Genomic DNA, 59852 nt, shown 5'->3' with positions numbered 1-59852 from the left:
AGATTTGCCTTTTCTGGACATTTCATGTAAATGGAATCATAAGACATGTGGTCTCTTTTTATCCGGCTTATTTCACTTGGCATGTTTTTAAAGTTCATCCGTATTATAACATGAATCATTATTTAAATTTTTTTAATAGATTTTATTTTTAGAGTAGTTTAGAGTTCACAGTAGAATTGAGCTGAATGTACAGAGAGTTCCCATATTCCTCTGCCCTCCCCCCAGCCTCCCCCACTATCAACAGCCCATACCAGAGTGGCTCATTTGTTACAATCTATGAACCTACATTGACTCATCATTATCACTCAAAGTCCATAGTTTACATTAAGATTCACTTTTGGTGTTGTACTTCTATGACTTTTGACAAATGCATAATGACGTGTATCCACCATTATTATAGTATCATGTGCAATAGTTTCATTACCCTAAAAATCCTCTGTACTCCAACTATTCATTCCTCCTTTTCCCAACCCCTGGAAACCACTGATCTTTTTATTGTCTCCATGGTTTTTTTTTTTTTTAATAAATTTATTTATTTATTTATTTTTGGCTGCGTTGGGTCTTCGTTTCTGTGCGAGGGCTTTCCCCAATTGCGGCGAGCGGGGGCCACTCTTCATCGCGGTGCGCGGGCCTCTCACTATCGCGGCCTCTCCCGTTGCGGAGCACAGGCTCCAGACACGCAGGCTCAGTAGTTGTGGCCCACGGGCTTAGTTGCTCCGTGGCATGTGGGATCTTCCCAGACCAGGGCTCGAACCCGTGTCCCCTGCATTGGCAGGCAGATTCTTAACCACTGCGCCACCAGGGAAGCCCGTCTCCATGGTTTTGCCTTTTCCAGAATGTCGTATAGTTGGAATCATACAGTAATCACTTAGTAATATGCATTTGAGGTCTCTACATATCTTTTCATGGCCTGATAGGTCATTTCTTTTTAGCGCTAATATTTCACTGTATGGATGTACCACAGTTTATTTATCCATTCACTTACTGAAGGACATCTTGGTTGCTTCCAAGCTTTGGCAATTATGAATACAGTTGCTGTAAACATCTGTGTGCAGGTTTTTGTGTGGACATAATTTATCAACTCCTTTGGGTAAATACCAAGAAGCATAATTGCTGGATCATATAATAAGAGTATGTTTATTTTTCTAAGAAATTGACAGTCTTACAAAATGGCTGTACTAATTTTTTTCAATGAATTCCTTAGGAGTTTGTATATCATGTCACCTACATATAGCAAGAGTTTTACATCTCTCCAATCTGGATGGCTTTTATTTCATATTCTTGCCTAATTGTTTTGCCTAGAACAGTATAATGTAACAATAAAATGGAAGTGATGAGAAAAATATATATATATTATAGTATGTAATAATGAGAATAATACTGGTGAATAGAATAGAAATGAAAAGAGTGGGCCTCCTTATCTTGTTCCTGATCTTATGGGAAAAGCATTCAGTCTTTCATCAAGTTGAGGACTTTCCCTTTTACTTCTAGTTGCTGAGTGTTTTTATTATGAAGGGGTGTTGGACTTCGTCAAGTTCTTTTTGCACATCTGTTAAGATGATCCTGTGGTTTTTGTCCTTATTTTATTGGCATATGATGTATTACATGAATTGATTTTCAAATGTTAAACCAACCTTGCACTCCTGGGCTAACTCCCATCCAATCATGCTATATAATCCTTTCTATGTGTTGCTGGATTTGGTCTTCTCTTGTATTTTGTTAGGCATTTGTTTTTATTTTTATTTGTGGTAAAATTCACACAACATAAAATTTATCATCTTAACCATTTTTAAGTGTACAGTTCAGTAGTGTTAAGAATACTCACATTGTTGTGCAACCAACCTCCAGACCTTTCTCATCCTGCAAAACTGGAACTCTGTATGTAATAGGGAAGAACCTTTTGTATTCTATCACAAGTTAATCACTAAAGAGATGTTGCCTGTAAGCTTAAATTATACATAATGGCCCATCTCTGGGAACCTTGCTTCCCAGGTAATGAGCATTAAGCTAAATACCTTTGTTTAGCTCACAGGAAACATCCTGACCAGGCCCACCTGTGAATGACTGCCGGAGGAAAAAATTAACACATCCCCTCTGGAGGCAGATGGGAATCAGGAAGTGTTTTGCTTTACTCCCTCCCATTTTTGTATAAAAGGAGCCTGAGTTCTAACTCAGGCAAGATGGTTCTTTGGGCACAAACCCACCATCTTCTCGGTCAGCTGGCTTTCTGAATAAAGTCGTTATTCCTTGCCCCAGCAACTCCTCTCTCGATTACTGGCCTGTCCTGTGGCGAGCAGTACGAGCTTAGACTCAGTAACATATACTCATTAAAAAACTCCCCATATTCCCCTCTCCTCAGCCCATGGTAATCACCCAACCACCATTCTACTTTCTGTTTCTATGAAATTGGCTACTTTAGATACCTCATATAAGTGGAATCATACGTATTTATCATTTTGTGACTGGCTTATTTCACTTAATGTCCTCAAGTTTCCTCCAAGTTGTAGCACGTGTCATGTTTCCTAACTTTTCATGGCTGGATAATATTCAATTGTATGTAAACACCACATTTTCTTTATCCATTCATTGGTCCATGGACACCTGGGTTGCTTCCACCTCTTTACTATTGTGAATAATGCTGCCATAAACGTGTGTGCATCAATAGCTCCTCAAGACACTGCTTTGAATTCTTTGGGGTATATACCCAAAGTGGAATTTTTGGATCATAAAGTAATTCTATTTTTAACTTTTTGATGCACCACTATAATGTTTTCCAGAGCAACTGCACCATTTTACATTCCCACCAACAGTGCACAAGAATTCCAGTTACTCCACATCCTCACCTGCACTTGTTCTTTTTTTTTTTTTTTATAATAGTAGCCATCTTAATGTGTGTGAGGACAGTAGAGTTTTTTGAATATTGAAGACAGGCTTATCTAATCATGTTTAAACAACTGCTTTTAGTGCAATTTCTCTAGCTCTTTTATGTTTCAGCCAGCTTTTTTCCCTTTCTTCTTTTTTTAATTAACTAATTTTATTTATTAATTTACTTTTGACTGTGTTGGGTCTTCATTGCAGGCTTTCTCTAGTTGTGGCGAGCTGGGGCTACTCTTCATTGTGGTGTGCGGGCTTCTCATTGTGGTGGCTTCTCTTGTTGTGGAGCATGGGCTCTAGGTGCACAGGCTTCAGTAGTTGTGGCACGGGGGCTCAGTAGTTGTAGCTCACAGGCTCTAGAGCACAGGCTCTAGAGCGCAGGCTCAGTAGCTGTGGCACATGGGCTTAGTTGCTCTGCGGCATGTGGAATCTTCCCGGACCAGGGCTGGTACCCGTGTCCCCTGCATTGGCAGGCAGATTCTTAACCACTGCGGCACCAGGGAAGTCCTCTCTTTCTTCTTAATTGTTTCACAATGGTTATCTTTTTCTGTGCTCAACTCGGAGGTGAGAGACTATCTTATTCCCTGGGGTGTGTCACTGTGCCCTTCTCTTGGTAGATTCCATATACATCTTAACAGGTAAATACATTGGAAATACGGGCATCATCCGAGGTGAAATATGCAAGAGGCCTACTGTCGTACTCTCAGATGCTTATAGAAGACACTACTAAGCTAGAAGTGAAGTCTGCACTGCATTATGATGCCTTTACTACCTGGGGGCTGCTGGCTCCACTCGGGGCTTTTCCAGTGCCCTAGGCAACTAGACCTGTGTGTATTTGTGTCTCCCTCAGTAGGTTGTAAGCACCACTGGGAGAAGGCACCCTTAGAGCCACCTCTTTCTGGTCCCAAGCATTATATTTGCCATGTTAAATCACTTCAGACATGGAGAGCCGCAGGTGCTCCAGGACTAAACCTTGAGTCAAGTCCAGTGGAGACCTGAGCATCTGGAAGGTTGTGGAGAGGAATGTAACCTCCACGGCCGAGGCCACTTTGAGTAGCTCCCTGCTCTCTCCCCAGCGCCTACAACTGTGCTCAACCCAGTGGGTGCTCAATAAATGTTTGACCATCATCCAAGTCTCGGTGTAAAGGAGGCAGGGAATCCTAGAGCAACGCAGACGAGGCTCTGGCGAGAGCGGGGCCGAGTGCCGGGCCAGGGAGGAGGCCGGTGCTGTGAGCTCTTGGGCAGCAGGGCTGCGCCGCTGTCCCTTGGCACGTACACCCAATACAGCGCCTAGCACCGATCAGGTGCTGAACAGTGGCTGGCTGGGGCTCCAGGAAGATGGCCTGCCCTCAACGCTATTGCCGGCTTCCTTCCAACCGGAACGATTCTCTCAGACCCAATCAGGACGCTGGCTCTTTGCCTTCTGCCGGACACCACCCAATCACAGTGCGCGGGAGGGAGAAGGGCGTGAAGCTCAGCAGCGCCATGACACTTAGGGCGAAGAGTTTAGGGCCCCGGCGCCGCCTAGCGGTGGGTGAGATTCAACGGCGCTTCCACTGCGCCCGAAGGCATCTTCCCAAGCTCCAACACCGGTCCTTGCAGGACCCGTGAGAATAACATCGGAGGGGTTTTCACTGGCTCCAGGAGAGGCTGGTCGCGGAGCCTTTCGGGCCTCCTCGGCGGCGCTTTGCGTCCGAGCAGAGTCCGGCTTCGGCCCCACTGCGTCCAGAACCCGGCGCCTAGCGGCAAACGCGGGGAAAAGCGCTGGACCCACGGCGCCGCCCCCGGACCCGCTCCTTGCCGGCGGGCAGGGGGAGGCCCGGCCCGGGCGAGGGAGGCCGGGCGCCGTGAGCTTCGCGGACGTGGCCGTGTACTTCTTCCCGGAGGAGTGGGGGTGTCTGCGGCCAGCGCAGAGGGCCCTGTATCGGGACGTGATGCGGGAGACCTACGGCCACCTGGGCGCGCTCGCTGAGGCCCGGCCCTCCCCTTTAACCTTTTTCTTGTGACCGGGGGACCCTTAGACTTCGGTCCGGGCGCGCCTGAGAGTGTGTCTGTTGTTGGGAAGGGTCTTCTCCCCGAGTGATCGGGAGGCTGCACCCCACCCCTGCAGAGGAAGCACCTTCTCTAGACTCCATCCTCTCACCCTGTCCGCTGTTGGCCCTTCTCCCCTAGGATTTTGCAGGCCCCAAACCGGTCCTCATCTCCTGGATGGAGGGAAGGAAGGAGGCATGGAGCTCGGAGGCCAAGGGTCCTGAGGAGGGGCCGAGGCGCCCAGGATCTGGGATAGGTGAGGAAAACCGAGCTGAGCTGGAAGTCAGCCTCTCTTGGGAGTGAGCCGGGCGACCCTTTCTCCCAGGAGGCCCTCCACACACACAGCCTCTCTTACAGGCCCCAGCTGGTAAGAATCCTCTGAACCTTTTCTTCCAAAGTTTCTTTATTAGACCTGGTGCCTTCCTTGAGTCAAGAATAGGGAGATTCAATGCAATCCCTATCAAACTACCACTGGCATTTTTCACAGAACTAGAACAAAAAATTTCACAATTTGTATGGAAACACAAAAGACCCCGAATAGCCAAAGCAATCTTGAGAACGAAAAATGGAGCTGGGGGAATCAGGCTCCATGACTTCAGACTATATTACAAAGCTTCAGTAATCAAGACAGTTTGGTACTGGCACAAAAACAGAAATATAGATCAATGGAACAGGATAGAAAGCCCAGAGATAAACCCACACACATATGGTCACCTTATCTTTGATAAAGGAGGCAAGCATATACAGTGGAGAAAAGACAGCCTCTTCAATAAGTGGTGCTGGGAAAATTGGACAGGTACATGTAAAAGTATGAAATTAGAACACTCCCTGACACCATGCACAAAAATAAACTCCAAATGGATTAAAGACCTAAGTGTAAGGGCAGACACTATCAAACTCTTAGAGGAAAACATAGGCAGAACACTCTATGACATACATCACAGCAAGATTCTTTTTGACCCAGCTCCCAGAGAAATGGAAATAAGAACACAAATAAACAAATGGGACCTAATGAAACTAAAAAGCTTTTGCACAGCAAAGGAAACCATAAACAAGACCAAAAGACAACCATCAGAATGGGAGAAAATATTTGCAAATGAAGCAACTGACAAAGGATTAATCTCCAAGATTTACAAGCAGCTCATGCAGCTCAATAACAAAAAAACGAACAACCCAATCCAAAAATGGGCAGAAGACCTAAATAGACATTTCTCCAAAGAAGATATACAGATGGCCTACAGACACATGAAAGAATGCTCAACATCATTAATCATTAGAGAAATGCAAATCAAAACTACCATGAGATATCATCTCACACCGGTCAGAATGGCCATCATCAAAAAATCTAGAAACAATAAATGCTGGAGAGGGTGTGGAGGAAAGGGAACACTCTTGCACTGTTGGTGGGAATGTAAATTGATACAGCCACTATGGAGAACAGTATGGAGGTTCCTTAAAAAACTACAAATAGAACTACCATACGACCCAGCAATCCCACTACTGGGCATATACCCTGAGAAAACCATAGGTCAAAAAGAGTCATGTACCAAAATGTTCATTGCACCTCTATTTACAATAGCCAGGACATGGAAGCAACCTAAATGTCCATCGACAGATGAATGGATAAAGTAGATGTGGCACATACATACAATGGAATATTACTCAGCCATAAAAAGAAATGAAATGGAGGTATTTGTAATGAGGTGGATGGAGTTAGAGTCTGTCATACAGAGTGAAGTAAGTCAGAAAGAGAAAAACAAATACAGTATGCTAACACATATATACGGAATCTAAGGAAAAAAAAAAAAAAAAAAAGGCCATGAAGAACCTAGTGGCAAGATGGGAATAAAGACACAGACCTACTAGAGAATGGACTTGAGGATATGGGGAGGGGGTGGGGTGAGATGTGACAGGGTAAGAGAGTGTCATGGACATATATACACTACCAAATGTAAAATAGATAACTAGTGGGAAGCAGCCGCATAGCACAGGGAGATCAGCTCTGTGCTTTGTGACCACCTAGAGGGGTGGGATGGGGAGGGTGGGAGGGAGGGAGATGCAAGAGGGAAGAGAAATGGGAACATATTGTATATATATATATAAAAAAAAAAAAAAGAATAGGGAGGTAGGGGAAAGAGTAGCTCGGGATAGAACTTACTGAGCCTCCTTCTCTGTGCCCAGAGAGTCTGCATCCTTCAGAAAGGGGCCAGAAGTTCACTTGTGCAGCCGGGACTGTCGGCCCAGGCGGCGACTGCTGTTTTTATTCACTGACCTGCTGTGGGTTCCAGTGCCTTGAGAAATCTCAGTCCCTACTGAAATGCCCACATTTAAGGGCTTTAACATGGCAGGTAATTGCTTATTTCTGTCAAGCAGTACTATCCATCACCTTCTGACAATACTACAAGCTTCCAAGCCCTGAATGGCGAAAAACATGGCATCCACCCATGGAATGGGGAACGGCTGCCATGGTTGAAACTGGGGGTTCTGAAACAGGGCCTGCTGCTCCCTTCACATACATCTACCCATGTGGAGAGAAAACAGGTGTGATGCAAGCACTTGAGTCTTCAGTATCAATTCTCTTGTCTCTTTGAAAGCAAGAAAAAGAAGAATGAATGGAGCAACAAAACGGGGTCCAGGGAACTTGAGGATGCCCCTGTGAGGAATGGACCACCAACGAAAGCCAGATTGGCCTTTAAGGACTGCGGCCATTCTTTGCTTCAGGTCCCCACAGACACGGGACACCGGTGCACTCAGACTCCCAAGAGGCCCTACCCCTGCCTGGAATGTAGCCGATCTTTCAGCTACCCCTCCCTCCTGGCCAGCCACCAGCAGGTCCACTCTGGGGAGCAGCCCTTCCCCTGTGACCAGTGTGGACGTTGCTTCCCCCAAAGAGGCAACCTGGCCGTGCATATGCGCACACACACAGGGGAGAAGCCTTTCTCCTGCTCAGACTGTGGAAGGCTCTTTGCCTACCCCTCCATGCTGGTCAGACATTGGCGAATCCACTCTAGAGACCGTCCTTATGTCTGTGGGCCTTGTGGGGCTCAGTTCCTCCCAGAGGGCTCATCCGGTCCATCACCGCGTGCTCCACACAGGGGACAAGCCCTATTCATGTCCAGATTGTGGCCGCAGCTTCCGCCAGACTGCGGCATTGGTCATCCACAGACACAGACATGGTGGGGAGAAGCTGTACCTGTGTACCCAGTGTGGGTACCACTTTACCCACCCTTCCCTCTTGGCCATCCACCAGTGCATCCGCACTAGGCAGAAGCCCCATATCTGTTCTGACTGTGGTCGGGGCTTTGCCTACCCCTCCCTCCTGACCAACCACCAACAGGTCCACTCTGGTGAGTGTCTCTAACCTTGTGCCCACTGCAGTGCCTACTTCGCCCAGCAAAATAACCTGCTCCAGCATCAGCTCATCCATGTGGGAGAGAAGCCCTACAAGTGCCCTGATTGTGGCCGCTGCTTCCGGCAAAGTGGCTCTCTGGCCGTCCACAGGCACACCATACAGGGGAGAAGCCCTACTCCTGCCCTGAATGCGGGCACAGATTTACCTCTTCCTGCGTCCACAGGTGCACCCATTCTGTTGAGAGGCCCTTCCTTTGTCCCCAGTGTGGGAAAACCTTTAGGCGAAAGAGTGCTCTGAAAGCCCACCAATGGATCCACTGTACAGGCAGGACAAGTCGGAGGGGTGACAGACCTCTGTCACAACCCCCAGCTCAGACTTCTGTCCATGAGGCCCAGGAACCCTCAGTACACTTCTGGCGTTTTCCAGATATGTTCCAGTAGTGCCACTGTCTCCCAGTTAAGCAGTGTGGAGATAATGTCTTAAGATTCTCCCTCATCAAGTATTGGGAAGGAGGTGTAGAGAGGGCAAGGGACAAGAGAGGGGAGAGAGAGAAAGGGAATCAATCAAAAAGAAGACGGTGGGGGCTGAGCCACATCTGGAGTCTATGAGAGACCTGGGAGCAGAGACCAGAGCTTAGAGGGAGCACATCCAGATTGAATAATCTGCCAGGGAAAGCTTGAGACCCTTCCAGTCCTCTCCTGGCATTGACTGCTGCCTCCTGACAGTTTCAGCTCCCAGTTTTCCCCTAACTCTAGATCTCAGGGAAACAAATCTCAGACCCACTCACCCAGCTTGGAGCCAAATGGAAGCAGAGGATTATAGGCTTTGAAACAGTTTATCCCATATTCAATCTTAACTCTTCCCTTGCCTCATCAACATCTCTCTGACTATAAAATGAGTATGACAGGGACTTCCCTGGCGGTCCAGTGGTTAAGACTCTGCCCTTCCACTGCAGGGGGCCCGGGTTCGATCTCTGGTGGGGGAACTAAGATCCCACATGCCTCGTGGCATGGCCAAAAAAAAAAAAAAAAAAAAGGTATGATAATACTGCCCCCAAGGTGATTGTGAGGATTAAATTATATTTAGTCAAAACTGTACAACAGGGCCTTCCCTGGGTCCAGAAGATGGTGGGGGCTGAGCTAAGGTCCCACATGCCCTGCTGCACAGCCCAAAACAAACAAACCAAAAAACCCCTGTACAACATTAGTTGTTTAGTACAATATTTTCCACATTGTATATCCTCCAAGTTTTGCACACACAGTAGAGATTTTGGAATATTGAGGACAGCCTTACTTAATAATCATTGCTGGAAACAATGGCTTTTAATGTAATTTTCTATTACTTTTACATGTTTCAGTGAGTTGGAAGCTATTATTACCTTTTTTTTCCCCTTAAGTGACTCACAATGCTTATTTCTGTGCTCAACTCGGAGTTGGGAGACTGTCTCATAATTCCCTGGAGTCTGTCAGTGCTACCACTGTGGCTTAGGCAGCCAGACCTTTGGGTATTTGTGTGTCTCCCTCAGTAGGTTGTAAGCACCACTGGGAGCAGGCACCCTTAGAGCCACCTCTTTCTGGTCCCAAGCATTATGTTTGGAGATGTCATGTTAAATCGCTTCAGACGTGGAGAGCCTCAGGTGCTCCAGGACTAAACCTTGAGTCAAGTCCAGTGGAGACCTGAGCATGAGGAAGGCTGTGGAGAGGAATGTAACCTCCACGGCTGAGGACACGTTGAGTAGCTCCCTGCCCTCTATCCAGCGCCTATAACTCTGTTCAACCCAGTAGGCGCTCAATAAATGTTTGACCGTCGTCCAAGTCTGGGTGTAGAGGAGGCAGGGAGCCCGAGAGCAACGCAGACGAGGCTCTGGGGAGAGCGGGGCCAAGTGCGGGGTCAGGAGGAGGCCTGTGCTGTGAGCTCTTGGGCAGCAGGGCTGCGCCGTTGTCCCTTGCCAAGTGTCAGCAGCACGGCGCCTGGCTCGCAGCAGGTGCTGAACAGTAGCTGGCTGGAGCTCTAGGAAGAAGGCCTGCCCTCATGCTACTATCAGCTTCCTTCCAACCGGAACGATTCTCTCAGACCCAATCAGGACGCTGGCTCTTTGCCCTCTGCCGCACGTCACCCAATCACAGTGCGCGGGAGGGAAAAGGGCGTGAAGCTCAGCAGCGCCATGACACTTCAGGGCGAAGAGTTTATTGACCTGGTGCTTTGCAGAGGGCTCGCCGTACAGACGTGATGCGGTTGACCCCCGGCTACTTGGGCGCGATCAGAGGCCCGGCCCTCCCCTTTTCTCCCTTGTTACGACACGGGGACCATTCGGCTTCGGTCCGGACACGCCTGAGTGTGTGTCTATTGTTGGGGAGGGTCTTCTCTTTGAGGGTTCATAGGGTTCAGGGGCCGTACCCCACCCCTGCAGAGGAAGCATCTTCTCTAGGCTCCATCCTGTCACCCTGTCCGCTGTTGGCCTCTTCTCCCCTAGTTTCTGTAGCCCCCAACCCTGCCTTCATCTCCTGGATGGAGAGAAAGAAGGAGGTATGGAGCCGGGAGGCGGAGGATCCTGGGGAGGGGGCGAGGCGCCCAGGATCTGGGACAGGTGAGGAAAGCGGAGCTGAGCTGGAAGTCAGCCTCTCTTGGGAGTGAGCCGGGCGGCCCTTTCTCCCAGGAGCCCCTCCCCCTACCTTCCCCAGCCCTTCTCTTTAAAAACCCCAGTTCGTACGAATCCAGTGAACCCTCTCTTCCCAAGTTCTCTTTACCACACCTGGCGTCCTCCTTGCCTTCAAGGGAAGCTGGTCCCACTGGTCCGCACTGCGGGTTTGGGGTGAGGCAGCTCTGTTGGGGATTGAGATCTTTTGCCTTCTTTCTGCTTAGAGTACTTAGAGCATTGCTGTCCAACAGAGCTTTCTTCAGTTATGAGAATGTGCTGTATCTATGCTGTCCAACATAGAAGCCACTATCCACATGTGGCTATTTAGAACTTAAAATGTGGCTAGTGTGCCTGAGGAAGGGAATTTTAACTTTTAGCTAATTTAAGCCTAGATGCCACCATATTTCTGATTGGCCTTGCAGAGGGGCCAGTTCACTTGGTCAGGTTTCTTGGCCCGCCCTTGCCTCTAAGGAAGTACCCTGCCATTTGAAGCTGCCTAGACCCCTCAATATAAGGAATTTAATGACTTGCCACCTTCCAATTAAGATGGCAACAGGTGTTTTTGTGTGCTTAAAAGGCACTGAGATCTCAGTTTGAGAAATGTTTTCACTGAAATGCCCACATCTAAGGTCTTTAACCAGGGAGAGGTGTTAGCTTCCCTATGAAAAGAATTCAGCACTTTCTTATGAGAACACTATACAGTTTTGGAGGCCCTGAGTGAGGAAGAAGGGATGGTACTTTTCCTGAAAAGGGGAAACTTCTGCCTGAGGCAGGTGGGGTATCTCTGGACGAGGGGGTCACACTCAGACCCCTGTGCCTCGGATGAATGGGTACTCAGTCTCACGTGCTGCTCCATCTCCACACACAACTGCCTGCTTCCCAGAGAGAGAGAGCGAGCTATGTGGTTCACAGCACCCTGCAATCTTCCCCTGGCTCCAGTGTGGCTGTTGCTTTTGAATGAGTAGGGCACTGGCCACCCACAGAAGGGAGAAGTCCTATTCATGTCTGGACTGTGGGCAGCTCTTTGCCTTCCCTGCACTGTTAGACGCAGAGTGGTAGGTCCACTCTGGTTACCGTCCCCATGTTTATGGTCATGTGGCATCCACTTTTCCCAGAGGGCTCACCTGGGCTAGCACCAGCTGCTCCACGCAGGACACACCTGTGCCCTATGACCTCCACCTCCACCCGAGCAGGTCCTCTATATCCACAAGTGCAGACGTATGTGCACAGACTGTGGGTGCCACTTTGCATACGCCCACCGCCCCCCCCACCCCAGCCAACATGGGCTCGCGCATTGGGTAAGCACCGCCGCTACTGCCTACAAAGTGCTTGCCAGGAAAACGTGCTCTGGCACCAGCTCACCCACACGGGAAAGAAGTCCTGCTGGTGTTGTGACTGGGGGCAGTGCTTCCGCCAGAGGCTTCCTTGGCCATTTACAGCCACGCACACACAGGCGAGAAACGTTCTCCCTGCAGTTGGCATCTGCTTCTACTCCTCCCTCCTGCTCAGCCAAGGGCGCATCCACTCTGATGAGACGCCTTCTCCCTGCACTGAGAGTGGGGAAAGATTCAAGAGAGAGTATGCCCTGAAAGCCAACCAGTGGATCCATCAGACAAACAGGGAGAGGCAAAGGTGTGGGAGAGCTGGGTAGTCCCTGTGCCAGGCTCCATCCCTGGGGATCAGGCCCCCCAGTTCAAATCCACTATTTCTAAGACAGATTCCAGGAGTATGGGGGACCTGGGTCACACGCTGTGAAGGCTTATGATGGAAGATATCTCTTTTCATCCGAGTGCTGGCCATGCAGGGTGAGCAGAGGCAGGAGAGAGGAAAAAAAGGGGGAGATGTACTAAGTGATAAGGTATGTGCCTGCCTTGAAGTCCCCCTTCAGAGAGCAGGATATAGAAGTAATCAGAAAGGTGCCTGTGAATTATTTTACTTAGAAAGGGACAGGTTGGGGACTTCCCTGGTGGTGCACTGGTTAAGAATCCTCCTGCCAATGCAGGGGACAGGGATTCGAGCCCTGGTCCGGGAAGATCCCACATGCTGCAGAGCAACTAAGCCTGTGCGCCACAACTACTGAGCCTGTGCTCTAGAGCCCACGAGCCACAACTACTGAGCCTGCGTGCTGCAACTACTGAAGCCCGCGTGCCTAGAGCCCGTGCTCCGCAACAAGAGAAGCCACCACAGTGAGAAGCCTGCGCACCACAACGAAGAGTAGCCCCCGCTCGCTGCAACTAGAGAAAGCCCGTGCAGCAACGAAGACCCAACGCAGCCAAAAATAAAATAAATAAATTTATTAAGAAAAAAAAAAAAAAAGAAAGGGACAGGTTGGAACTAGCCTACATGAATCTGTTAAGGTAAGTCCTTCAGGACTCATTACTCTCTCCCAGGATTAAGTACACTGCTTGCTCAAGTCTGGGTTTATGGTGCAATGACATCTTAGGCGAAGGTGAGGTTTGTCAGTCTATAAGGTGAAGTCCACATGTACTAACTATAATCAGAAGTTGTACTTTCAGGCACTGCCCCTCACTGAGCATGAAACAAGGAGAAATTAATCTCGAAGACTTTCAAAACCCAATTTGGAGCTGCCAGTGCAACACAGGGGACATTCCAGGTTCAAATCTCATCCCTGCCTTTACTAACAGGTTCTGGGCAAGCTGCTCAACCTTCTGAAATGTCCTCATAATGACTCTGGAAGGATAATCATCCTCATAGGGACTCTGAAGATGAGTTTCAACTGAGATCATTTATATCAATTTCAACCATGCCATTTTTAAAAATAAATTTATTTATTTATATTTTTATTTTTGGCTGCATTGGGTCTTCGTTGCTGTGTGCGGGCTTTGTCTAGTTGTGGCGAGCGGGGGCTACTCTTCGTTGCGGTGCGTGGGCTTCTCATTGCGGTGGCTTCTCTTGTTGTGGAGCACGGGCTCTAGGTGCACAGGCTTCAGTAGTTGTGGCACGCGGGCCCAGTAGTTGTGGCTCGCGGGCTCTAGAGCGCAGGCTCAGTAGTTGTGGTGCACGGGCTTAGTTGCTCTGCAGCATGTGGGATCTTCCTGGACCAGGGCTCGAACCCGTGTCCCCTGCATTGGCAGCTGGATTCTTAACCACTGCGCCACCAGGGAAGTCCCTCAACCATGCCATTTTAAGTCTTCTGTCACTTATAGACATTGTTTTACTCTGATGCTTTTATAAAATGAAGATCTTCAAGGAGATTCATAAAGGACTTTTTGACAAATAAGACTTTTGATGACTTTTAGATCTTACCACTGAACTGGATAAAAAATTACAAAACTCTAACAGGAAACCTGATGGCTTCTTCCAGATTAACAGGAATTAATTACATGGGACTGAATGAACTGATAAATATGATTTATAATTTTATGACTTTTTGTCTAAAATATTACTGGCTCGCTTTTAATCTCTGTTTTCCAGAAAACCTTTCCTCTTATGCTATGACCTACAACAAGTTGATAAAGTATACCTCTGTATTGTAAATGAAGATAAAACATTGATCTTTTTCTCTCTGCCTGATCCCTCCAGAATTTGGCTTCTCTAGCTAGCTCCCCTCTGGACTTAATGGCTTCTTGCGACCAGGTTACAACTAGTTATACTAATCATTGAAATCTGTTCTCTTTTTGTTGTTCTCAAATTGCTTATGCTTTGTGTCTCTCTCTGCTGTACTATGACCTTATTAATGTTACTAGCTATATTACTTATATCCTGTCTATTTTATAAGATTGTTACCTCTTGCATTACCTAATGTATTACCAGGCCTCCAACAAAACTAATGATGGCTAAATGTCTTGAGGCAATTGATCATATACATAACTCTATGTAAAGTAATTGTAACAGTGAGACTCTAGATATGGAGAAGCAACAAGGGAAAACATTTCCTGCATTATAGGAACAGACTAGTAAAACACACGATCCAGAGAACTTTAGGTTATTAACAGGGCCTAATCCAAAAATAGCACATTGGGGGACTTCCCTGGTGGCACAGTGGTTAAGACTCCGTGTTCCCAATGCAGGGAGCCTGGGTTCGACCCCTGGTCAGGGAACTAAGATCCCACACGCATACCGCAACTAAGAGTTCGCATGCCACAACTAAGGAGCCGGTGAGCCGCAACTAAGAAGCACATCTGCCACAACTGGCACAACCAAATAAAAATTTTAAAAATTTAAAAAAAAAAAAACAGAAACAGCACATTGGGTGGCTGATCAACAAAATCTTCCTCTGACCTAGGAATGAGAATTCCATGACAAATTGACCATGAAATGCCTCCCAAACCTTGGTCGAATTTATGACCAAGAGGGGGCCCTGTGTGGGAGCTCCCTGGTGGCCTAGTGGTTAGGATTCCGGGCTTTCACTGCCATGGCTTGGGTTCAATCCTTAGTCAGGGAACTGAGATCACACAAGCCGCTGGGCGTGGCCAAAAAAAAAAAAAAAAAATAGAAGGGGCCCTGTGGAAAGGGAACCTTGCCTGCCATTTGGTAAACAACAAATGCTGCCGGCCATCAAGTTATCAGCCACTGCAGCCACCAGGCCCTCCTACTCCCTACCAAGGTGTGCCTTGAGGGAAATTCAAGATGGAAAAATACAGGAAACATTCTGTGCTCTGGATACTGGCTAGATAGTTAAGCTGCATAGCTAAAGAACAATTTCAACAAGCCCAGACTCTTGCATCTTCCCATATATAGAAAAGCCCTAAAATCATTAACTTGAAATGTCTGTTTTTTTGTGATTAGCAATAATGTTTTGATGTTCAAATATATATATATTTTTTCCAGCAAAAACTGCTATATATCCTGGCTCCCCCCTTACCTCTTTGGAGCAGTTCCTCAGAGTTGAGAGGATAGTCCTCAGTAAGGTCCTGGAAAAAAACTCAACTCGCAACTTTTAGGTTGTACGTTTTCTTCAGTTGGACAAAATCTTTGTTCTCCTTACTAGCAAGTACCCTCTGAGATTTTCCTCATCAGTAGAACCAGGATGATAATCATCATTTCACACATGGTAGCAAAAAATAAATACGTTGAACGTGTAATATGTTGGGCATGGTACCTGCGCACAGGAAACGCTAACGTTAATTCCCTTCCCCAAAAGGCAAGGAGGGAGTTACCCACTATCGCAAGCGAAGGCTCCTCTGAGAAAGCCAGGAAAGGAGACCCAGGGATATTCCAGCCCCGGGTTGGCCAGAGTGGCTCCGTCGCTCAAATCCTTCCCTCCCTCGGCTAGGCTGCGCCTCCAAGAAACAGAGGCTCATTACTGATCCCAGGCGGGGTCGCCCCTTCCCGCCTCCAGACTCCCGGGCAGTCACCCGACACCGAGGATCCAGCTTTCTGCCCTTACGCTTCCGTTGGCTTCGTTCAAACAGGCCGCTTTTGGCAACACCCAATCAGAATACTCGATCTTAGGCCGCCGCCCAATGACCGCGTGGAATAGGGGGGGAAAAGGGCGTGAAGCCCAATCGCAGCGCCATCACACTTGAGGGCAAAGAGGTTAAGCAGCCGGCATGGCGCTCCGGTCAATAAAATCGATAGCTAGAAGCTGTCTGTGTTTCAGGCAAAGGCGGTGCAGTAGCGGCGCCGCCATTTTCCCCGAAGGCATCTTCCGGTGCCTTTCACCCAAGTTCGGGCAGGAGTTTCCTGAATAACAGCGAAAGGTTTCCGTTAGCCCCGCCGGCGGCCGATTCCTGTTCCCTCCTGGTCTCCCCAGGCACGCTCCGCCCGGGTCCGGCTTGGGCTCCCAAATCCCGGGGCCCGCCAGCGCCCAGCGGCCAAGGCCGGGACCGGGAAAGCCGTGGCGCCGGCTTGTCGGGTCCAATGGCACGGCCTTCGGCTCCGCTCCCCGCGCGGGGACCAGGAGAGGCCGGACCCGGCCGGAGAAGGGGAAGGAGGCCGAGGGCGGTGAAGTTCGGGGACGTGGCCTTGTACTTCTCCCCGGAGGAGTGGGAGTGTCTGCGGCCCGCGCAGAGGGCCCTGTACCGGGACGTGATGCAGGAGACCTACGGCCACCTGGGCGCGCTCGGTGAGGCCCACCCCAGTCCGCTTCCGCGGGACCCGAAGGGATGGAGGAACTGGGGATCGGAGTCCAGAGTGTCCAGGGTCCTGGCCTGCGAAGAGGTTGTGTCGGGCGGGAGGACAGGGGCTTGGCAGGAGATGCCACCGGGTAGATAAGTCTACCCAGCGTTATGTACGATCTGGGCCTCTGACTGATTCTCCTTCCCCAGGGTGCGCAGGTCCCAAACCAGCCCTCATCTCCTGGTTGGAACGAAATACCGATGATTGGGAACCGGCTGCTCTGGATCCACAGGAGTGCCCAAGGCGGGTAACAGTCCAAAGAAGTAAGTGAAAAATGCCTCTGGAGGGCTTGCAGCCCCTAATGACTCAGTCCAGAGTTTCCATGGCTAGGGGTACCTATGACCCACGCTCCATTTACCGTGTTCGTTTTTACAACTTCAAGGTTCTTGTCTCTTTCATGGTGTCGAGTCCCTCTACCAAAGATTCACTTGTCAGTTTGTAAACTGACCACCTGCAGTTGTCTGTTGTGTAAATGGATCAGTGAGCTTTTCAAAAGAGCTGCAACCCTCCTGCCTCCTTCCCAGGACTCTGTCTCCAGCATGCTTTGAATTGGGCTCTGACTGATAGAGCCTATACCTCTGAGTTTTCCAGGTTTTGGGTGAAGGGATCTTATGGGGAACAGTGGCCTGGGGTGCAGGGGCCTCTTTTTGCCCTTCTGGCAGAATGACCCCCATCAGTGCAGGAATCTGCAAGTCTCCTCAGGATCAAGCAAGGCTCTGATTAAGGCCATTCAGGTAGAAGGGCCCCCCAGATCCACCTACAGGGGCAGATGCAACTGTCTGGTCTGGAGTTTCTGTGCCAGATTCTCTAAGAGTAGGGCTGTCTTTCTAAGATTCAGATCTGACATGATACTTTCTTGCTTAAAACCTTTCAGTTTTTGCCAAGGCAGGTTGTCAAATGGCTGTCAGTTATATCTAAGACACTTGGGGAACTTGGTGAAAATACAGATTCCTGGACCCCATCCCAGAACTACTCATTTACTCTTATGGATGTCTAGGAACATATACATATTTTAATAGCCTCAGTTGATTCGGATGTACGTTTAGGTTTGGTTCTCACAGTGTGGTCCTCAGACCAGCAGCAGCAGCAGCAGCATCACTCGGGAATGTATTAGAAAATGCAAATTCCTGGGCCCCATCCTAGACATGTTGAATCTAAAACTGGGGGTAGGGCCTAGCAGTCTGTTTCATTAAACCCTCCAAATGATTCGGATCACAGTAAAATTTGAGAAGCATTGGCTTAAAGGGCCTTATGACTTAGTCAATGCCAAATCATACCTCATTTGTTTCCACTTTCTGCCTTACACTTACCTCTTCAAAAACTTTAAAAAAATTTTTTTTAATTTTTATTTTTTTATTTTATTCATTTGTTTATTTTTGGCCATGTTATGCGGCATGCGGGATCTTAGTTCCTGGACCAGGGATCGAACCCCTACCCCCTCATTTGTTTCCACTTTCTGCCTTACACTTACCTCTTCAAAAACTTTAAAAAAATTTTTTTTAATTTTTATTTTTTTATTTTATTCATTTGTTTATTTTTGGCCATGTTATGCGGCATGCGGGATCTTAGTTCCTGCACCAGGGATCGAACCCCTACCCCCTGCAGTGGAAGTGCTGACCTCCAGGGAAGTCCCCAAAACTTTTTAAAAATAATTAATTAATTAATTAATTTTTGGCTGAGTTGGGTCTTTTGCTGTGCGCAGGCTTTCTCTAGTTGTGGCGAGCGGGGCTACTCTTCCTTGCAGTGCATGGGCTTCTCATTGCAGTGGCTTCTCTTGTTGCAGAGCTGGGGCTCTAGACGTGTGGGCTTCAGTAGTTGAGGCTCATGGGCTCTAGAGCGCAGGCTCAGTAGTTGTGGCGCACAGGCTTAGTTGCTCCGCGGCATGTGGGATCTTCCCGGTCCAGGACTCAAACCCGTGTCCCCTGCATTGGCAGGAGGATTCTTAACCACTGCGACACCAAGGAAGCCCCCAAACCCTTTTTTTTTTTTTTTTTTTTTATTTATTGATTGATTGATTGATTGCTATGTTGGGTCTTCGTTTCTGTGCTAGGGCTTTCTCTAGTTGCGGCAAGCGGGGGCCACTCTTCATCGCGGTGCGCGGGCCTCTCACTATCGTGGCCTCTCTTGTTGCGGAGCACAGGCTCCAGACGCGCAGGCTCAGTAGTTGTGGCTCACGGGCCCAGTTGCTCCGCGGCATGTGGGATCCTCCCAGACCAGGGCGCGAACCCGTGTCCGCTGCACTGGCAGGCAGACTCTCAACCACTGCGCCACCAGGGAAGCCCCCAAACCCTTTTTAAAATCAGCTTAATCTCCTCCAAGAAACCTTCCCTGATTTCTCCAAGCTGGATAAGGGGTTCCTGTAATACCCTCCATATTTCCATAGCCGTATGTCACACTTAGTTGGTTGTCTTTGTCACTAACATTCCTTGAAGACGGGCCAAGTCTGTTTTATAACCTGTAACACTGTAATAGGAAAGAGTAGGAGCCCAGTGTTTGTTAAATTAATTTCTTCTTTGTGTTCCTGTAGAAACCAGAACCAGAAAGAAGAATGAAGAGAAGGAAGTATTCCCGCCTAAGGAGGCACCCCGCAAGGGGAAGCGAGGCCGCCGGCCCAGCAAACCCCGCCTGATCCCCAGGCAGACATCCGGAGGTCCCATCTGCCCTGACTGTGGTTGTACCTTTCCCGATCACCCGGCCCTGCAGAGCCACAAGTGTGCCCAGAATCTGAAAAAGCCTTACCCTTGCCCAGACTGTGGGCGCCGCTTTTCCTACCCGTCCCTGCTGGTCAGTCACCGGCGGGCACACTCTGGGGAGTGTCCCTACGTTTGTGACCAGTGTGGCAAGCGGTTCTCCCAGCGCAAGAACCTCTCCCAGCACCAGGTTATCCACACAGGAGAGAAGCCCTACCATTGTCCTGACTGTGGCCGCTGCTTCCGGAGGAGCAGGTCCTTGGCCAATCACCGGACCACACACACGGGTGAAAAACCCCACCAGTGCCCCAGCTGCGGGCGTCGCTTCGCCTACCCCTCCCTGCTCGCCATCCACCAGCGCACACACACCGGAGAGAAGCCCTACACCTGCCTGGAATGCAACCGGCGCTTCCGCCAGCGCACCGCCCTGGTCATCCACCAGCGCATCCACACGGGCGAGAAGCCCTACCCGTGCCCGGACTGCGAGCGGCGCTTCTCCTCCTCTTCTCGCCTGGTCAGTCACCGGCGGGTGCACTCCGGAGAGCGTCCCTATGCCTGCGAGCACTGCGAGGCCCGCTTCTCCCAGCGCAGCACGCTGCTTCAGCACCAGCTCTTGCACACGGGAGAGAAGCCCTACCCCTGCCCGGACTGCGGACGTGCCTTCCGGCGGAGCGGTTCCCTCGCCATACACCGCAGCACGCACACCGAGGAGAAACTGCACGCGTGTGACGACTGTGGCCGCCGCTTCGCCTACCCCTCACTGCTGGCCAGTCACCGGCGCGTCCACTCGGGCGAGCGGCCCTATGCCTGCGACCTGTGCTCCAAGCGGTTCGCCCAGTGGAGCCACCTGGCTCAGCACCAGCTCCTGCACACTGGGGAGAAGCCCTTCCCCTGCCTCGAGTGTGGCCGTTGCTTCCGCCAGAGGTGGTCTCTGGCCGTCCACAAGTGTAGCCCCGGGGTCCAGAACTGTAGCCCTAGATCTGCTATAGGGGCGCCTAGCCAGAAAGGCAACGCCCTTTAGAATGGGAAGGACTGTGTAAGTTCATTTTTTTTCGCGGAGGGGCCCAGAAAAGGGAAGGGGCCCCCGGTCATACAGGGCAGAGTCAGAACTAAAACCCAGGTCTCTTGCTACACAGAGCTGAACTTTATTCTACCACGCTGGCTGCCTTAATACGTGTGTCTAGAACAGACAGTCCCAGTAGGAGAAGTGACATTATTTGGTTAAAGTTTTCCAACCTACCCTATCCTAAAAGAATTTCCGTGTGTGGATATCGGGCTAAAAGTTCTCCCCATCTGATTTACAGGCTTTGTGTTTTCTAGTTTGTGCATGCAGGGATTACCTGTCCCCTTGCATGCAGTCAGGAGGATCCCATTTATGCAGAGCAAGATCTCCTCCTCCTCTGCCTCTTCCTCCATACCAGGTTTAAACAAACCTGGTTTAGCCCCCTTTTGATGATATTCCTGCCAAGTGGTCTTCTACCCTTTAAAACCTCCCTTGACAGGGAGCTCACTACCTCACAAGGCAGGTCATTTCACTGTGGGACAGCTCTGACAATTAGAAGGCCCTTAAGAACAACATTCTCCTTCCCTGGAAGCCTTGCCCAGTATATGTTTAAAGCTTGATCTACATGGCAGCCCTTCAGAAAACTTAACCACAAATACTCTGCCCCCATGTTTTCAGGTTAATTAGCATTAATTTGGTCAGTCATTCCTTAAAGATAGGTTTTCAAGTCCCACACATGATCTCTCCCCAAGCAGGTGCTGGTTTTTCAATGTCCTTTTTAAAGGATCATACAAAGTAAGCCAGCATCACAGTATACACTATACCTCCTTGGTCTGTACTTGTTTTAACAGCTCTAGATTGCATTGGATTTGGGGGTGGTAACAGTGTACCAGGAATTTATTGGGTTTCAGACACCTAGATACCTAAGCTTTTTCTTTTGTTCTAAAACCACATGCTGTGAAGTAAGTCGTCTGCACCCTGTGTTTGGAAAGTTGGTTCAAGATGGGTCTGGGACATAAGCGCAGTGTTTTGAGAGAAGATTAATTTTAAGGAAAAACAGGGGAGCTGTGGTCTAGGCAGCAAGAAGTAGAACCAGGACCAGCTTGTTGTACTTTATCTGGTGGATTTGGATTAGTTCCAGGCAGCCAGTAGCTGGAAAATTCTTGAGAACTGGGTCTCACTCCTCCCTGAGTCTCATCAGAATCAGGAGACACTAGCACAGAACCTTCCATGAGTCCTCTGTGAACATTTTCCATGAAATGAAGTGAGGCCATTCAAGGGGGTTAAAGAGTTAGGTAACTGAATACAAAGCAGGAAGAGTCCGTAGTCATCAAGTTGTGTTTATGCCCTGCCTCCCTCATATAAGCTCCAGACAGCAGCAGCAGCAGCAATGTGTTTTAATTTTGACATGCCTCCATGGCACCCATTCCTAAGTAGGTGTGCAGTAAAGCTTTACTGAATTAAGTAAACAAGGCCTACCACTTTGCCTTGGGTAGCTGTGCCAAACTGAATTTCCAAACATGACGTATCTCATATTCCAACAGCTGGTGTGGGTCATCCTCCTACCCTGTTGCTTCTTCCCTCAGTCCACCTGATATCAGCCCCAGGGGGGTGTAGCTGGGGCACACAGTATTTGTAATTACCTGTTCTGGTATTTAGCAAGTTGCATTGTAACTGTTTGTTTCTCCTTGGATTGATGGGCTACCCCAAAAGCAGGGGTCATACCAGATTGGGTTTCATTAAAATGTCTGATGAATGATTATGTTCTGTGTGGAATTACTGTTTATAAAATGTAAATCTAGTTCCTTGACTAAGTAGACATTTTTACAGTTCTGATGGAAACCTGCCCTTCCCTAGCAGAAACGTATTAGAATTCTGCCTAGCTTCCTGTTTTAGAACTGCCTCTTTTCCCTACCTCTATCACCAGGCTGACCCAACTACTTCCTTACCTAGGAATTTTAGAAATTTCTTTGGGCCTGGATTGTAACTCATAAACTTGGGAGCCGTTGGTAGGCAAGTCCCAGTATGTGGTCTGTGGAGGGCCGAGATGACAGACAAGTTCTTAGGTTTCCTAATGCACTTCAGTCCCAGGATCCCTTTGACAATTAACTGTAGTCAGTGGGAGATCCCAGTATTCTTCCAAGTAATTCTCCCTTCTGCTTCAGGTAGTTTAAGTTGAGTTTCTGTTACTTGCAACCAAAAGAATTAACTAATCCACAGCCCCAATATGGGTATATCTCCCATCTGCCTTCATGCCTATATGTGAGCTATGAAGAAAAATCAGTGCTGCTGAGAGGGGCCAGCCTTTCCACTCCATCCTCAGCTGAACTTTCAACATTGTTTATGTCTTTTATAGCCCCAAACCAGTGACTGCCTTCCCCTTCACTAAGAAAACACAGGAGGTCAAATAGGAACTCGCTTAACATTCCACTCCCTGCTGTGACTCCATATTTACCAGTGTGACCACTCGTACTTGCTTCTGACCCACCTCATGGGAAGTCCCTCATATGCAGAGCTTGTCAGTATAGGTGTGCCTGGATTTTATCTACTTATGCCCTCTCAGGGACTTTGCTCCATCTATTATTCTCTCTTAGTTTTATGGTTTCAGAGTCCCTCTCTTGCCTGGAATATATACATGCCAACCTATAAACATGGTAAAATCTGTCTTTGAAAACAAACAAATTTCCCTTTGGCCTCAGTCCCCATCTCCTATTTTCAGCTAAGTTTTTTAAAACAACAGTAGCCTACATTCACTACATCCACTCCGTTTATTCTTTGGCCTACTGCAATAGTATTCTAGCTATTTTGTTGAGCATTTATGATGTGCCATGTACCGTGGCATTAAGCATTTTATATACATGCCAATCTACAGTTGGTATGAGAACCCCGTAAAGTCAGTGTTAGGAGATGCTCCTCCATGGGTCTCTCATGTTGCTACACATCTTGCTGAGTATGCCAAAAAACACAAGGCTCTGCCCTCAGCAAATTCTCAGACTTGAGCCAATTCCAGACCTAGAGCCCCTTGAATAAGGGAAGGCTGGGTCCCCTTGATGAAGGACCATGTTACATTGGCAAAGACACTGTAAAACTTCTTCCTACCCTTTTCCAAATGTACCTGCAGCCATCTACCAGGGTGGCTGGGCATGGGAGAAGGGAAGTAACTAGAGTTTTCAGGGATTCTAATTCTTAGAGATCCAAATGAGAGAAATGTATTAAATAAGACAAAATAAAATGTTCTTCCAGAAATAAACCCTTGTATTTATGATCAACTGATTTGCAACAAAGGTGCCAAGACACTGCAAGGAAAAAGTCTTTTCAACAAGTGGTGCTGGGACATGAAAAAGAATGAAGTTGGGGGACTTCCCTGGTGGTCCAGTCTGAACCTGCCTTAAGAATCTGCCTTCCAATGCAGGGGGCGTGGGTTCAATCCCTGGTTGGGGAACTAAGATCTCACATGCCACGCAGCCAAAAAAAAAAAAAAAAAAAAAGTAAAAAAAGTAAAATAACTCAGGAAGGACATAAGAAACTGGTAACAGAAGTTGCCTCTAGGGAGGGGAAAGGGACTAGAGGAGAGACTTTTTGTAAAAAATTGAAGCATAATACACAAATAAGTTCACATATCACAAGAGTACAGCTCAATTTTCACAAACTGAACACATCTGAGTAACCAGCACCTAGAACAGGAATCAGAATCTCATCAGCACCCTAGAAGCAAAAAAGGTAACCCTCTATCCCGATTCTTTTTTTTTTTTTTTTTTTATTTTATTTATTTATTTTTGGCTGTGTTGGGTCTTCGTTTCTGTGAAAGGGCTTTCTCCAGCTGTGGCAAGCGGGGGCCACTCTTCATCGCGGTGCGCGGGCCTCTTACTATCGCGGCCTCTCTTGTTGAGGAGCACAGGCTCCAGACGCACAGGCTCAGTAGTTGTGGCTCACGGGCCTAGTTGCTCCGCGGCATGTGGGATCTTCCCAGACCAGGACTTGAACCTGTGTCCCCTGCATTGGCAGGCAGATTCTCAACCACTGCGCCACCAGGGAAGCCCTATCCTGATTCTTAATAGCGTGCATTAGTTTTGCCTGTTTTTATACTTTATATGAATAGAATCTATACTATTTTGTGTCTGGCTTCTTTTGCTCAACATTCATCTATAAGATTCATCCGTATTATGCATGTGGTTGTAGATGATTCATTCTCATTCCTGAATGGTATTCCATTTAGTGAATATCCCACTTTGTTTATTCATTCTATTGTTGTGGATAGTTTCCAGTTTTGAGCTATTGCAACTCGTGTTGCTGTGAGCACATGTCTTTCAGTAAACATATGTATTCATTTCTGTTGGGTATACACCTAGGAATGAAATTACTAGGTCATAGGGTATGGCATATTTTCAGCTTTATTATATACTGCCAGCTTTCCAGAGTGACTGTACCAACTGACACTCCACCAGTAGTATAAGAGTTCAACACTTGTGAAACTTACTTTTGACTATTTATTCTTTTGTATTTGGTTATATTATGAAATAAAATGCAGGGACTCCCTGGTGGCGCAGTGGTTAAGAATCCACCTGCCAATGCAGGGGACATGGGTTCGAGCCCTGGTCCAGGAAGATCCCACATGCTGTGGAGCAACTAAGCCCGTGCGCCACAACTACTGAGCTTACGCTCTAGAGCCCGCGAGCCACAACTACTGAGCCCACATGCCGCAACTACTGAAGCCCGCGCTCCTAGAGCCCATGCTCCGCAACAAGAGAAACCACCGCAATGAGAAGCCCGTGCACTGCAAGGAAGAGAAGCCCCTGCTCGCCGCAACTAGAGAAAGGCCGCGCGCAGCAGTGAAGACCCAACGCAGCCAAAAAATAAATAAAATAAATTTATTTAAAAATAAGAGTTGTGTACAAATTGAGATGCCTGTGTACTGATCCTCAAAACAACCAACAAAATCTCAATTATGAAAGAAAACAAAACAAAAATGAAGATAGTTTAAGGGACCACTGAGAGGACATGAAGCAGACTAACATTTGCATTGTAGGGTCCCAGAAGGAGGAGAGAGAGAAAGGAACAGAAAACCTATTTGAAGAAATAATGGCTGAAAAGTTCCTTAACCTGGCAAAGGAACCAGACAACCAAGTCCAGGAAGCACTGAGTCCCAAAAAAGATGTACCCAAAGAGACCCACACCAAAGACACATAATTAAAATGTCAAAAGTTAAAGACGGTTTTCAAACTTTCAAAAGCACAGGCTCCAGGCGCGCAGGCTTCAGTAGTTGAGGTACATGGGTTCAGTAGTTGTGGCTCATGGGCTCTAGAGCACAGGCTCAGTAGTTGTGGTGCACGGGCTTAGTTACTCCACGGCATGTGGGATCTTCCCAGACCACGGATCGAACCCATGTCCCCTGCATTGGCAGGTGGATTCTCAACCACTGCGCCACCAGGGAAGCCCTGTACACAGTTCTTAACATACATACCAAAAACCTAAAAAATTATGTAGTTGTGATTCTTTTTTTTTTTTTTTGGCTGCGCTGCGCAGCTTGTGGGATCTTAGTTCCCCAGCCAGGGATCGAACCTGTGCCCCCTACACTGGAAGGACAGAGTCCTAACTGACTGGACAGCCAGGAAATTCCCATGATTCTTTTCTTTTTTTTTCTTTTTTAAAATTTATTAATTAATTTACTTAGGCTGCGCCAGGGCTTAGTTGTGACATGTGGGATCTTTAGTTGCGGCATGCGGGCTTCTTAGTTGCGGCATGCGGGCTTCTTAGTTGCGGCATGTGGACTCTTAGTTGTGGCATGAGGACTTCTTAGTTGCGGCATGTATGCAGGATCTAGTTCCCCCACCAGGAGTCGAACCCAGGCCCCCTGCACTGGGAGCACAGTCTTACCCACTGGACCACCAGGGAAGTCCCCCATGATTCTTTTCTGAACAGTTATTCCAGTGCCTTTCCAGCTTAAAATTTGGAGGCAAATTTTCCTTAACAGGATATCAAGTGCCCATATCTTCAAATGTTGATATGCTGTTACATCCTAAGTCCCACTAATTCACAATTTAATATCATATACACTACATACTCAAGTTTTCAATCATTCACAGCACATTAACAAAGTTATTAGGAAAACTGGACTACCAGGACCAAAGATGTTACAGAGTGCACAAAATTCTGACCAGGAGAGCCAAGATCAAGGAGTGGTTTGCTTTAGGAAACAATTCTACCAAAAACAACAAGGGAAGGGAAGTAAAGTGTTCAAGGGACCTCTCTGGTGGTCCAGTGGTAAATAATCCACCTTCCAACGCTGGGGATGCGGATTCGATCCCTGGTTGGGGAACTAAGATCCCACATGCCATGGGGCAAATAAGCCCGCATGCCACAACTACTGAGCTCTTGCGCCTCAACTAGAGAGACTGCGTGCCGCAAACTACAGGGCCCACGTGCCCTGGAGCCCACCCTCCACAACTAGAGAGAGAAAACCCACATGCCACAACTAGAGAGAAGCCCAAGTAGACCGCGCGCTGTAACGAGAAAGATCTTGCATGCCTCAACAAAGATCCCGTATGCCGCAACTAAGACCCAACGCAGCCAATAAAAAAAAAAGGAAAATAAATAAAATAAAATAAATATTAAAAAAAAATAAAGTGTTCAAGACATTAAATGTACGACTGACTCCAAATTGCCATTTAGTATGCTTTGTATTATAGGATAGAAAAGCTACCCCATCTATGGAATGTTAAGCTGACACCCAAGACAATCAGAACCTCCCATATTCAATATCCCACTATTTTCTGGTTGTACCAAAAAATAAACAACCTGCAAATGACTTCACCTCTTAAAAAAAAGCATTTACAGCAGCAACATGGATGGACCTACAGACTATCATACTAAGTGAAGTAAATCAGACAGAGAAACACAAATATCATATGATAGCGCTTGTATATGGAATCTAAAAAAATGGTACAAATGAACTTATTTACAAAACAGAAATAGAGTCACAGATGTAGAAAACAAACTTATGGTTACCAGGGGGTATGGGGGGGGAGGGATAAATTGGGAGATTGGGATGGACATATACACACTATTATATATAAAATAGGTAACTAATAAGGATCTACTGTATAGCACAGGGAACTCTACTCAATACTCCGTAATGGCCTATATAGGAAAAGGATCTAAAAAAGAGTGAATAGGGACTTCCCTGGTGTGCCAGCCAGACTGCCAAGAGGCTTCTCGAAGCTGGGCTGCCTAGCTGCTGCCACTCTCCCCTGCGTTGGAGTTGCTGGGACCCGCGGTGGGGACCCTATTCTTGTTTTTTGGGGATGCCTTTTTTTTTATTTTAAATATTTATTTATTTATTTGGCTGCTCCGGGTCTTAGTTGCAGCATGCAGGATCTAGTTCCCTGACCAGGGATCGAACCTGGGCCCCCTACATTGGGAGTGCAGAGTCTTAACCAGGGAAGTCCTCCTTTTTGCTGTTCTGATTGGGCAAATTCCATTTGTCTTCCAGATCACTGGTCTGTTTTGTTTTTTTTGCATTCTCTGATTTCCTGCTGCTTTCCACTAGTGTATTTTTCATTTCAGTTAATAAATTCAAAAGTTCTAAATCTTTGTCTTTCATATCTTCTAGCCCTTTGGTGATTTCCTCACAGATTACCTCTCTGGATTCATCCACTTTTCTCCTGAGTTCGATGAGCATTTTTATGACTGTTACTTTGAATTCTTTATCTGATAAACTGCTTGTCTCCACTTTGTTTAGTTCTTTTTCTGAGGTTTTCTCTTGTTCTTCTCTTCTGAAGATATTCTGTAGTTTCTTCATTTTGCCTAACCCTCTGTGTTCATTTCTACGTAAATCACCTTCATCTCCCAGTCTTGAAAGAGTGGCCTTACGTAGGAGGTGTCTTGTGGGGCTCAGTGGTGCAATCTCCCCTGATCAACAGAGCCAGGTGCTCCAGGGGTATCCCCTGTGTGGGCTGCATGTGCCCTCCTGTTGCGGTTGGGCAGCAAATGTTGTAGGTGTGCTGGTGGGTGAGGTTGGTCCCCTGGGTCCTCAGGGGAAAGCAGGGGCAGGGCGCGTGGTGTTAGCTAGGCTGATGGAGAGTGATAGAAATAGTGCTCACCAGCACCAGGCCAGCTACGTGGAAAAAAAGTGAAAACAAATGACGTCTGCCAGTGCTTCCACCCCCAGAGAAAATTCCACCAGATCCCTGCCCCTCCGGTGCATGCCCTGAAATTAGTCAATGAATCTCCTTCTTGTATGACCCAGGCGCTTTTCAAGCTGCTGCCTCTGTGCTAGGACTTGGAGCGAGTGAGTTTCTGCGAGAGTCCTTTAATAATTGAGTCTCTTCCCTTTCCCACGGCCCTCGGGCTCTCCCAGATGTAAGCCCTGCTGGTTTTCAAAGCCAGATGTTATGGGGGCTTGGCTTCCCGGTGCAGGTCTCCCAGGCTGGGGAGCCTGATGTGGGACTTGGACCCCTTGCTCCTCAGGGGGGACCTTTGCGGTTGTGATATCCCTCCTGCTTGTGGGTTGCCCCACGGGAGTGGGGGAGGTTCTCACTAGACCAGGACTCTGCCCTTCCTACCTTTCACGACGTGGCCTTTTCCTTATATCCTTAGTTGTAGAAAATCTGTTGTGCTAGTCTTCAGGTCAGTTCTTAGAGGTAGTTGTTCTATGTGTAGCTGTAGTTTTGGTGTGTCCTGGAAGGAGGTGAGCTCAGGATCTTCCTACTCCACCACCTTGACCCAGAATTGAAAAGAATCTTAAGATATGATCTGACTCATTCCTCAGTGTTATTATTCATTTATGAGCTGTAATTTGAACACAAGTTTTCTGATTGAGGCAGGGTCCAGATAGTGTTATAATTACAATTACAACTATAAGCTCCTATTTATTGAGTACTTTGTGCAAGGCGCTACCCTAAGCACTTAGCTGAACCTAAGTTCAACCGAAACGGGAGCCAGAAGATGACTCTGAATCCGGCTCTGCTGCCCCGTGAGCAGTCACCTGCCCCGTCACTCAGTTTCAGCGTCTGTAAAAGGGGAGACATCTGTGACCTTGGAGCACGGGCCAGATCAAATACTGGGTAGGAACCCATTTCCACAGCTCACAGGGCTAGCCCTGCCCTAGTACCAGAGCTCACTCCCTTACCTCCAGAACCCGCCTCAGTCTTGCCTTTGGGCTTTTACTCACCTCCAAACCCCGGACCTGCCCATAAGAGGTCTCATGAGAGTAGCAGAAATGAGTACCTTTACTCCGTTAGAACCTCTCTCTTAGATGCCAGACCCAGAAAACCCAGATCAAGAGAAATCCTGCACCGCCGGCCTCCTTCGGATCTGCAGCTACTTCACTCTCGGCCTTTCAAACGGACCGCTCCGGAAAGACCAATCAGAGCCTTCCTTCTTCCCCTAGCGACCGGCGCTGTCCAATCAACGCACGCTATCTCTCCACGGTTACGCCGTGGAGTCCAACCTCCCTTCCGGTTTGCCCCTTGGCATGGAAGGGCAGATAAGAAAGGCGAGGGATGTTGAGGCCGGAGGGGCACCATCTTAGTTAAGGGCAGGACTGTGGGCCCTTCAGGACTTTTTCCGAGGAAGGGCGGAAACAGGTAATTGCGTTTCCACATTTTCCGGAAGCCTCTCTGCGAAGCATAGAAGGGTTTCCCATGGTGCCGCCCCCGGTCCGGTTCCCGGTGGCGGATGTGCCCGGGGAGGCCAGGACCGGGCGGACGAGGGAAGGCAGCCCAGGGGCCGTGAGGTTCGTCGCATGTGGCCGTGTACTTCTCCCCGGAGGAGTGGGGGCGTCTGCGGCCTGCGCAGAGGGCCCTGAACCGGGACGTGACGCAGGAGACCTATGGCTTCCTGGGCGCGCTCGGTGAGGCCCGGCCAGGACCCAGTAATCTGTGGGAAGCTGGGACTGATGCGCCCAGAGGCGATGGGCTGGAAGTGTGGAGCACTGAGGAAGCGCCCTCAGTTCTCCTCCCGGGTTCTCAGCCAAGCCCAGTGTTTTCCTTTGTGAGGATTTTCAGGCCCCAAACCCGCTTTTATCTTTTAGGTGGAAAGAGAGGTGGAGGCGTGGAGCCCAGAGGCCCAGGATCCAGATCCCTGCAGCTGTCAGCAGAGACGAGGAAAAGGTCCTTCACTTCAAACCCCAGGTCGTGACCTTTGAGAACCTCCTCCCTCACTCGGAGCCTCAGCACACACTGCCCACTCTAGAGCCCCTCCGTGTCTCCCTGCACCTGATCTGCAGAAAGGGCTCAACAGAACAGCTAAATTGAAACTGGTAGCACTCTTGGGGCCGCGTTGCCACCATCTCTTAGTAAGGCACGTTCCAGTTCTGGTTCTGGTGCACCTTCAGCCACCCGCGACTAGTGTTCAGTTCTCGGGCTGAGGCTCCTGGTCCCTCTTCCAAGTCCCACTTGAGGTTACTTCACTGAAAACCATTCACCTAACTGGCTTTTCTTTCTGGATTATGTTCTCCCTTAGTGCATTCTGCTTTCTGGACTGTATCTCTCCCGCTCCTCAGAGACGGAGTACCCTAGATTCAAGAGCCTATTAAAGGAGCTGGTGCTCCCTGGAATAGAGGGCACGCTTTGGGCCTGTCCGCACTGGGGAAGCTCATCCAAGGATTCTGTCTTTTAGCCAGAGCAGGTCAAGTAGCTAGCAAAGACACACATGTGGTGTCAAGCCTCTGTTGGCATTGTTTGGTCTTGAAGACTTAGAGGTGCCCGTAAAGAGGACAGTGGCTTCAGGTGAGGAACTCTCCTGCTCCACACTTGCTCTGCACATGGTGCACAAAGGTATCAAACTTAGTGAGCTTAAAGGGTTTTTTCTCCAAACTTTTATGAACTAGTAATTGCAATGTGTTTTTTTTTCCCAGATATTTGCATGTTTCCTGGATTTTGCATCTTTTGAATAAAGATGTATTCTTGGGCCACAGCAGCTGGAAATATGATGCTGGGGAATTTTTTTTTTTTAAAGAAGGAGTATATTACTTGTGATTAGAGTTGAAATCAAGGCATAGTTATCTTCCGTCTTAATTTTTACTGTAATGTTTGTATGTGTCAACAGTTGAGAGGTCTTTCTGACCTATTTAGATTTGCTAGCCCTACTTTAGAACAGGAAACTCTTGAAGGAATAAAAGCAAGGAGGTGGGGGGGACTAAGCATGTCTGCATGTCAGGAGTGGTGCTGGGTGGCTCAGCTTATCTTTTGACCAAAAGACTGCTTCTCCAAATACCTGGGTTCCAAAGATGATTATTAATGGGAACTGACGGTTATTTTTACTTCACCACATAGCCTCTCCTGAATTGGTAGACCTGGATTCCAGGTTCAGCTCAGTTCCCACTAGCTGTGTGGCCTTAAGCATATTATATTATTACATTATTCAGATGTAAACTGACGAGTAAAATTTAAGAACTATAATGACCTCCTGCATGTTTCCTAACTTCTCATAATTATCTGATCAAGATTCTTCAACAAACATTTACAGTTTGGTGGGCAATAAAACAATCTGAAAGCATCGTTTTTGTATTTTTATAATGATTGGCAGGAAAAACATGACACCAACCACTTATGAGCAAACAGTTTTAGTCTTGAACGTTGCAATCTGATGGTTAACAGCCAAGTTTACTGTACTTAGCTCCATCTTCTTAAGTTTTCTCCATCCCTAGTGCAAATAGAAATGATTTACAACATAGTACCTGAATAAACAGAAGTATTTTTTGGCCCAAGTGAAATGCTTTACAGCTTCTCTTTACATAAAGTTGATTCCCTGTTTTGTTTTGTTTTTAAATAAATTTATTTATTTATTTTTGGCTGCATTGGGTCTTCGTTGCTGCGCACGGGCTTTCTCTAGTTGCGGCGAGCAGGGGCTACTCTTCATTGCAGTGTGCAGGCTTCTCGTTGCAGTGGCTTCTCTTGTTGCAGAGCACGGGCTCTAGGCACGCGGGCTTCAGTAGTTGTGGCACGCAGCTCAGTAGTTGTGGCGCACGGGCTTAGTTGCTCCGCGACATGTGGGATCTTCCTGGACCAGGGCTCGAACCCGTGTGCCCTGCATTGGCAGGCGGATTCTTAACCACTGCGCCACCAGGGAAGCCCCTGATTCCCTGTTTAAAAGGAGACTTATTTCTGAGGATCTGTTTTTTTCCTTACTCCATTTCTACACTGTTCACACAGTGAAGTACCTCTAGAACTCAAAAAAAGTTTTAAAATAAGCACATAATTGTTGAGGCAAAATCAGCAGAAGTCACACTTAAAGCCAGAAAGTATTTCAGGTGAAAATCAGCAAGGACAAGGCCAGAAAATATAAAGACCGAAAAGGCACTAGCATGATCAGCAAAGAACATTTCTGAACACAAAGGGGAGATTCAGCATGTAGGGCAGGCAGGAGGGCAAGCAAGGAATTGTTCCAAGACCAGACTGTGGGCTGCTGCCAACAGAGACCTGGTAGATCTCATCCATCTGTTATCTCCAGTGACCGGCCCCACGCTTAGCAACTAGAGTCTGCATCCTGCCTGACTGCAGAAATATTCCAAAGGTGGGAGTGAAAACATCTAGCACCTGTAGTCAGTCCAGTGCAAGCCATTAAGATGACCCGTCTCAACTCAAAAATAGGAAGACACTGAGTCTAGGAAGCAGAGGATACAACCCAAGGGCAGGGAGGGACGACCCTGGATGACAGCTGAGGCCCAGTCTGTTTTGGAGAGAGGACTGAGGGCCCAAGGAGGGAGATTTCCCAGGGAAAAAAAAATGGGGATTTGAGATTTGATGCTCTCCTTGGTAATTTGCAACAACTTAAAGAAGCAGAGCAGATAACACAAGGAGAAAGGACAATTATAAAATTGAAGAAAAACAAACAGTTGACAAGAAAGGAAGTATAGTAATAGCATATATAGGAAATGTTATTTACAATAATTTATTGCAATGGGCTTCCCTGGTGGTGCAGTGGTTAAGAATCCGCCTGCCAATGCAGGGAACACGGGTTTGAGCCCTGGTCTGGGAAGATTCCCACATGCCGCAGAGCAACTAAGCCCGTGCGCCACAACTACTGAACCTGTGCTCTAGAGCCTGCAAGCCACAACTACTAAGCCCACGTGCCACAACTACTGAAGCCTGTGTGCCTAGAGCCCGTGCTCCCGCAACAAGAGAAGCCACCGCAATGAGAAGCCCACGCACCGCAATGAAGAGTAGCCCCTGCTCGCCACAACTAGAGAAAGCCCGCATGCAGCAACAAAGACCCAACACAGCCATAAATAAATAAATAAATTAATTAAAAAATAATAATTTATTGCATTAAGTATGTTGGGAAAAGAGGTCAAGGGTATGGGGCTAGAAATTAAGTATCAAGTATCATAGCAGGGTGCCCATAGTGTCTAAAATGAGTATACCAAGAAAAAGCAATTTTTAAAAAAAGTGTATTTTTAAATGAAAGCTCCAGAATAAATGGCTAAGAATGAAGTGTATTGAATCAGTTTAGGAAGATGAAAAATTTCCGGAATGGATGGTGGTGATGGTTGCATAACACTGTGAATGTACTTAATACCACTTAACTTAAAAATGGTTAAAATGATTTTTTAAAAGAGGTTAAAATGGTAACTTTTATGTTATGTATATTTTATCACAATTTTTAAAAAAAGGAATGATGTTCAGATACACGTTACAACATGGATGAACCTTGGAAACATGATGTTAAGTGAAATAAGCCAAACACAAAAAGATGAATAACTGTATGATTACACTTTTATGAGGTACCAAGAATAGTAAATTCCAAGAGAAAAAGTAGATTGGAAGTTACCAGGGGTGGGGAGGGGGCTGGGGGGGGGGGGGGAGGAAAGGAATGGGGAAGGACTGTTTAACGGGTTCCAGGTTTTCTTTTGTGAGGATGAAAATCATGTTTTGGAAAATGACACTGGTGATGGTCGCACAACATTGTGAACGTAATTAATGCTACTGAATTGAAAACTTAAAAATGGTTAAAATTTTATGCCATATATCACAATAAAAAAGTATGTATTGATTGGAAAGGAACCATTCAGGGGTGATACCGATGTCCTACATCTTGTTTTGGGTGATGGCATTTGTCAAAGCTCGACGGATTTCACACTGAAGATCCGTGCATTTTACTGTATATACAATATAATTCAAGTTAATAAAAAGTTTAAAGTAGTTGCCTCTAGAGAACAGGGGGAATGGGTAGGGAGGCTGCCTTTTTCATTACAAACTTTTTGTATTACTTTTTAAAAACCGCGTACGTTAATTATTTTGGAAAAACTTAAAAAGTAATTTAAAACTTCCCCATTCCAATTCCAGCCTCACCAAGCACCTTCCTTCGCCGGCGGCTCCAGTCCAGAAAATGAGCGAGCGGAACTGCCGGTGCAAGGAGTCGGGTCGGCTCCGCAGCTGTGCACCCAAGTGTAAACGTGTACCTGGTCTCTACCTCGGCTGCCCCCAGGGTTTGGCCAGGTGTGTGCGTCTTCCCGCAGGGGCCGGAGACCGGCTTGCGGATCCCGCTGCCGGGAGGCGCAGAGGGAGACCATCGAGTTCTAAGTCCCGAGCTCCACAAACGCCGAGATCGTTGGTGGGTTCCAGATCCCGCCTACAGAGACTTCCGGGCGAAAACGCCCCGCCAGTCCCGCCTCGCGGCACAGCCGCTTCCTGCTGTCGCGGCCAATCACCGGCCGCTGTGCAACGCGGCCAGCGGGAGTGCTGGAAGCCGCGGGCACGTCCATCTTTCTTGATGGCAGGAAAGCTCCCCTCGGCTCCCCCTCCGTTAAAACTCACCTGCACGGCCATTGTATTTAAGGGCAAGTGGACAATGAGAAGCCAGACCGGCGCCATGTTTGATACGGTCAAGGGACGGCGCCCTTAAGGGCAGCCAGTGACAACTGAAGCCAGGATGTCGCCATATTTTCTGAAGGCACCTTACGGGTCCCTTAACCCGGGTGTCTGTGTCCAAGCTGCCATGAAGTGACTAAACACCGAGGGTGTTTATTTGTCCCCATCAGAACCCCGAATCCCAAACAGCCAACCCTGCTACTTCGGTTCCCTCGGCTGAGTTCGGAGGCCAAGGCTGGGCGGGGCCCCGGGCTCGGGAGCCCTTCCTGTGGACGACGAGAGCTGAGGCCGGGCGCGGGGAGCAGGCGGCAGCTGCTCGGGGCTGGAGGCCTCATGGCGCCGCCCCCGGCCCCGCTCCTGGTGCTGAGACCGGGGGAGACCGGGCCTGACTGCAAGAAGCCTGCGGCCGTGAGCTTCGCGGACGTGGCCGTGTACTTCTCCGTGGAGGAATGGGGGTGTCTGCGGCCCGCGCAGAGGGCCCTGTACCGGGACGTGATGCGGGAGACCTACGGCCACCTGGGCGCGCTCGGTGAGGCCCCGGGTTAGAGTCCGCCTGCTCCTTCACTGGGGTTCACAGGGGAGATGATATAAGGACCCAGAGGATTGTGAGGCCTAATCCCGCACTATTCCACCAACAACACCAGCCACTTCCCATCCCCAGCGCTTCAGGTACCCTCTCGGGAGTCCTTCCATCCCGCATCCGCTTCCTTCAGGCAGGAGCACTGCAGACCCTGTCCAGGTTGAGCCTAAATTCTGAGGAGGTGACCTCACCCTGACAGGGGGATGCCATCTTCCCAGGGCAGCCTCTCAGGCCAGCACTGTGATCCCTGTTCTCTCCCAGGATTCCCAGGCCCCAAACCAGCCCTCATCTCTTGGATGGAACAGGAGAGTGAGGCTTGGAGCCCCGCCGCCCAGGATCCTGAGGAGGGGGAAAGCCTGGGAGGAGCTCTGAGAGGTGAGGGATGGTCCCAAGTTTCCCCCAACCCCAGTATTCCAGGGCTTCCTGTCTAGCAGTGTTTTCTTTCAGATCACCACCTCCAGCATCCGTAAAGGAATGAAAGAGTCAACAGATGTTGGATACGGGAGAAGGAAAAGAGGCAGACCTGATAACAAATTTTTCAGAATTTGGTACAGTAGTCGAGACCAGAGTAAGATAATCAGGAGCCCAAGTCTGAGACTCCCTCTGGTAGAAGCGCTGCTCATTCTCCCCTTTTCAGGAACAACTAAAATCCCCTAAGAATGAAAGCAGCTGCAGGTCTGCTTTTCAGATTCTCAAACAAGGCAAAGCAGTAATTGGCCAGTAATTGACAACTTTGGCTCTTCTTTCACCATCCCTCAGCAGAGTGATCTTGAGCAAATATCTTTACTCCTCTGTAAATGTCTTAACCCTACAAAAAATTGAGAAACCACAAATAACAATAGCTACTGCTTATTTATTTATTTTGGCTGCATTGGTTTTTTTTTTTTTAAGCATTTTTTTAAAATTGAACCATCTTTTCCCCTTTATTTATTTATTTATTTATTATTTATGGCTGTGTTGGGTCTTCGTTTCTGTGCGAGGGCTTTCTTTAGTTGCGGCAAGTGGGGGCCACTCTTCATCGCGGTGCGCGGGCCTCTCACTGTCGCGGCCTCTCGTTGCGGAGCACAGGCTCCAGACGCACAGGCTCAGTAGTTGTGGCTCACGGGCCTAGTTGCCTTGCGGCATGTGGGATCTTCTCAGACCAGGGCTCGAACCCGTGTCCCCTGCATTAGCAGGCAGATTTTTCAACCACTGCTCCACCAGGGAAGCCCTGCATTGGGCTTTAATTGCTGTGCGTGGGCTTCCTCTAGTTGCAGCAAGCGGGGGCTACTTTTCCTTGCGGTGCGTGGGCTTCTCATTGCTGTGGCTTCTCTTGTTGTGGAGCAGAGGCTCTAGGCGTGCAGGCTTCAGTAGCTGGGGCATGTGGGCTCAGTAGTTGCAGCACGCGGGCTCAGTAGTTGCAGTGCGCGGGCTCTAGAGCGCAGGCTCAGTAGTTGTGGCGCACGGGCTTAGTTGCTCCGGCATGTGGGATCTTCCCGGACCAGGGATGGAACCCGTGTCCCCTGCATTGGCAGGCGGATTCTTAACCACTGCGCCACCAGGGAAGTCCTGCTATTGCTTATTGAGCATTTACTAAGTACTTAAGATACTTTTACTCATTTAATCCTTCCAACAAACTTGTGAACTAAAGAAACCATTATGATTCCCATTTGACACATGAGGAAGCAAGGCCCAGATAAGTCATTCTTAAGAGATCTGAACCCTGTTTACCATCCTTCAGAGCCTGTGTGTTAATCACTGGGCAATACTTTTCTGGCACTTCCTTAAGTAAAGGCATCCTATAACCTAAGACGATATAAGCGAATGTGTTTTAAAATGTAACTTGATTCCTGTTTCCTAGGAGATGTCCCAAACAAAAAGGAAGAGGAACCCGAGACAGGGCCAGGAGCCAAAGAATCCAAAAAGACTCCTGGGAAGGAGAGGCCTGAAGAGCTGGTTAAAAACAATCTTGACTCAACCATCAGCGAAACCTCGTCAAGAGCACAGCCACCCAGGAAAGCTGCCTGTGACCAGAGCGCAGGTGCGCAGCCCCCGGTCCTGGTGCCCAGCGTAGACGCTCAGGCCAGCCAGCGGCGCCACGTGTGTGCAGACTGCGGCCGCCGCTTCACCTATCCCTCGTTGCTGGTCAGCCACCGGCGCATGCACTCGGGTGAGCGGCCCTTCCCCTGCCCCGAGTGTGGCATGCGCTTCAAGAGGAAGTTTGCCGTGGAAGCGCACCAGTGGATCCACCGCTCCTGCTCTGGGGGCCGGCGGGGCCGGAGGCCCGGAATCCGGGCTGTGCCTCGGGCCCCGGTCCGAGGTGACCGGGACCCGCCGGTGCTGTTCCGTCACTACCCGGACATCTTTGAAGAGTGCGGGTGAGCGGCTCCCGCTGGCTGGGCTTGAGCCTGACCTCAGCGCTAAGGACTAACTGGGCCCTGAGGGAAGCTCCTGACTCAGGGATTTGGGACCCAATATTCATCCCTTGGTTTTCCCTCAAGGATCCCTCTAGTTTCCAAACTTGTAAAAACAAAAGTGCCTCTAAAGATTCAAAGAGATTAAACTTGACACCTTCTCTCCCTAGTCTTTCTTAAAAAATGAAGAGAGTGAGATGCTGGACTTCTCTCAAAGTGTTATCTCAGTAGCAGGTGCAACCAAGATCATGTGCAAACACTGTCTCCAAAAAAAATCGCCGCTGCTTATCTGCAGCAGAGGTAAATGCTATGGGGGACTAAGGCCGAGGAGGAGGCCTCAGATGTAGGTCATGGTCTAGCTCCGGGTAACTGACACCAACAGGAGGCTCAGGCAGTGAAGTGGGTGGAAAGAATACAGAAGCACCGGGTGCAGACCTAGTCTCTGCAACTTGCCCCCAGGGCATAGCTGGTAAGTCACATGCTTTCCCTGAGCCTCAGCTCCTTCATCTGTAAAATGAGGATCAATAATATCTACCTCAAAGGGTTACTGTGAAGACTGAAATTGTAACAAGATAATATGTATAATACAGTAAATGTGCAATAAACATTTGTTGAAACACAATTGAAAATGATTGTTGATATTTTACACTTCAGACCTTGAAAAGAAGTCTGCTAAGGAGGCAGGGATGGATAGCAACAGCTGTGTTTCACAGATGAGTAAACTGAGGATCAAAGTTTCATCGCTACAAAGCAGCAAAGCTGGAAACTGGCACTGTGCCCACACATATCTACCACTTCCTATGAGCAGTCAGATCTGGGCAGAACAGGGGTCAGGGGCTCAGGTTAGGGTGAAGTGAGGGAGCCAGTCTCACCTGTCTGGGGGAGTCTCAGCAGGAAAATGAGAGCCCTGCCAAGGCCAGAGACCTTTGCAGTCAACATTCAGTGACCATATATTGAGTGGCTTCTGTTGGAGAGACTGCCAGGTGATAAGGGAATCCCAAGATGAGGAAGGCTAATTTCCTTTATTCAGCAAACACCATCTGAAGACTCGGGTTCTGTGTAGGGCGCCAGGGACACACTGACTCAAGTCCAATGTTCAAGACAGTGATTTGGGCTGTGATGGAGGAAGTCCAGAGGCACCATTTAACACATCCTGGTTGGTGATATGCCAGGAAGTGTAGCTTGGAGAAGGAAGTGGTTGCGCTTCCCATAGCATTAAGAGGAATTGGTATGTAGTGAGATTTTCAGGCAGAGGAAGCAGCGAAGGAGGCTTATTTCCTAAAAAGGATAAAAGAGGGACACAGCATGGAGTAAAGGTTAAGGGCATGGGTTCTGGAGTCAGACTGTCTGGGTTCAGATCCTGACTCAATTGCTTTACAGCTCTGCAGTCGTGGGCAAATCACTTCTTGCTCCAAGTTACCTCCCTCTGCCTTAGTTTCTTCATCTATAAAACCTAGATAATAATAGCACCTACCTGATAAGACTGACATAACGATTAAATGAGATAACATAGAACAGTGCCTTGCATATTAGTGTTTAATAAACATTGGTTATTGTTATTATTCAAATACAACACAAAATAATATGTGAGGAGGACCAAGAGGAGACCGAGGAAGGTTTTCTGGAGGAGGTGGTTCAAACTGGCCTTGAAGGATGAGAAAGATTTCAACCAGGATGGGCATGTATAGGGAATGGTTGGCAGTTCCACTTGATTGAAACATAAAGACTGAAAGTAAAGAATAATGGATGACAGATGCAGCCGGAGAAGTGGGACCAATCTGGGAGGACCACAGATCCCAGCGGGGACCTTGAAGTTCACCCTGTAGGCACTGAGGAGCCATAGAAAATCCCTGAGCAGTAGCAAGGCTGTTTGACAGGTCCCATTGGACGTCTTTGCCGGGACTTCCCTGGTGGTCCAGTGGTTAAGAATCCATCTTGCAATGCAGGGGACGCCGGTTTGATCCCTGGCCAGGGAACTAAGATCCCGCATGCTGCGGGGCAACTAAGCCCGTGCACCACAACTACTGAAGCCCGTGTGCCCTAGAGCCCGCGCACCACAGCTACTGAACCCACATGCTGCAACTACTGAAGCCCGCGTGCCTAGAGCCCATGCTCCACAACGAAGAGTAGCCCCTGCTCGCCGCAACTAGAGAAAGTCTGCACCCAGCAACAAAGACCCAACGCAGCTGAAAAAAAAGAAAAGAAAAACCAACCAAACAAAAAACAACAACAACAAAATATCTACTAAGCATTTACCATGTACTAGGTACTATTCTAAGTGCCAAGGTATAGCAAGGAAAACAGACATAGGCATCCTCTTGGACTTTACATTCAGGTAGGGTGGGGAGAGACAAGTGATAAGCCAGTACATACATAAGACAAAGTACTGTAATTGCAAATAACAAGCACTACAAAGGAACTAAAACAGAGGACATGCTGGAAGTGCCTGCTGTGGGGGGATACCTAGGCCGGGCCTTGGTGAGGAGGAGACGTTTGAGCTGAGATCCAAAGGATGAGAAGGAGCCAAAGGGCTGCTCAGCGTGGCCAGAAAAAAAAAAAAAAAAAAGGAGCCGAGGGGAACCACGTAGGGTCACAGGATGTGGGAGTGGGGGAGGGCAGGGTTTCAGAGGCCGGGGGGCTGGGGGCAGGGAGTGGGAGAGAGGGGTTTCTAAACAGGGACCGGCAAGTGCCAAGTTCTGAGGTAGGGATGAGTTTGGGTGAGGTGCCGAAAATGAGTTTGGAGGCAGGGGAAGGGGGGTGGGGAGTGGGAAAGGGGCAGGTCACAGAGCTCTTGCTTGCCGTGTTGCGAAGTTTGGATCTGATTCTAAATATACTGGGAAGCCACTGGATCATTTCTGTTTTTGTTTTGTGGTAAAATATATATAACAAAATTTACCATTTTAAATATTTTTAAGTGTAGAGTTTAGTGGCATTAAGTACATTCACGATGTTGGGCAACCATCACCACTATCCCACTCCAGAACTTTTTCATCTTCCCCAACTGAAACTCTGTACCCCTTAAACAATAATTCTCTATTCCCCCTTCCCCCAGCCCCTGGCAACCACCATTCTACTTTCTGTCTTTGTGAATTTGACTACTTTAGGGACCTCATATAAACCACTGGGGTGGGGGGGGTTTAAGCAGAGTGTCAAGGGTCAAGGCAATCCGATTTGCATTTTAAAAACCCACTCTGGCTGCTCTGAGAGTGGACGGCAGTGGTGCGATAGAGTGGAAACGGAGAGTAGCTGAAGGGCTGGAGGTAAACACTGGAAGATGAAGGGACAGGGCCTGTCCAGGGCTGCACGTGGGGGCTGGGTCATTGGAGGGGCACCAGGACGGTGATAAGGTTTCTGGCTGAGTGAGGAGGATGGAGGGGCAGTTCCTGGGGTGGACCTGGGCATGATGACAGGGTGGACTGCGGCATCTTGGAGCTGGCGGGGAGCTCTTGGAGCTGTCTGGTCCAATGTTTGAAGCAGGGTTTGGGAAGCCGAGGGCGGGAGGGGACTCTCTGGGGCACGGGGAAGAACACTGGTTCCCATCTCATGGGAATACTGTTCCACAGAATACACCCTGAGAAAGGCTGAGGCCCGGAGAGGGGAAGGACCTGGCTTAGACCACACAGTTGAGTTAGTGGCAGAGGCAGGCCTGGAACCTAAAGCTCCCGATTTCTCAGCTGATGCTCTTGATCTTTTCACTACACCAGGCTGCAGTGCCAGATGGATGGGAAAGGCAAAGGGCTGGATGCCCAGAGACCAGGTAGGAGACCCCAGCCCTAAATCAGCAACGGCCTGAGCAAGAGCTGCTACAGGGTGCCTTTTGTGAAGCCTGTCACCCTCCTGCAGGGCAATTTCACATACCTCCCAAGCACTCGAATGATATATTTTTTTCCCCGTGACTTGACCCCTAAACACAATCCTTTTAGTGCTTAGAGCGCATCATTTTAATTTTTTCTCTTTACATTTAATACAACAGTATGGAATTGCATAGGTGACCAGAAGCAGTTCTTCTGACTTCCTAGGTCTCTGCTTCTTGCCCTACCCCACATTACAACTGCATACCTGGCCTAAAATCCCACCTGTCTCTGGTTGCTGACATTGTGCCTTCAATAATTGGAGACATCATGGCATGGGTTCTGGAGTCAAAACCCTCACTAGTTGTGTGGCCTGGGGCAAGGTCATTCCTCTGCGCCTCAGCTTCCTGATCCAGAAGGGTACCTATCTCTGAAGTGTTGTGAGGGTTAATTGAGTTAACAGGCAAAAGCACTTGGAACAGAGTCTGGCATGCAGTAAGTGATCGATCAAGATAAGCTAACATTATTATTGTCTTAGTCACATCACAGAACCAACTGCAGCTCTTGCATAGTCGGCCACTGTTCTGCTAGGGGAGCTTGGAATTGGAAGCACATTTAGATGGAGCATGAAAGCAAACGGGTCCTGTCATCCAGTAACTCATCTAACTTTTTTCTTTTTTTTAACATTTTTTTTTTGGCCACACCCAACGGCATGTGGAACTTCCCCAACTAGGGATCGAACCTGTGCCCCCTGAATTGGAAGGTGAAGTCTTAACTACTGGACCACGAGGGAAGTCCCTAACCTTTTTTTTAAAAAATAAGTTTATTTAAAAATTTTTATTTATTTAGTTTTGGCTGCGTTGCAGCGAGCTGGGGCTACGCTTCGTTGAGGTACGTGGGCTTCTCATTGTGGTGGCTTCTCTTGCTGCAGAGCACGGGCTCCAGGCACCCGGGCTTCAGTAGTTGTGGCACGTGGGCTCAGAAGTTGTGGCTCGTGGGCTCTAGAGCGCAGGCTCAGTAGTTGTGGCGCACAGGCTTAGTTGCTCCGCGGCATGTGGTATCTTCCCGGACCAGGGCTTGAACCCGTGTCCCCTGCATTGGCAGGCGGATTCTTAACCACTGCGCCACCAGGGAAGTCCCTCGTCTAACTTTTTATACTACAATAATGACTTAATAACGAGAATCCAGTTTGTTTCACAATGTCAGCAGGGGCCAGTACATTTGAAGCGTTCATGTTACTTTTCTGGGAGCCTGGAGGAGGCAGCGCCAGGAGGCGGTGGAAAGGCTCACATTAGGAGTCTGAAAACCCCGAGTCACTAATGGGCTGCCTGACCTTGGGTCATAACTGGGTTTCAGTTCCTTTCTGTAAAATGACTGAACTCCAAGGGACTGAGAGGCATTCGGCCCAGTGTCCTCAGTAAGAGCTAGTAAATGTGTGGAAGTACTATAGACAAACTGACTATCTCTATAAGGCACAATCACTGTAGGGACATTTAAGAAACTGTTAGAGGAATGGTGGGGGGCTGGGGGAGAGGACATTCACTGAATATTCTTATGTACCTTGTAAATAAAAAAACAAAAACCAAAAACCTGAGAAATGAATTAGTTTGCCAGTAATAAAAAAAATATTTTAATGACCGGGTCACTGAGTGGGCCTTCTTGCGGGGATTGGGAAGAGGACATTTGGCCGGACAGGCCCTCACTCCTAGCCCGGCGTCCCCGTCTCCCAAACCTCTCGCCGCCGCCAGCCCTCCCTCACCCGCGCCCGCACCCGCGCCTCACCTTTCACCCACCCGACCTGAGCGCGGGCGCCGAAGCGATTGCGGCCATCTTAACTACGGGCAAGAGGCCCTTGCAAGGCCACTAGCGGAACAGCAAGAGAAGACAAGTAGAGGGGGGAGTATACCAGATCATCAACGCCAGGCCGACACTGAAGCTGTTACATGCCTTCCGCTAAAGTAGAAGGACGGGAGGGTGCCACCATCTCTTCTGAGGGCTTCTTCATTTCCCGGCCCTGGGACCAACGAGTTCGCGTAACGGGCCGTTTCCCGCCGTCCTAGAGTGGCCCCACCCAAAGCTACTTCCGGTCGTCTGGGCCCGGAGGGACCCACCCCCACCCAGCACCGCAGGCCGAATCCCCAGCGTCCCAACCCGGGGATATGGTGGTGAGCCCAAGACTCCGTCCCCGGCTCTGCTCTGGGCTCCCTGCGCAGGTGCCGGTGAAGGCCGGGCGGGAAGGACCTGGGAGAAGGCCGAGGGCCACGGGCTTCGTGAAGGTGGCCCTGTATTTCTTCCCCGAGGAGTGGGGATGTCTGCGGTGGCATACCTTAACCTGGCCGTGCTCGGTGAGATCCAGCGTCCCGGATCTCTGAAAAGGGAAGGGGGTGGGTGGGACGAACAGGGACAGGTGCCTGAATCCACTGAGCCTGACTCCAACAGAGTCAGGGTGACTCTGTTTCCTGGCATCCTCGCCAGATCAGCCTAAATTCATAAGTGACCCTCTCCGGTCAGATTTCAACACTGCAAAAACTTCTAAAACCTGTACCGGCCTTCAAGGCGCATGGCACACTAACCTCCACGGACTCAAACCAGATCTTTCCCTACAGGCAAGCCATCTCCTTGACTCCAGCTAAGTAGAATCTTTGTTCTTTGGACATGCTTCTAGCTTAATAAGCCTTTGTTCTTGCTATTCTGCTGTGTTATACACTGACCTCCAACTCTAACACCCTTCAATGCCCTTCTCAAATGCCATCTTCAAGAAATTCCTTGGGGGGGGGATAAATTGGGAAATTGAGATTGACATATATACACTACTATATATAAAATAGATAACTAATAAGGACCTAGTATATAGCACAGGGAACTCTACTCAATACTCTGTAATGGCCTATATGGGAGAAGAATCTAAAAAAGAGTGGATATATGTATATGTGTAACTGATTCACTGTACACCTGAAATTAACACAACATTGTAAATCAACTATACTCTAATAAAAATTAGAAAGAAAGAAAAGAAAGAGAGAGAGGGAGGAAGGAAGGAAGAAAGGAAGAAAGAAAGAAAGAAAGAAAGAAAAGAAATGAAATTCCTCCTGGAGCTCTTCTGCCCTGTGCTGGAAGTCTCCTCTAAACTGCAGCTCTGTGTCCATCTCTATAGCCCTGAGCACAATCTGCCCAAAGGTCTTCTCTGCACCTGTGCCAGCAAAGCTCCTACCTGGTATCTCTCTTAGAGCAGGTACTTTATCTTGGTTCACCAATGTCTCCAATACCTGGAACATCTAGAACAATGCCTGGCACACATGAGGTGCCCAATACATCTTCATTAAATGAATGCGTAAGTAGTCTTAAGAAATGTTTATTGGATGATTAGGGTTCTTCCCCAGTTTTGCCAGACCCCAAACCAGCCCTCATCAAATGGGTGGAGCAGGAGACCCAGCTGTGGGGTACAGGTGCTCAGGATCCCCTGGAGGAGGAAGCCTGAGAGAAAGCCAGAAAGATGGGAAGTGGAGGTGATGTCCCAGTGTCAGGTATAAGGGAAAACGTTTGAGCAAGAAACACCATCTATATGTTCTTTACTGCTGGTGTTACTAATTTTCGCTGACCTGAATTTATGACACCCACTGGAGATTGCAATCTTGACCTTCTCTTTCTCATTAATTGGCTTTGAGGCATCCAAGTGGTCACATGATTAGGTCACACTGTATGAATCATCCAGACCGTAGGTCAGTGGCAGTGTGTGAATTCAAGTTTAGGATGGAGGCAGTTCATCAGTCTTCCAGGTCCCTGGTTCCTATAACAGCTGCCCTTCTGGTTGAGAGTATCTCTTCTGGTTGGCCCTGGAGTGGGTGGGAATGTCCCTGACTTGGGAGCCCTCAACTGGCCAATACAGTCTAGAAGGGGGCTTCCAGGGCTGGGTACCCTTCTGAATGCTTCTGTCATTGTGAAGGTTGATTCCATCACCTGAACATAAGTAGGCCTTGGAGAGTTAACAGGAAAAAAGGTAAGTTTTGAATCTGCTATGTTTCCCAACACTCACTCAGAAAAATGATACATTTGGAAGGGGTCAGCAGAAGGAGTCCATTTGGGAGTTGTCATGAGGCTCTGCAGTCAGAGACACTGATGTGGTCTTGGAGCCTGTGGCCAAGGCTCCCTGTAGTCAGGACTTTCCCAGGCCCTCAGTCTGTGCCCAGCTTCAACACCTGGCACTCACACCACACCCTCATCCCCACCCCAAGTGCAGTCATGCTTTACCTTCAACTTGGCCCAGTGTGCTCTGTTTTGTGTTTTTTTCTTTTTTGACCACACCACGCAGCGTGCAGGATCCTAGTTCCCCAACCAGGGATCGAACCCGTACCCCCTGCAGTGGAAGCACAGAGTCCCAACCACTGGACCTCCAGGGAAGTCCCGGCCCAGTGCACTCTGGAGAGGGACCCTTTACTTGCAGCTAGTGCAGTAACTCTCATGCTACTTGCTGACTCACACAGGCAAGCAGGCCTACAACTGTCCCCACAGTGGGAGGTGCTTCAGCCAGAGGCCGCTAGTAGACCCACCAGCTTGGTACCATGGCCCTCAGGGTCTGACCCAGGGGTGCAGACTCTGCCCAAGGTTCTTCTCCAGGAGAGTCCAGACCGCCCCTGCGAGCTTTCAGCACTACTCAGGGCTCTTCCAGTGTGTGATAGGGATGGGCACTGACAGGTGACAAAAAGCCATCACTCTTAGTGGAAATTTTCTAATTTCTTTTGTGTCCTTCAGGGGGCCTGAGAGGCTAAGACAACTTGCTGGGGTTGAGCCCCTGGGCAACTCTGCACCCTTAGTCCTTACCCTCCACGGACCACCCTACAACAAGCCTCTCTCCTTGGCCAGGCTGACCCCTCCCAAGTTTATGTCTCCCCCTTCCCTCCTGCTGAGATCAACTCTTTACTTGCCCAGCTCCCCTAGGGAGAAGCAGCCACTGGATACAGGGTGTCAGGCGGGAGCCTCAGGGGGGCCTTTGGAAGGAGGCAAACAGACAAGAGCTCCAGAGTAGACCCCAGAGCTGCTGAAGATGTGAAGTGCATGTTCATGAAGTGTGTGAAATGCTGTGACTGATGTAAGTGGCCAAAGGAAAAATATCAAGGCTTCTTAGGGCAGGGTATTTATGAAGGCTTGTGGGAAGCACAGACTAGACAGTCAATAAATGCGTCCGGTGAGAGAGAGGGTTTGGAGGTAGAAATGATGGAGAGAGTTAGTGCCATTTGCTAAGACAAAGACTCCAGGAGGGGCAGGTTATGGGAAGAAAGGGATGAATTCAGTTTGAGCCACGCAGAGTCCGAGGTGCTTGTGGGCCATCCATGCCGGGGCAAGGTGGCAGGTGGCTCTGTGATCAGGAGCTCAGGAGCCAAGCTTGAGCTAGAGGTAAATAGATGTTCGGGAGACGTCCTGTAGGGCATGTCGGGGGAGCGTAAGCTTACAGAAGGAGGGTCCTTCCGACCTTTCTCAGACCTCACCCTACTCTTCCCCAGTTGCCCCCACGACCTCCTGAAACAGAAGCTCCCATAATTTCAGGCTCTATCAAGCTTCCAGTAGAGAAGGTTCTTTTACCCGCTCCATTTTTTTTACCCTTAACACTGGGGGAAGCCTGCTGTCACCCAGTGATGGGCCAGCGACGAAACTGAACGTCTGAATTAACAGCGCGGAGCGGCCTGGGGTCTGGGCTGGAGGTCGCTGTTCCAAACCTGGGCGGGGCCGCGGCTGCGCCTCCAGCGCGGCGGGCGCGGGGACCCGGCGGGGAAGCCGGGCTGCCGCGCCTCTGGGGCCGGGCTTCAAGCTCTGGGGAACGCCGCCTCCGGGATGGTGGCAGCGCCTCCTCGGGCGCCTGTAGCCGCCGCGGCCATGTTGGCTGAGGGCTCGAAGACAAAGCCACCTGGAGACACCGGGGCGGCGTCATCTGGGCACGATGGCGCGGGAGGGAAGTTCGTGGGGCCGCGTTGCCGCCATCTCTTAGGAAGGCATCTTCCAGTTCTGGTTCTCGGTGCACCTTCAGCCACCCGCTCTTAGTGTTCAGCCACCCCCGTGGGCCCTCGAGGGGCCGTTCCTGGTCTCCCGGCCTCACGACGGCGCCCCGACCCTCGGGCCCGGCCAGGGAGCGTTCTTGATCGCGGAGGCTCCGCGGACCCCGGCGGGTAGGGGTGGCGCTGGCCCGCCGCCGGGGTGGCACTTACGATGGCGCCGCTCCCGGCCCCGCTCCCCGCGCGGGAAGCTAACGGGGCCGGGCGCCAGGGGGGAAAACCCGAGCCCCTGAGCTTCGCGGACGTGGCCGTGTACTTCTCCCCGGAGGAGTGGGGGTGTCTGCGGCCCGCGCAGAGGGCCCTGTACCGGGACGTGATGCGAGAGACCTACGGCCACCTGGGCGCGCTCGGTGAGGCTCCACCTGCTCGCCTGCGCCCACAACCCCGTCCACCCCGCCCAACCTCTGGGTCCTGCACGTGGAGTGGGAGGCCCCAGAAAGTCGCGACCCTGGGCGGCGGCCTCCCCAGCAGCGTGGGCTTTGCATTCTTCTCTCCCAGGCTTCCGAGGCACCAAGCCAGCCCTCATCTCCTGGGTGGAGGAAGAGGCCGAACTGTGGGGTCCAGATGCCCGGGATCCTGAGACGGGAGAGTGTCTTAGAGAAGCAGACACAGGTGAAGTAGTGGGTACTTTGTCCCGTGGGGACTTCCTCTGGGTCCGACCCATCCTGCTACCCTCTGCCAACTCCTTACCTGCTCATCAGTTTCCTCCCTGAATTGCTTTCCCAGCTAAGGTTATTATGCCTGGTCCCTGCCTAGCTCTGGATTCAGCCTAGAAAGGGGCTGTGAGTGTGACCCAGGCATACCTGCCTCTCCACTCCACTACAGCTCCGCGGTATCTGAGCCCCTCACATCTAGTCGGTCTCTAAGCTCCTTGGAGCTCCGCATCACCCCGTCTGCTGTTTGCCTGCTCTCTAGCTCCTCTGCCACCTCCTCTGTTTTCGTTTACTTTCTTTTTGTTGTATTTTTGTAGCAGCCTCCTTTCTCTTGGCTTGCACGGTTTTCTTCCTCCACTTCGTCCTGTCCACCTGTTGCACCGTGCCCAGCCCCTCTGAACTTGTCAATGCCAGTCACCTTCATGCCTCTCTTTGTGCTGCATTCTTACCATCCACTCATCCTCCGTGATCCAGTTAAATTGTCATCCCTCTGACCCCCATTTCCCCAGCCCTGAAGTAGAATGTACTGTGCCCCTGTTCCTTCCTTCTCTGTCTCTTCAGCTTTTCTTACCATCCTGTGCAGCTGAGGAAAAGGTGTCACTCCTAGCTTCCCTGCCTGTACCAAGCTGAGTCCCAGAGGCAGCTGTGGGTCCAGAAGGTGCCTGTATCTAAGAGGCTTCTCTGTCCCCATATGGGCTGTGGGAATCAAGGACCAGGATAAGCCAGGGTCTGAGCTCTCCCTTTATCTCCCAGCAGGTTCCAGAGACAAGGAAGAGAAAGGACAAAGAGAAGGGACCGAGGCACTGGGGAAGATCCTTTCTGTGGACGCTCAGCCTCCCGGGCTGATGGCTCTCAAACCCTTTTCTGCTGGGTTTTCTTATGGTTGGGAGCAGCCGTCGAAGGTGCCTCGCCGGGGTCGCCCACCACTCTGTGCCCATCCCCCGGTCCCCAGGGCAGACCAGAGGCACGGTTGCTACATGTGCGGGAAGAGTTTCGCTTGGCGCTCCACCCTGGTGGAGCATCTGTACACCCACACGGGCGAGAAGCCCTTCAGTTGCCCTGACTGTGGCAAGGGCTTCAGCCAGGCCTCCTCTCTGAGCAAGCACCGGGCCATCCACCGAGGGGAGCGGCCCCACCGCTGCCCGGACTGTGGCCGGGCCTTCACCCAGCGTTCCGCCCTCACCACCCACCTCCGGGTCCACACGGGCGAGAAGCCCTACAGCTGTGCTGACTGCGGCCGCTGCTTCAGCCAGAGCTCCGCCCTCTACCAGCACCAGCGGGTCCACAGCGGCGAGACCCCCTTCCCGTGCCCAGACTGTGGCCGCGCCTTCGCCCACGCCTCAGACCTCCGGCGCCACGTGCGCACCCACACGGGCGAGAAGCCCTATCCGTGCCCAGATTGCGGGCGCTGCTTCCGGCAGAGCTCCGAGATGGCGGCCCACCGACGCACCCACAGCGGCGAGCGCCCTTACGCCTGTCCGCAATGCGGCAGGTGCTTTGGCCAGAAGTCAGCCATGGCCAAGCACCAGTGGGTCCATCGGCCCGGGGCGGGGCGGCGCAGGGGCCGGGGTGCCAGTGGGTTGCCTGTGACCCTGGCCTCTGGCCGAGGGGACCTGGACCCACCCGTGGGCTTCCAGCACTACCCAGAGATATTCCAGGAGTGTGGGTGATGGCCTCAACGGTGACAAGGCAAAGGGTGAAGATCTAGACATTGTCTGAGGCCCAGGGTGGCCTCAGGGGCCTGAAACTCCGGCAGCTCCGGGGAGGCCACAGAAGTCCCAGCCAGAGCTGGACCTGGGGGAGGAGGACTGTTTCATCTTAGGCCCTCACGAGCTTCATCTGCTGATACCTTGTTCCCTACTGTCCCAGACTCTAGAAGCCCCCTTTGCTGAGTTAGGGCTGAGGTTAGAACCCCCACTAGACTTCCACTGTGGGGAAGAAAAGGCTGTTTCTAAGAGGATTGAGGTGGAGAACTTTGTTTTACCCAGTGACTTTACTGCAAAAGTTAAAAACTGATGGCCGGGGACTGAATGTGGTCACATTCAGGACTGAATGTGGTCTGTAGCAGCCTTTTAAAATATATATAGTTTTTAGCCCAGCCAGCATTTTTAAATGTTATGAATTATTGGTTAAGATTTAAAAACGAGGATATTTCACACAAAAAACCAGGTTTCTGGCCTCTCTTGAAAAATCCGAAGATTTGGCAACTCCACCTGAGCTCCCACAAAACCACAATTGGTGGGAGCTGAGGGGCAGTTGCCCCTTTGGATGGAGACCAGGCTCTCCAGTTCAGCATGCCTGCCACTCCTTATCACCTCCTTACCAGTGTTAGCTGGCACTCATCATGGCTCGCCAACATCTCCGGCAAAGCAGGCCCTCTCCATCTGGCATTTTTCTACTCATTTACATGACCTGTTGGGGTTCCTGTAGTCATTTGAGTTTGCAAACTGTAGTCTACAGCATTCAATTGTTCTTGAATCAGGGATTCAGGTAGAGAGCATATTTGTGAAAGGGTGGCAGGAGAGAAGTAAAAGGAGGCTTTATGTTAGATCTTGGCTCATACTGCATTTTATGGTTTACAAAGTACTGTCTTGTCCATCAACTCATTTCACCCTCATAATTGCCTATGGAAGGAAGCATCTTGCTTGGAGAGGACAGCCCATCAGGAAGAGGCAGTCAGGACTGAATTTTTTGCCCCAAATGGAGTGGTGTCTCCACCTCAGCACCACTCAGCTGACCTGCACTTCCTGTTTTTGAAGGGGAGGGGCCTGAGAGACCCCTCTAGTACTCCTTGGGCCTCCCTGGGAGAGCCCTATGGCTCAGGCTTTGCTATTCTAGGCCCAGCCAGGAGGGCCTCATCACATTTCTGAACTGGAAGAGATCTTAGCTTTTCCATCCTTTTGCATTTGGGGACACTGAGACTGGGGAAAGCTGAGCAACCTGTCCAAGGTCACACACGGAGTGAGATGCTAGGATTCTTTGTTTCCTGCTGTCTTTACCATACCACTCTTGAGTTCCTTGCCAGTGTCTCAGCCAGGGTTCTGGAAGCATCTTCCCACTCCCTGAGATGACACCCAGCACTGACCTAGACTAGGGACAGAGCAGCACAGTGTTAGTGAAGCCCAGGTACAAGATGAGTGACAAAACAGCCACATAGCCAACAGGGCAAGGGAGAAACCAGCCTTAGATGAGAGTTCCAGGGCCAACAAAATCAAAGCTTGCATCTTCATTCTCTTTAGGACTTCCATCACCAACAAAGGGCGACAAGGCCAGGAACATTTGGGGTTAGTAGCCAGAGGGAACTGTACTATTCTGTATTCCCAAGCTCTGCAGAGAATCCCTCCCCCATCACCCTGTGACTCCATCATCCATCTACCACTCATTCCTTTGGTCAGAGTCCAGCCTTGTCCAGGTGATGGAAGCAGCCAGCCATGTGTAGACCCTTTCTTGCCTCTGGTCAGGATGACCCTTCCCCTCAAGTAGGAGTAGCAAGGACTTATGTCCTCGGTGGCCTGTGTGCACTTCCCTTCTGAGAACTCAGCCCTGTGTCTGGCCTTAGGAAGAAACCAGATTTGTCAACCTAAAGAAACTTCTAAAGGAAGAGGTACAAAACTTGGGGAAAAGACACTGTTCAGGTAAAGTGATGAACTGACTTGATTCCAACCTAATCTTCCAATCTGACCCCACCAAGATCTCTCTTAGACTAAACTTCACCAGGAGGATTGGCTCATATGCCACCTGTCACAGGGGGAATGTGGGAGTAAGGAGAGGCACCTTGGGAGTGAGGAGAGGCACCTTGGCAGTAGTAGCTACCTTTGTACCAGCTTTTATTCCCCTAGAGAAGCCAGTGTCCAACCCATCCTTCCCCCTGCCCCTCAGCACTGCCTGGGGAAAGCGCAGCCTGCAATACCACTTCTCAGGTCAGCCTCAAAGCCAGATCTGGACCCTGTCTGAGCTTGCCAATTAAAGGTATAATTACTACTTTCTCTGAGTGCTCTGAAGTTTTCAAGACTTGCTTAGGGCCCCCAAACCAGAACCAACTCCTCTGCTTCCTGCCCTCGTGACCCAATTTTCCCCCCACTTAATATTTGAGTATCATGGAACGCTTAAGCCTCAGCCTCACCCCCTTCTTAGCTCCTCACTCCTTGGCACGGATACTTGCCCTAAAGGTAAGGCTCCCTTTTCTCTCCGCTACCACAGGTTTTTGAGGCTCAGCCCCTGAAGCAATTTAAGCCAGGAAGAGGGTTTTCCTAGGGCTTCATTGGTGCATCAGGAGAAATGCTTGTCTGCACCAGTGAAAACATGAGCCCCATCCACATGGCCAGAGTGAGAGGTCAAGGCCATGACCACATGGCCCCTTCCTAGTTTGTCCAAGCCATGTAAAGGATAAGTATTGATATGAGCTCCAAAGACCCCTAAATTTGGGGGGAATATTTGTTTATGTGTATCTTTCTAGGAACAGTACGTGCAAAGACATTTATGACTCAGAAGCTAAAACCTGCTCTAGGCCAATATTTTTCAAAGTAAGGCCTTTCTGCCACAGAATCACATGCAGTTATCTCTTCAAAATGCAGCTAGCTCCCTGGGCCCTGTCCCTAGTCTATTGTATCTCCAGGGGTGGAATCTTATGGCTGCTAAAGTTTGAGAGAACCACTGCTCTGAACATAAAAATGTTATTTTCTAGCTGCTCTTAGCGTTGCAAGAGTAGGGGTTGGTGTCAGGGCCCATTCTAAATGTGTCAGGCCAGCTGATGACTTCGCCATACACAAAGACTCCCATTTCCTTTGTTCCTCCCAAAGGGGCCTGTGTCATGATTGGTCTCTTTCTGGGTACCTCAAAGCTTCTTGAATATACCTGGGCATCTCTTGTAGCGTCTGACAGAAGGCCTCTTAGAGGGCTTGTCCTTTGCATGCAGGGAGGAAGCGGGTCACACAGAAGCCCCTCTCACACAGAACCTTTGTCAGGACTCTCTTGGGTGTGGGCCAAGTTGGTTGGACCATGAACTGTGGCAGCACACTGAACAGCTCTGCCCCAGTGCTGCTGCACGCCGAGGGATGATGCTGTGGACGAAGTGGCTGCCCAACTCAGGACATGCACTTGGTCAAGTTGGAACCCTCATCAGAGTCTTCCCTGCGCTTAGAGCCTATCCCTGCTATGGGCATGTGGCCGGCAGAGGCTGGCTGCCTCTCGAAGGTCCATTGCATGGAGAGGACAGGTGCTGGAGGAGGCTGCCTGGAAGTCGGCCAGGTACTAGTGAGACTGAATTTCCACATGGAAATACTGGTGCCAGAGCAGACTGAAGCCCTGGTCCAACTTCTGCTATTCGTGGGGCTTGTGGCCCACGCTATGAAGAGTGCAGGCAGGGACCATGTCAGAGCTGGGGCTGGAGGACTCACCACATACTTTGCAGGGGACGGCTGCTCTCCTGTGGGAATTTTCTGGTGGGTAAGCAGGTTGGACGTCAGAGGAAAGTGTCTCATGAAGGAGACTTTTGTCTCTCATTTGTGTGCTTTGGGGATGACCAGGAGGTGGCCCAGGTCCAGATCTTCCCATAATCACTGCACTTGTAGGCCTGTGTGGGCCCTCTAGTGCTGGACCCTGTGAGCCATTCTTCATGAAGGTTTTAGGACAGACAGTGGGATGGGAGAGAGGCATGGAGCTGGAAGCTGATCCTCTGGAGGGCAGAAAAGGACTCCTGCTTTATTTGTAGGAAGGTCTCTATCTGTGATTCTGTCTGTAAGCCTCTACTGAGAACTGAGATCACATCTCTCCAGCCTTTTCCCATTTGGAATTCTCCAAATTCTTGTTCTCATCTCCTTTCAGGAAAATGGAAGATGCCATCTTTCCTCCTCAGCAGTTTCCTTCTTTCCTTTGTCTGGTAAGGCAATAAGAAAACACAATCTATGGCTCCTGCATCACTCCCACAGAGAGAATTTGGTTCATTAATTGTCAAGAACACTACCAACTAGTTTTAGCAGCAAGGGTAGAAGAAGGACAAGAACTGGATCCTATTAAATTGTCTTTCCAGGGTCACTTTTCCTTTGATTCAAAGCTGCACCTAGGGCAGTGTTTCTCAGGTTCCCTTCCTCTACAAGCCTCTATCCAAGTCAGACAGGACTGGAGAGTGGTTCTCTCCTAGCCACTTCCACTCCTGAGAAAATCCAGGAACCAGGGACAAAGGCTCCAAGGGACTGAGTTAAACTCAGTCTTTGGGGAAGGTGAAGGGGAGAGTCAGGGTAACAGAAAAGGAAACAACCTTCTTTCTGCGGCAGGATCCCCCCCACTGGCCCCTTCGGCACCTGGAACCTGTGGGAAGAAGGAAAGTGCTGGGAAAGAGAGTGTGAGAAGAGACCGGGGAGTCAAGGGTGTCTGTCCTCAGATGCCTTGTCTTTCATTCTTCAGTAAAATAAAACCTAATGAAGGGTAAATGGGGGCGGGAAAATGTCTGAAAGCACAGGCTCAACAAGAAGGGAGACGCCAGGGACCTCCCTCCCACTCCTCCCGCTAGCACTTCTGAAGCACAGAAAAGGTGGAACCGGCCTGCGCACCATGCAACCAATCAGAAAGGTGCCTCGCGTTCCCTGGCGACCATTAACGCCTAGCAGTTGGTGTAGTGGGAGGAGGCGGGACGGTGAAAGCACGCGCTGCACCGACCAATCGGTGAACTCCCTGGGAGGGAGGGGCGGTGCCTCCGGAAACTGGAGGCAGGCCTGTTTCCTTGGCAACGATCCTAGCCCTCCCTGAAGGGGGAAGGGTGGAGATTAGGAGAAGCCGCGAGCGGAGGGGGCCAGGAGGAGTGCGGGTGGGCACGCCGGTGTGGGGGAGTGGAGTTCGAGGAGGGGGGTTCCAGACTCAGGAGCCTCGATGAGCCTAAGTGGCGGGGTGGGGTCCCGAGGCGCGGCCAGAGCTGACCCCAAGGCCCGGGAGGGGAGGGGAGGTAGACACCGCCCCCGCTGGCACCGGGAAGCGTCGCTCCTTCTCGCTGACCTTGGTCTCGCTTGTTGCCTCGCCCTTGGCCACAGGCACTGACGGACGCAGGGCCGGGAGAAGGACATATAGGCCCCCGGGCGGACAGGACCTAGGACATAGGCACACAAACTGCCCCAGCTTCTCCCGCCGGCTCCAGGGCGCCCCGTCCTCGCCTACCTCGACGCCGGGGCCATCCAGCCCAGGGTTAATGCCAACGAGTTTCCACCTCCAGCCGCTCCTAGAGAGGCCGCGGCGCTAGCCAGCGGGGGAAACTGGCCGCGGACGGACACTTCCTGTGCAGAGGGGAGGGGGACGGCCAGCCGCAGCCCACCCCGGGGCTGGGAGGCCAGACGTCGGGGTCTCGGGCGGGGAGCGGTATCCGGGGGCGGCAAGGCGAGTCGTGAAGCCCCTCATTTCCGAGGCCACGACGTGTGGGGGCCTGCGAGGACCCCAGGGCAAGCCGAGACCTTGTGGGTGGGGGCGGGGCCGCGGGTAGGGGAGGGGCCCGGCGGGCCGGAGAGGCCCAGGGTCAAGACGTCCGGCCTCAGGGGCCGGGGCTGGACAGCCGGGTCCCCTGGGTGGCGCTGAGCGGGCGGGCGGCGAGGGCCCGGGTCTCGGGGCACTCAGACCGGGTCGCAGGATCGTCCGCCATCGCCGCTGCCGCCGCACTGGGAGCCGGCGGGGATGGAACGGGAGGCGTCGCCGTGGGGCCTCGAGCCCCGGGATGTGCAAAGTCCTGACGAAATGGGGAGCCCCGAAGGGTCCCTCAAAGGTGAGGGAGGGAGCGCCCCTCCGAGGGGCGTGACTGGGAGCGGGAGAGGGGGCTGTAGTGGGTGGGAGGGGAAGAGAGCCGGGGGCTTGGACACCTGGGACTTGGAGGAGGCAGGGGCGGGGACCGGGTGTCCTGGGTTTGCTGAGGGGGAGGTGGGAATTTCAGCACTTGCCCGAGGGCCAGCGACCCTGCTTGAGGAGGAGGGAAAGGTTTGTGGCAACTAATGGTGGGACCCAGTGACCTTCCAGGCCCCACACAATCTGGGTTTTCTGTAATTCTCTGATCCTGCAGGCAACATGAGTGAGAATGAGGAAGAGGAAATTTCTCAGCAAGAAGGCACTGGGGACTATGAGGTGGAAGAGATACCTTTTGGGCTTGAACCCCAGAGCCCTGGGTTTGGGCCACAAAGCCCAGAGTTTGAACCCCAAAGCCCCAGGTTTGAGCCTGAGAGTCCAGGTTTTGAGTCCCGAAGCCCTGGTTTTGTGCCCCCAAGCCCTGAGTTTGCACCCAGAAGCCCTGAATCAGATTCTCAGAGCCCTGAGTTTGAACCCCAAAGCCCTAGGTATGAGCCCCAAAGCCCTGGGTATGAACCCAAGAGCCCTGGATATGAACCCCGGAGCCCTGGGTATGAACCCCGGAGCCCTGGATATGAATCTCAGAGCTCCAGGTATGAATCCCAGAGCCCGGGGTATGAACCGCAGAACCCTGGATTTGAACCCCAGAATCCTGAGTTCAAAACCCAGAGCCCTGAATTTGAAGCTCAAAGTTCCAAATTCCAGGAAGGTGCAGAGATTCTTCTGAATCCTGAGGAAAAGAATCCCTTGAGCATCCCCTTGGGAGTCCACCCCTTGGACTCTTTCACCCAGGGGTTTGGGGAGCAGCCCACTGGGGGCCTGCCCCTAGGGCCCCCTTTTGAGATGCCCACAGGGGCCCTGCTGGCTACACCCCAGTTTGAGATGCTCCAGAATCCCCTGGGCCTGACGGGGACCCTTCGTGGTCCAGGCCGACGGGGTGGCCGGGCCAGGGGTGGGCAGGGCCCGAGGCCTAACATCTGCGGCATCTGTGGGAAGAGTTTTGGGCGGGGCTCCACCCTGATCCAGCACCAGCGCATCCACACAGGTGAAAAACCCTATAAATGTGAGGTCTGTAGCAAGGCCTTCTCCCAGAGCTCTGACCTCATCAAACACCAGCGCACGCACACGGGCGAGCGGCCCTACAAGTGTCCCCGTTGCGGCAAGGCCTTCGCTGACAGCTCTTACCTGCTTCGCCACCAGCGCACGCACTCTGGTCAGAAGCCCTACAAGTGCCCGCACTGCGGCAAGGCCTTCGGCGACAGCTCCTACCTCCTGCGGCACCAGCGCACCCACAGCCATGAGCGGCCCTACAGCTGCCCCGAGTGTGGCAAGTGCTACAGCCAGAACTCATCCCTGCGTAGTCACCAGAGGGTGCACACCGGGCAGAGGCCCTTCAGCTGTGGCATCTGTGGCAAGAGCTTCTCCCAGCGCTCGGCACTTATCCCCCACGCCCGCAGCCATGCCCGCGAGAAGCCCTTCAAGTGCCCTGAGTGCGGCAAGCGCTTCGGCCAGAGCTCGGTGCTGGCCATCCACGCCCGTACCCACCTGCCGGGTCGCACCTACAGCTGCCCCGACTGCGGCAAGACCTTCAATCGCTCCTCCACGCTGATTCAGCACCAGCGCTCCCACACGGGCGAGCGGCCCTACAGGTGTGCCGTGTGTGGCAAGGGCTTCTGCCGCTCCTCCACGCTGCTGCAGCATCACCGGGTCCACAGCGGGGAGCGGCCCTACAAGTGCGATGACTGTGGAAAGGCCTTCTCTCAGAGCTCCGACCTCATCCGCCACCAGCGGACCCATGCAGCCGGCCGGCGCTGACCTGGGACCCCGTCGGGGTGGGGAGGTGGTGGGCAGAAGAGAAGGGGACTGGGAGCTAGAGCAACCATGAGAGAGAATAGGGGAAACGCTGGAGGAGGGAGGAGTCGAGGGTTCTAGGAGGAGAGGGGGCCTGGATGGAGGAAGCGACATGACACGGAGACTTATGGGAAATGGGCTATGAAGAGGGGTTGGAGGGAGGCCAAGCTGGCAGCCGGAGGCTCTGGGAGAGATCCAGAAAGAGGTCAGCAGAGAGCTGGCCTCAGCAGCAGCATGCCCCTTGGTGGAAGCCTGGCTTGGCAAAGTGCTAGGTGGGGGTGGGGGGAGGGGGGGTTGGGTTACTTAATTAGAGTGGGTAGCTTAGATTGGTAGCTACTGAGACCCTCGTTGAGTCAGGAAGGGGTAAGGGTAGGCGGGGCGGGGAGTGGGGCCCCGAAGCTTGGCCTGGCTTCTGAGTGCAAACCCCAGCCTCCCTTGTCTTCCTCAGGCTTTGGAGCCCCCGAATTTGAGTTCAATAAAAACCTTTATGTGGTAAAAGAGACTTGTCCTTAAAATGTGTGCATGGATAGTGCCCTGGGCAGTGGGAGATACTAGGTCATAACTACAGCCAGTGAAGCTGTAAGCCCTTGTCTGGGAAGTGCTTTTATATTCAGTGTTTCACTGGAATCTTATAAACTGAGGCTCAGGAGACATGACTTGCCCATATCTGTGCAAGTTCACGTCCTGTGCTTTGAATGCTGCACAAACACAAAGGGGGTCCAGTGCAGGTGTGAGAAAACCCTCAACCTTGTGGAGGTCCCTATTCCCAAACACGGAGGGTCTGTCCTTGGGCCAGAAAACAGACCCTGATTCTCATATCCAGGCCTAGTGCCTGCGTTCCAGCTCTCCCAGGCTCCCAGCAGCCAGCTGGGCTGTCCCCTCCCCGCTCCCAGCTGGAACCTCTAGCCACCCCTCTGTGCACACTCTGACGGACCGGAATTACAGGGATTGTCTGCAGTTCCAACCCCACCCATAGGGGGAGCTTACTGGACCCAGTATGAAGGTTGGACAACTTCAGCCTTTAAGACCCACTAGGCTGGTCCTTTTTAGGACCGTGTTGTTACCACCCCATCTTTATCCTACTTTCCTTTCACATCTGAGCCTCAGCCTCCTAACACTTGGCTCCTCAGGAAATGATGGGGAGTTGGTGCCATCAGTGAGTCTGCGGGAATTCTGGAGTATGGCCTGTCGTGAGCTTAGCTAAGGAGGACAGGCCACACCTCAGGGAACTACTCAGCTGCAGGGC

General features: G+C 50.5%; 4 protein-coding genes and 1 long non-coding RNA gene across 10 annotated transcripts; all 5 read left to right on the top strand.

The window, feature by feature from the left end:
* The first annotated feature begins 16373 nt into the window (after positions 1-16373).
* LOC118881832 (zinc finger protein 689) lies at positions 16374-22414 on the top strand. 2 transcript variants are annotated; one of them, XM_036827102.1, is made up of 3 exons: positions 16374-16923; positions 17126-17239; positions 19504-22414. In XM_036827102.1, the coding sequence occupies exons 1-3, from the start codon at positions 16719-16721 to the stop codon at positions 20685-20687; spliced, it is 1503 nt and encodes a 500-aa protein (XP_036682997.1). In that variant the 5' UTR covers positions 16374-16718; the 3' UTR covers positions 20688-22414. The 2 variants fall into 2 exon arrangements, with proteins under 2 accessions (XP_036682997.1, XP_036682998.1); XM_036827103.1 differs by having other exon boundaries at positions 16881-17018.
* A 7850-nt stretch (positions 22415-30264) lies between these two features.
* LOC118881836 lies at positions 30265-32460 on the top strand. The gene is made up of 2 exons (XR_005016617.1): positions 30265-30519; positions 30700-32460. It is a non-coding gene; the product is annotated as an uncharacterized LOC118881836 (long non-coding RNA).
* Positions 32461-35563: 3103 nt separating this feature from the next.
* On the top strand, positions 35564-39074 carry ZNF688 (zinc finger protein 688). Of its 2 annotated transcripts, XM_036827108.1 has the most exons (3): positions 35564-36008; positions 36321-36434; positions 37900-39074. In XM_036827108.1, exons 1-3 carry the CDS (start codon positions 35813-35815, stop codon positions 38418-38420), a joined length of 831 nt encoding a protein of 276 aa, XP_036683003.1. In that variant the 5' UTR covers positions 35564-35812; the 3' UTR covers positions 38421-39074. The 2 variants fall into 2 exon arrangements, with proteins under 2 accessions (XP_036683003.1, XP_036683004.1); XM_036827109.1 differs by lacking the exon at positions 36321-36434.
* A 5299-nt stretch (positions 39075-44373) lies between these two features.
* ZNF764 (zinc finger protein 764) lies at positions 44374-51488 on the top strand. 4 transcript variants are annotated; one of them, XM_036827105.1, is made up of 5 exons: positions 45320-45574; positions 46149-46240; positions 47170-48637; positions 48786-48899; positions 49694-51488. In XM_036827105.1, the coding sequence occupies exons 3-5, from the start codon at positions 48442-48444 to the stop codon at positions 50608-50610; spliced, it is 1227 nt and encodes a 408-aa protein (XP_036683000.1). In that variant the 5' UTR covers positions 45320-45574; positions 46149-46240; positions 47170-48441; the 3' UTR covers positions 50611-51488. The 4 variants fall into 4 exon arrangements, with proteins under 4 accessions (XP_036683002.1, XP_036683000.1, XP_036683001.1 ...); XM_036827106.1 differs by having other exon boundaries at positions 45320-46240; positions 49697-51488; XM_036827104.1 differs by having other exon boundaries at positions 45320-46240.
* Positions 51489-55897: 4409 nt separating this feature from the next.
* Positions 55898-59104, top strand: ZNF768 (zinc finger protein 768). The gene is made up of 2 exons (XM_036827101.1): positions 55898-56681; positions 56973-59104. Exons 1-2 carry the CDS (start codon positions 56594-56596, stop codon positions 58568-58570), a joined length of 1686 nt encoding a protein of 561 aa, XP_036682996.1. The 5' UTR covers positions 55898-56593; the 3' UTR covers positions 58571-59104.
* Positions 59105-59852: the final 748 nt, after the last annotated feature.

Source organism: Balaenoptera musculus, chromosome 15 (assembly GCF_009873245.2).
Source record: "Balaenoptera musculus isolate JJ_BM4_2016_0621 chromosome 15, mBalMus1.pri.v3, whole genome shotgun sequence".
Classification (NCBI taxonomy): Eukaryota; Metazoa; Chordata; class Mammalia; order Artiodactyla; family Balaenopteridae; genus Balaenoptera; species Balaenoptera musculus.
The sequence above is the reverse complement of the archived record's forward strand: the minus strand, read 5'-3'. Positions and strand labels throughout refer to the sequence as shown.

Bases quoted from the DNA above. Each gene is read 5' to 3' on its own strand.
- LOC118881832 (XM_036827102.1), top strand. From the start codon at position 16,719: ATGGCACGGCCTTCGGCTCCGCTCCCCGCGCGGGGACCAGGAGAGGCC. The intron at 16,924-17,125 runs GTGAGGCCCACC...CTCCTTCCCCAG, and splicing joins CGGCCACCTGGGCGCGCTCG to GGTGCGCAGGTCCCAAACCA. The intron at 17,240-19,503 runs GTAAGTGAAAAA...GTGTTCCTGTAG, and splicing joins GCGGGTAACAGTCCAAAGAA to AAACCAGAACCAGAAAGAAG.
- ZNF688 (XM_036827108.1), top strand. From the start codon at position 35,813: ATGGCGCCGCCCCCGGCCCCGCTCCTGGTGCTGAGACCGGGGGAGACC. The intron at 36,009-36,320 runs GTGAGGCCCCGG...GTTCTCTCCCAG, and splicing joins CGGCCACCTGGGCGCGCTCG to GATTCCCAGGCCCCAAACCA. The intron at 36,435-37,899 runs GTGAGGGATGGT...CCTGTTTCCTAG, and splicing joins CCTGGGAGGAGCTCTGAGAG to GAGATGTCCCAAACAAAAAG.
- ZNF764 (XM_036827105.1), top strand. From the start codon at position 48,442: ATGGCGCCGCTCCCGGCCCCGCTCCCCGCGCGGGAAGCTAACGGGGCC. The intron at 48,638-48,785 runs GTGAGGCTCCAC...CTTCTCTCCCAG, and splicing joins CGGCCACCTGGGCGCGCTCG to GCTTCCGAGGCACCAAGCCA. The intron at 48,900-49,693 runs GTGAAGTAGTGG...TTTATCTCCCAG, and splicing joins TCTTAGAGAAGCAGACACAG to CAGGTTCCAGAGACAAGGAA.
- ZNF768 (XM_036827101.1), top strand. From the start codon at position 56,594: ATGGAACGGGAGGCGTCGCCGTGGGGCCTCGAGCCCCGGGATGTGCAA. The intron at 56,682-56,972 runs GTGAGGGAGGGA...CTGATCCTGCAG, and splicing joins CCCCGAAGGGTCCCTCAAAG to GCAACATGAGTGAGAATGAG.